The sequence below is a fragment of the Canis lupus genome, chromosome 10 (genome assembly GCF_048164855.1).
Source record: "Canis lupus baileyi chromosome 10, mCanLup2.hap1, whole genome shotgun sequence".
NCBI lineage: Eukaryota > Metazoa > Chordata > Mammalia > Carnivora > Canidae > Canis > Canis lupus.
In genome coordinates, this window is record NC_132847.1 from 71031509 (window position 1) to 71103597 (window position 72089).

Genomic DNA, 72089 nt, shown 5'->3' on the forward strand with positions numbered 1-72089 from the left:
AAGGCTTATGCAATACAAATATGCCAATAGGGCTGAGATTGAGGAATCCTAGTTTATACCCTCTAGCACCTCACACACATGCACATAACATGTACACATGCACACTGCACACAGACATGCTCACACTCACGTACGCCCCAAGTCCCTTGCCCACATGCAAGGAAGAGTGTGAGCAGATCTGAGCCCTGGTGAACTCCAGGATGATGTCATGCTGGGGGAGACCCACACAGGCCTGCGGTGAGACACATTACACGTGGGGGATCTCACCATTTCCGCACAGACCCCTTACCTCGGGATTGCCGCCGCCTCATATCCTGCTCTGGTCCCTCCTGGGAACATGGGAAGGCTCACAGCAGATGGGGTTTCACTTAATCACATTCTCTGTGGTCAGATCGGATTACATCCACAGCAGCTCTGGCTCTGAGAGACCCACAGTTGCCTTGTGCTCTCTGGGCTGGCCTATGACCTTCCAAACGCAAATGTATCCCAAGACAGGCAAGGAGAGGGGCTCATTTGCTGCTCTAGCTATCAAAGGAAAGAAAGGTGAGAAATAGAAGCCAAAGGATGCTGATATCCTCTTTTGAGGGCAGGGACTGGATGTTTTTCTTGTGCTTTCCAGGTGGCAAGTAGTCTATAATTAAAAAAAAACAAAACAAAACAGAAATGTTACAAATTTTGTAGGAGTTTGTATTTCATAGGAAAGAGTAAAGATGGGTGCTAATTATTGAGTGGTTATAATATTACAAATATTGTTATGTGTTTAACAACTATTTTTTCATGTGACTCTGAAACAGAGATGTGTAGGTTAGCATCTCCACTTGAGAGCTCTTCTAATCCAGGGCAAGTGAAGCTGGCTGACCCTAGGGCACAGAGCCACTAAGTGACAAAACCAGGATTCGAGCTAGGTCTCACTCTCTTCACGGCCTGGGTCTTCACCATCAAGTTAGATGCCCCTCACTAGCGCAGAAAGCATGGCTAACCCAAGAAGAGTTACATGAGGAGTGATGGAAGGATCTAGGACCCCTCTTGGAATTGCCCTCTAGCAAACAGGTGGCCACTGCCACCTCTGTCTCAAGCTTTGGGTGTTTTCTGCCCTCATTGTGGCCCATCCTCTTAAAATCCTTGCTCTTATGGTTATCTGATGAATAGTGCCATAGGCTCAAGGGTAACATATGTGTAGGTAGAATTAAACAGTTGCTGTAACAGGAACAAAAATAACTTGCATAATTTCTGTGGCTTAACACAACATAAATTTCTATGTTGTCCACACAGAGCCCTGTTAGAGGGCTGACTCTCCATCAAGCAGTCATATCAGAATGTTTCCATCTATAGCTATATGTCCTTGACTTCCATGGAGATCATGCTTACTTGTAATAAGCCAGCAGAAGTAAAAAGAACGAGGAGGAATGCATGTGTGGGATTATGGAACAGTTGTAGTAGTGGCATTCCATTGGCTAGAATTATGAGTTTATCTAGGGGTCTTAGGAAAGTGAGGAAACACATTTTATGAAGAGCTAGACAGTCCCTGCCACCGTGGGGGATCAATGAACTTGTTCCTGAATGTGGAAGATCTTGGTCAGGGATATGGAAGAAATTTTGGTAGGTAACAGATCTGGCCATGCCCCTCAGATCTTACCTTTTAGTTGATGACTAATTCTTTCTATGTGTAGACCTCTCTCCTGGGTGGCAATATGACAGGGTGGCGAGCAATACTCCCCTGAGGTTTGGAACAATTTATAGGATGAAAATAGAACTCTTTAGGAATAAGCATCAGTGGGGCCCTCTTATCTCTCTGTTCCATGTGAGTCTACCCATATTGTAACTGGTTCATTGGCTCATTTATTCCACAAACATTCATTTGAGTATACTATGTATGATGCTAGGCAATGGGGACCTAAACATCCAGTCTCTGCTCTTGGGGCATGTACATTCAAGTGTGGAAAAGATGAGTAATGGGGCTGTTACAATCCAGCAGAACGAATCCCATGGCAGAGGTAGGTACAAGCTAGGGTCATCTAACCCAGGCTAGACAGAGGATTAGTTGACTTATCTCTACACTGAGTCTTAAAACATCTTGAGAGCAAAGCAACTGGGAAAGGATGTTCTAGTAGAAGACACAACATGTGCAAAGGCAAGGAGGCACGGAAGAATGTTCTGGAGCAGTGAATAATTCAGGAGGGATGAATATGGGATCCATAAGGGAGATATATGGCTGGACTAGATTATGATGAATACGGTGTGCTCGGCAGAGGACAAAGCATTTATTCAGCTTTGCTGACCTTCTGGAAAGGACAGTGTCTACTGGGGAATAGGGAGTTTCATGGAACTCAATGGATCTGCCCATGGCTGGCTCTGGTGAGAACTGGCTGCTTGCCTACAATGACTTGGGCACCACCAGCCTACCCATGTGCACCCCACTAGGCAAAGGACTTCCTGTAGTCACGTGCCCTTGCAGCTGTAGTCCACACACAGTGTTTGCTACACATGCTAGCCTTTTATAGAACTTATGCGTGCCAGAGAGGCTACTGATTCTCTACCCACTTAGGGTACCACTCTTGTTTTTTCCCAAGGACTCTCCAATAAGATGATGTCCTTCTTCCCTCCATCCCCAGGGGACTGATGGCTGTTTCCAGTCTCCGGAGAAAAAAGATTGAGTCACCGTATCATCACTCTGCAGCAACTTAACACCCTGTAGTCATTGGCATTCATGAAAGAGACAAATTAATGAGGATGCTCTGGGAACTAGAATCTCAGTTTCTCGTTTGTAATCTATTTTTGGATAGGAAACAGAAACACATGGAAAAGATTTGATAATGTTAACAAATGACACAATAGTAACTAGCTGAGCCAAGAAATGTGTCTTTCCTCACTCAAGTGATGTGCTTCAGTTACACAGACTTTTGGGAAGACAGCCTTGTCATCCTATCTAAAATGTCATTTCATTCTCCAATGCTCAGCCTAAGTGCCACCTGCTCTGTGAGTCATTCTTCGATAATCCGCTCAGAACGCCTCTCTGTATTTTACTTGTGTCTCTGTTCCCTGATCACTCCCTTTGCCAGGATCGTAAATAATCCTTCCATATGTGCCTCTCCCATGCGATTATAAAATAAGGTAACATTTACTATGAACTTGCATGTGCCAGGCACTGGCATAATTGTTTTACACATTTCTTTTTTCATGGAATCTTCTCAAATTGCGGGCAGATGTTACTAGTTCCATATTACAAGTGAGTAAATGGAAGTTCCTAGATGTTAAGCCCTGGAGGGTTTAAAACCGTGCATCTTTATCTCGCTCCGTATGCTCCGTCGGTATGGCATAACAACAGTTCCTGAAAGTGGTGGGAACAAATATCCTTGGAATTCTTTTCCCTACCCACGTAATGCAATATCCATCCAAGGCTTGTTTTATATTAGAATAGAAATACTCGGAAAGCTCAACAGTGGTGTAACCAAGGAGTCAGAGCACTAAATCTTGGGCTTCTGCCACAGGCATTTACCATAGGACGCGTATTGTTCTGTGCTTCATCATGATAAAAAGAATGTTCAGTGACGTCATGATATATTTTAGGATCAGATTTCCAAAACTTCTCCCAAACAGCTGTGTGTCACAGTGTGGAAAGGGCTTGGGCATCTGGACCACCCTGTGTCTGTCCTTTTTCATCTTCTTTCTTGACCTTTAGCCAGCCCAGTGTGCCTTTTCCTTGAAAGAACTTATGAGACACAACCCTTCTTTGGGTCAATCCTTGGTTAAAGGAAATCTTCAAATACCTGCTTCTCTTTCTCGATCTTTGTGTGTGTGTTGGGAAGGAGGCAAAAGTGAGGAAGTGGGTTTCCACTCAGTAGCCTGGGGCCCACAGTATTGGAAGATTTCCCCAAAAAAGGAAAAGTTGCAAGAACTCTTCTTCTGCAGAGCTTGGAGTGGATTCCTTTCTGTTTTTGGAAAAGCAGGTGTGAAAAATCCATTATGTTCTCATCCACAGTCAGAAGGTCTGCTCAGACTTTTAAAATTGTGGAGAAAGCATTTGTTAGCCTCTGTTTCCAATTAGCAGGATGAGTTGGTTCCCCTGCTAAGGGAACATGGTCTCATAAAGACAATGAAGCCTCTTCACCATGTGCAGGAGAGGGAGGCTGGGGTGGCCCTAGTGAGTTAATGACAAAGTTCAAGCTCATTTAAATTTTGCAATCACACTGTTTGCAAATACAGCATCCATTATGAGAACATATGATGTCCATTATGAGGTGAAGATGACAATGAGGATATTTAATACATAGATTCTGATCATTTGTTCTATATTTAGCTCTGTTCTGGGCAGTGAGGAATTTAGATGAACCACAGGGTTTGCCCTGAAGAGGCTTATAGCTCAGGGAGGAGACAGACAAAGGGACAGTTGTGATACAATGTGATGAGTGCCATGATGAAGCAGGTACAAGATCTACGTGGGTGGGAGTGGAGCAAGGTTGCTAGAGAGCGCTACCCCTGAACAGAGTCTTGGACATGATGAGTTATAGTAGAAAGGGAAGGAAAGAAGGATGGGAGTTGGAGAAGGGCAGAGGGATCAGCATGTGGAGGTGAGAAAGGGCATCCTGCATTCTAGAAAAGCTGGCAGGGAACAGAGGGATAATTGGGGTTGAGCTGGTGAGAAGGGCAAGGTGGTTGGTAGGTTCTCACGCAGGCCTTGAAAGCCATGTGAAGGATTTCGATCTCTCCTGCAACCAAGTGATGAGAGGCCATTCCAGGATGCCAACAAGGCAGGGGCAAGGATAGATTCATTCATGTCTTAGAAATATCATCCTGGCTGCAGGATGAAGCAGAGTTAAGAAGGCAAATTGGAGTCAGGGAGACCACCGAGGAGCTGTCAGAGTCACATAAGCAAGAGATGATGGTGTTTTGGGCCAGGGTTGGAGCTGTGGGGATGGAAGGATATGGAAGATTTTAGTGATACTAGAGACAAGCTTGCCAGGGTTTGGTGATCGATCAGATGTGGGAAATGAAATAGAGAAAAGCAGCATCCTGGAGGTGGAGGCTCAGTAGACAGTGATGCTATTTACTGAAGTGAGATTAGGAGAGGAACGAAGATGACCATCCTTTGGACCTGGCAGTTCCAGCTCAGGAATAGAAGCAATAGCAGTGAAAAGACTCTCTGTGACCCTGGCCTCAGCAGGACCTAGAGCTCATGTTCCTTTCATCTCCAGACTTGGCCTGTGAGCACATATGTGTAGAACCCCCTCACTTGCAAGGGAGCCAAGGGCAGGCCAAATTCATCTCTAGAAGGGTTCTCCTCACTGGTTTGATGTGTTTTTATTCTCACAGTCCAGAACAGTAGAATAGTTCGTGTAAGCCAGGCTGCCCGGGTTTGCAGAGAGTCTAATTCTTACAGCAGTCTCACCTTGGCCAACTTACTCAGCCCACCTGTAACTCAGTGTATACGTTACTAAGGTGGGGCTCATAGTTCTCACTTGACAAATATATTGTAGAGAGAAAAACAATGTGTGGAACCACATGTAAGGGACGAGGCACTGATAAACACTGATAAAACAAATGAGTAGCTAACTTTCTGGTTCATTCCCTCCTCTTCTTAGTATAAAACATTTACTGGATGCACTGAATGCCATAGAATCAGAGCCTTTTTGAAGAAGAAGATGTTGTTGAGAGGTCAGCTAAGGGTTTCTGGAGAATCGGTTTGCATCCATCACTAGGATAAACATTAAAAAAAAAAAATCTTTGAACCCATGAACACCCAGACTCATCAGCCTAGAATCCTGATCTAGTCATGTACCTTCCCATTGCGCAAAGGATAAGGCTTTCAAGGCTCTCTGTGACCTCTCCCCAACTTCCTTCTTGAGCTACATCTCCTGTCCCTGCCTCCTGATTCTACCCACTGCATCAGCCACAATGTATTTTCCATTCTTCAGATGTCATGATGGCACATGCTGCTGCCATCTTACAGTATGTACTGTGCCTCCTGCTGGAACTGCTCTTACTTCTCACTTATTTAAAACCTGTTCAAACATCACCAGCTCTTACAGGATAGGTCTCTCCACCCTTCTCTGATCCCTACCACCTTGATGGTTCTTCTAATAAAATGCTTACTGCAGAGTATCTTAATTACTTCTTGACCTTTCCCGTAGTAACCTCTGAGCTCTTCAGGGCAGAACCTGCATCTTCTTGGCCTTGGGAGTTCCAGATCCTAACCCAGAAGTTGGCACCGACTGAGTGTTTAGGTAAAGTTACTGAATGAGTCAGTGGATAAATAAACCCCACTTAAAACTAAAGCAACAGCAGAGAGATGACACACATTTTTTCCTCCTACCACCTCCTTGACTTGCCTTCACCCCAGTTCAGCAATCTTCCCAGAAAGGAGAGCACATGGAATTGACCAAAGAAGGCAAGAGCATCCTAAAAAATGATTTTAAAATATTTATTCCTTTGCTTGTGTTCTCCAGATAAGGCATTGATTCCAAAGCGCCAGCATTATATTTTATAATTAAATATATATTTTTTTAATCTCTCAACAAAAGCCCTGGGTTTAAAAATCTTTCAATATCCTAATCAAGCTATGGTGCCCAGTTACAAAGGGTAACTTTGTAGTTACCCTTGAAGGTGGGTTCAGGTGTAGCAATACTGGACTGAGACTGACAACCAGGCCCAGATCTAGTCCGCTCTCAGCCCAACTTGACAAGCAACATTTATACTTAGAAAATGTGTCATTCTTACCGCCTTTACACAGATTAGTTTATCAACAAATAGGGTCCCTTTAAACACCTGCCATTTGATCTGTCCTGTTATAATTATTGAAAAGATGATAAAATACAGTAAAGGTAAATACAATAAATCTTCAAGTGGTAAATATAGTAGTCTTCAAGAGTTTGTTTTGTACCTCCTAAAGTAATCTTGGAAAACCATTTACCTTTTAAGTTGACAATTGCTTTTGTTGTCTGTTTAAGTAGTTGCAAAGGATATAACTTCAAGTATATTAAAAATACATTTAAAAATAAAACTCTTTTAAATAGATTTCACAAAATCTAAATTCCATAGTGATTTGGTGCTATTTATCCATTAAGAAATATGTGAATAAGATGTTTCTTAACAGTTGAAAACTTACATAGTTTCTTTTCCTCCTTGAATGTGTATTTCCATTCCACTTCCTCCATAGGAGTTTATTATCTGTATTTTTATATTTGAAAGTCTTTCACTGATCACGTTATCCTCTTCCTCTAAAACATAAGATGTATATAAATCGATATTAATTTTTTTAATGTTCTGTAAGTATAAGGCTCTAGCACAAGGCAATTTCTTCTGATTGAATTATTATAGCGATTATTAGAAATAATAAATTGATAAATCCACTATACACTTAATAAAATTTTGATGAATATTTGTGACATGAAACAGAGGCTTATTGGAAATGCTTGCTTGCTCTTGCTTTCTTTTCTTTCTTTCTTTCTTTCTTTCTTTCTTTCTTTCTTTCTTTCTTTCTTTCTGTCTTTTTCTTTCTTAGAAGCAGGGGAGGAACAGAGGGAGAGAGAAAGAATCCCAAGCAGGCTCCACACCCAGTGTGGAGCCCAACATAAAGCTTGATCCCATGATCCCGAGATCTGACCTTAGCCAAAATCGAGAGTTGGACGCTTAACGGACTGAGCCGCCCAGGTGCCCTTGGAAATGCTTTCTGAAAGAGATGGATTTTTCTTCAATCTTCTGTTAAGGAATATACATTATTGGTAGCATGAGATGGTATTATATAAATTCCATTCCTGGTTTTCATTTTTTCATTGTAAGCACTGAGAAACTCATTCACAGCAATTAATAGATGAGACAAGGAGGACTATTGTGATAGCAATGTTATAATCTTCTACCAGGTTGTATGCCAAAAATCATTCAAAATGCTTTTTAACTGACGTTCTAATTAGGTTGCCCTCTGGTTTTGTTGTAACCAAAGCACTGGAAATCTTCTGACTTGCAACACGGTTTGCTACTAGATCAGCAGCCATTCACTTTCTCAGCAATTAAAACAGAACTCTGAATTGTACTGTTGTTTGGTCTCCCAGAGAAATTTATACCCCAAGGCAACTCAAGATGAGTGAGAGGTGTGGCTTCCTTTCGTAAAGTGGGTGAAAGGTATTTATGAAAAGGAGACTCCTTATTCTCAGATTCTTGAGAAAGAGTGCAAATGAAAGTTGAGAATCTAAAAATTCCCTTAACACTATCTGCCAACTGGGGACCTTGGAAAACCCTTGAGTACCTCTGTGGGTATAGTGCAGTGGACTTTGAAAATTGCCATATGAGATAACCTTTCTATAATTAAATTAAGGCTCCCCAGAGAGGCAGCAAGGTTGTACAGGTCATGACAACGAGATAATAATGGAAAGCAATTAGAAGTCAAGTTCATATTGACTTACATGGATCGCCAGATTCTACAACTCAGAAGTGGGAATAACTCACATGTGTTTTTGCAATCCTGCTTGACTTCGTGAACAAGCTTGGATTCAGATGAATCCTTGAATTATGAAAACGGTATGTTAAATCTGGAATAAAGTTTAGAGATCATCTAGTCTGGAGGATGCAATGAACGTTATCTTTAATATCGGCTTGGAGTCATCCTTGGTGACTGTATCCTTGATACAGAACTCCAGAACAGAACTACAGAATCCTTGAGTTCTGTATCAAGAAGGATTCGGAGGAATCATCTGGGATCTGTCGGAGGGAATGCTACGATTGATTAGCCCTGTGTGTCAGTGCAAGCAGGGAGAGAAGTGGCGCAGGTGCTCTGTATAAGCCTCTCCCGGCATGCCACGGGACTGACACCCAGGGAGAGCAGAGAGCTCCATCAAAATTCCACAGCTGATTAGTGGCAGGGTGGGAAGAATGATTTTTTTCTTCAATATTTGGTGCTCATTGTGAATTTGGTCACATTTGCAACTGGAAAACGTCTGGATATTTTAAAGCTGGAAGAGGGAAAATTCTTTTTGTGCAAATATGAACTTTTCTTTCTCTTAGATTCCTTCACATTTGTTCTCTGTGCTATTTGGTGAGAGAAGGAAATGGGTCAACCATTATGATGATGCTGAAAGTACTCTGAGTGGTCTCAGTTGCTCATCCAGAAGGAGCTCAGGAAAAGTCAAAAACCATATAAGCAATAAGCAACTCTCTACTCATCTGGCTGTTGATTCTGTGTCATCCTGGCCCAGGGAAACCGACACACAGGATGGAGTTACAGAAGCTTGCAAGGCTTCTCACTCTACTGTTCTACCTACGGATGGTTTCCACTTACCCCCAGCATCTCACACACTCATAGGTCCCTACATGAGTCCATTTGCTACATGAGTCTTATCAGATCCTAGAAGTGGAGTGGGATTAGATGGAAGTATAAGCAGAGATACAACAGGACATATACACTGATGGAGGGATTAGCTTCATAGCTAACAAATGGATTTGACCATCCATACTGAATTGCACATTGCCTTACTCCTTTTTCTTTTGGACCTCTTTCTACATAAACCTATGTGTGCCTCATTCTTTTTAGCTATACCATAACATTCAGTTGATTCTAGACTTTTGCTATTGCAAACAATGCTGCAGTAAATATCCCTGTGACTTTATCTTGGTGGACTTCTGAGAATTTACTCAAAGGATAAATTCCTAGAAGTGGACTGGCTGCAACAAAGCTTTCAATTCCCATAGATATGGTCACGTGGGACTCTGAAGAAGTTACACCCATTTACCCTTCCAACTATGGTATATGGGATGCCGACTTGCTTACATCCAGCCCACACTGGTTATTTTCAGATGTGAATAATAGGATTTGAAGAGGTATAGCTTTGAATTAGACTTGAGGTCTCCCTCCTGGCTGCCCCAACCTGTGTCTCCCCAAAGCAGTACAGCTGGGTGATGGCTAATACCACAGACTCTGCTCAGAAGGCTGAATGCTCCTGCTTCAGTGGGAACAGGGGGTGTTTCTTCAGTTTGTGCCCTACTTGGCATCTGTCCCTGACAGACCCAGCCAATGTGGGGAGCCAGCCACTCTGACGGTAAGAAAGAGTGGATTGGAAACAAATTGATCTTTTCACAGCTGGCCGTTCCCTTCTTTCCCTTCAGCTTGAATCCAGCTCAGAACAAGGTCACTGATGTTCTGCTGCAACAAAGATGGCATTATTGAGGACTGCCTCTTTTGGGGGGAAGTGTCATTCCCCAAGAATTGCCTCTGTAGTGTCAACCATGACAAGCCCGGAGACAGCATAGCTACGAGTCTCCAAGGATCTCCAAAGCGACACCCAAACTGTCCATCCTGTTGACCATGGACTCTTCTATTGGTGTCCACAACTTTATTTAAAGGATGTCAGATGACTCAATTCAACAGGACTATAACCTCTTGTTTATCCTTCCTGGAGACCCGTGGTCAGAGGGTGGGAGACTTTGGGATTCAAAAAGAGAAGAACCATGTGAACAAAAGGAGAAAGAATCAGTGTTTATTTCTAGCACCGCCATCTTATCACTGTTCATCCTATTATTCTGCTTTTTTTTTTTTTCCACAGAACTTGCTCCAGCTGAGAGAAATCTTTTGGTTTATCTTGTTATTGCCTGCTCCCCTACTATTGTACAGGATCCAGGAGGGCAAGGCATTATTCAGTTCCCAACTGTATCATCAGCCCCCAGAATACCTCCTGGCCCACTGGAAGTGCTTGATACATATTTGTTGAGTGAATGAGTGAATGAATGAATGAATGAATGAAGCTAATGAGTAACCCTTGGGCTGGATAATCTCATGTATGTCATGTCATTTAAAATTTAAACTTCATAAGATATGGATATTTTCACTTATGGCTAAGGAATTTGGGTTTCAGAGATGAAATAACACTTCAAGAACCATACAACCAGTAATTGGGTAATTGATAGAACTGAGATTTTCATTTAGGCCCAACTGGTTGGAAACCTATCTTCTAGGCCACTAGGATTCTGATTTTTGAAAGTTTAAATTAAAGAATATTAAAGGCTTCTGCAAGCAATGAGGGACACGGTTATCAAAGACATTTCCAGGTGAATACAATGTGTTCAATAGGAGAAGATACTCCTCATTGCACTCACCAAGGTGAGTGATTCCCGACATGTTAAGTGTTTATTAAATCTATATTCATTTGGGGACAACAGTAGGGCTAATTTATATGAATTTGCACAAATTTAGGACCTCTGAGCTTAGTAACAAAGAGATTCTCATGCTAACAGGGAGTGACTGTAAGGAAGGGTACTAATATTTTAAAAAGTTATGTCGTGTGCAAGGAATCATGCTTTAAATATATTATTTCATTTAGTTCCTGTAACAGCATTTTTCTTTCTCTCTCTTTCTTTCTCTCTCTTTCTTCCTTCCTTCCTCCCTGCCTGCCTGCCTCCCCCCACCCTTTCTCTCTGTCTCTCTTTTGACAGAATTAGGAGATTTAGTTTGGGTAAGTGATACTTAATGGTAGGACCAACATTAGAATCTGCAGCTTTATATCTATAGAGCTTCTACCCTTTCTCCTCACCATGCTACTGAGTGTTGGGCAGGGACTGTGGTCTCAGTTGACTAAGTACAGTCTTAGGCACAGAGGGAGCTGCATAAATGACCGATTGGCAGGGCCCTGACAGCCTGTTCTCAGCCAGTGACCCCCAGGGCTACTTGGGGTTTGGCTTCATGCCTGGTATGACTTTATCCTTTAACTGTTTCTTTTGTTGGCCAGCCCCCTAAGGGAGCCCTGTCTCCTCCTTGAAACGCTGTGCTGGAATGAGAAGTTCTCCACAAGGGTTCCGGAAGCCCACACTCAGTGCTGTGGTTTCTTCTGAGAGCTGGCTGTAAGGTAATGCTCTGAGATCAGTCCTTCCAGCTCCCGACTCAAAGATCCACAAACTCCAGGCTCCCGGGGGTTTTGAGCTGGCAATTATAATGAAATATTAGCACAAAATAAAATGACCTTTTTTTTTTTTCTATTTTGGATTTCTAATCAGGACAGCATGGCAATGGGATGATCTATGTACTTGTATCTTCAAAACGTTTATTTTAATGTTGTTTCTTCTCTAGCCATTTCTCTTATCACTTGGGCTCAGCTTCATGCTTCTCCAGAATTTGCCTTTTCCCCCTCCCATCTATAAAATGCCAAATACATTTCCCCAGTCTGGCTCCACAAAACTGAGAATCTTTGGAAAACTCCTTAGAAAAAAAGCCTTACAGATATAGACTGTGTTTTGGACAAAGTCAGCCCCAAAGAGATACTTGCAGTATTTGGAGATGAAATGCTCATCTGAAATAACAGAAACCCTTAAGACAGGGGGTGGGGGCATTTTTCCAGAGCATTCTGTTCTTGATTCATTATTTGTTCATTCAACCAATCATTTGACAAATTCTCATTAAGTGGTTACTCTGTGTTAGACCTGGTGTTAAGTCGAAAGAACAGAGTAGTAAATCAGAAAGAATGCCTTTCTTGGGGGCTCATGGTCTCTGATACTAGCCAACTGAGTACTGTGGCCTGGAGAGCATTCCCTGCTGGCCACTCCTACCTTGTGAGTCCATCTTCCACAGCTCTTCCCTCCTGGCATCACTGTTCTCCTCCTCTCATTCCCCATCTAATGCATAGCCCCCATTATAGAGGTGAGGAAACTAAGGTCAAGAAAAATGAAGTGACCCACCTGTGATCCCCTGAAGAGTCACTGTCAGAGTTTGGGCTTGAATTCCAGTCCTCTTACTCTTCCTCTGGTATTTGTTCCAAGGGACCAGAGGGACGTTTGAAATTCATCTCTGAATCTCCCCTTGCTGTCTACCCACTCAAGCTCATGCAGATCCATGTTACTCCAACCATATGAGAAAGCTAAAGCCCTCAATGCCTCATGTCCTTTGCTGTCTTTGTGTTTTTACAACCGCTGTTCCTATACTACTACTGCTACTCCTAGAAATCGAAGCTAATCCCTGCTGAGGTCTATTCAATGTCAAGCACTACTTTCTATGATTGACTTACTCTTCTGGACATGGAGATAGGTTCTGTTGTTATTTCCATTTTATGATGTAGAAAACTGAGACTCAGAAAGATTAAGTAACTTGCTTGAGAGGCTAGGGCTGAAATTCAGCTTCAGAGCCTATATTTCTCTTAGGGGCTCTGTAAAGTTCTGTTGCATGACTGAGTGGAAGATTGACTGAAATTGAATTCGCTGTTGCTGTTTCTGAAATGTTATTTTAATCTGAAGTCAAAGGGAAATTATTATCTAGGAAAGATAGAAGTTTCCTAAATTAGATTGGCCAAGAGTCTTTATTTCAATCTATTCAGCCCTCACCTCTGCACTCATCATGTATAAGCATTAACTATATGAGATGAAAGATACAGTGACTTACTAAATTTGTTCGTAATTCATCACTATGAGTGCATGAAGGTGAGCATATGCTGTGCACACATTCTCATGTTACCTGAGACATTCATGTACCTCTTGAAGAGGATAGTGGGAAATGTTTACCTGAAGGACCCTGGCCTGTGCACCCACTGATCATCTGCCAAATAGAGTTCCATGTAGTATATAGTGTGGTTTGTTCAATTCTTTAAAGGGTCTCTAACATTTATGAAGCATAGAAATAAGAAACATCATTCCTGGCATTATGGGGCTGTTGATGAATGCAGTACGCCTATGGAAGGACAAACACCTTCACATGGTACCCATTTCCAAATCCTCTAGAAGCATATCAAGAACTTCTCATTAACTCTACTTCGCAGTTATTGGATTTACTAACTTGGAATTTCTCCCGTGGATCCAGAGTCTGTGCTTCATCTCCTTGGTTCCTCGGGGCTCTGTCTTACACGGCTAGAACATTTTGCTCCCACAGCTGTTGGAAGAGACCCATTGATGTACCCAGAGGAGTTGCTTAGCATCTTAACAGCAGGACCAAAAGGAGCAAAAAGAAAAAAAAAAAAAAAAAGAAAATGGAAATCATGGTTAGTAATTGATTGATCTCATTCTGTAGGAATTCCTTTTGGAAAGGGAGCTGCAGTGTTGTGACAGACGGTAAATCATCTGTAAGAATGTTTACCATGAAATTCTAGCAAAAGAAACGGCTCAAGAAACTTCCTTGGTACACAAACAGAGTCTGCTCTGAGGCCCAAAGGGGACCTGGAAAACTTTATCCTTGTGACAGAGAGGTTGTCTATTCTAGTGCTCCGGTCAGCTGAAGCTGCAGTAGCGCTTGAGATACACAACCTGCTAGGATGTTGTTTATTAAAAAAAGAAAAAAAAAATCTTCTGATTCTTAAATCAACTCCACTTAAAAGTCTAGTTGTGGGATGTATGAAGAAATGCAAAGCAAGCTCAGTCTCGATCTACTGAGTGTAAACCAGGAATTACTATTTCAATTTTACAGAGTTTTTAGATTGATTTTTTAAATTTCCTAAATTCACTAAGTTTGTACGTTTCAGAGTCAGAGTTCAAACTCCAGTGTATTTGGCTCCAAAGTTTGCATGGCTGCTTTGTTGAGGGCAGGGTCATGCATTCTACATATTTTCCTTACTTGATTACAATATTCACCACCCTAAGTATGTAGAATCTTGGAATAGAAAGGTTAGAAGAAGCTTAGACATCCCATGATCTAATTTTCTCACAATAAAGATAGGAATAGGCCCAGAGGGGAAAGGCTATCATCCTTGCTTATCTTCACGTAAAGACCACAGCCAGAATAGTGACTGGTTGACCCTCAGTTCAAAATGCTGTCTTCTGTTCAGTTGCATCAATTTGAATGGGCACTTAATATATTTTGCTGGTTGATTTTTTAAAAATATAATTCATGACATCACACTCTCTCCTTCTAAGCAAGTCATTGCTAAATCCCAAGAGTCCACCTTCTGTTCCACTTTTCTTTTTGTGGCTGGTGGTTACCAGTATTTAATGTATCAAATCTTTCCCTTCTAGTCCAGTGAACAGCAACACTGTTGGACACATTGAGGAAGGAAAGAAAAATCAGCTGTGAGCTTCAGGAACTTACTATGGACTGAGAGAGCCAGACATGAGAACTTTTTATTTCAATACCTTATATAATCCTCTAGGGGTTATTAAAGCAGAGATGAGGGGCTCCTTCTCCAGCCTGGGAAAATAGACGGATCTTCTTGGAGGATTAATGAATTCAATTGATTAATTATTCTACCCATTCACCAAATACTTTGGTACCAGTATTTGATACTCTTCTGTGTTAGGTCCTCTTCTAGGGATTAGGGGATACAGCACTAAGAAGGTCAAGATTTTTTTTTTTTTCTGTCTAATGGAAGAGATGAGACATAAAAATAAACAAAATATTCAAAGTAGCAGTAATGTTGAAAAATATACCAGGCAAAGGTCTAGAGAATGATATGGGATTGAGGATCTATTATAAAAAGAGTGGCCAGGGAAGACTTCTTCAAGAGATATCTTTTGATCAGAGAACTAATGGAGAAGAACTTCAGTTATCTTTGATAACTGCTTCCCAGGCAGAAGGAAAAAGTAGGACAGATGTCTTGAGTCAGAGTCAGTTTGATATATTTGAGTAATAGTCAAAGCCATTATGGGTAAAGTAGAGTCAGTGAGGCTTACTGTCGGAGGAGATGGGGATAGAAATGTAGGCAAGGATCAGATCACAGGCTGTGTAGGTCACAGGCAAGTGGATGGCAGTCAAATGGAGAAGGACTGTCCAATCTTTTCCTTCTTGGTAGGCATCACTGACAATGCCATGACATCAACACAGAGAAAAGTAAAGTTAATAGCAAACAAATCATTCTGATGCCCATCCTATGATTATGACTAATACATTCCTGCCATAGATCAAATCCCATCAAAACATCTCTCTAGAAAATGTAGAGTTCAGAACCCCTGGCCCCAGCACTGCCACCCTCTCCACCAGGCATCCTACATTGATCATCTCTCTCTCTCTCTCTCTCTCTCTCGTTCTTTGCCATGTTGCTAACATCCCTTAAAGGAGATGGTGTAACTCCAAGTAAAGCTGTGTCCATAAATATTTAGACTGAATAGAAAATGTGCCAAAGATGCAAAGAATCTGTCCAGAGGGAGATGAGATCTTCTCTTTGTTCTCTTCAGGCTTGTAATTTAACTCATGGATACATGTCTTTGAATAATACATAACTATCAATTTACCTAAAAGAGTTACATAGAAACCTTAGCCTCTGTCTTTCTGCTGTGCCCTGCATGGCATTTTCTTCTCATCCAGGGATATACACTCCTCTTTATTTTTTCTTCTATCCCCCTCTCTTTCTTCTCTATTCCCATGTCTCTGATCACATACTGTGCACCAGGGTCTGTTAAGCTTATCTCAGCAGAGTCTATACCCACTACCTCTTCTCATCCCATAATCACTTGTCAATTCATTTTAATCAGCCTCCTCCCTCCACCCCTCTTCCCTTGGTCTGCTCCCACTGAGGTCAATCTAGTCTTCATATTACTAAGCCCAGTGGCCACCTTTCTGGTTCTTATTTTACTAGACCTCTCCATTGCATGGGTCATGCTAATTGGTCCTTCCTGAAACACATCTTTTGGCATCTGTTTGCATCACTCTTCTGCTTGAACAATGCTGACCATTCCTTCTCTCTCTCTCTCTCTCAAATTTTCAGCTTCCCATGGAGTCTATCTTTGGCACTCCTTTCTCTAGCTCCATCCTTGCTTGCCACCATGCTGTCATCCATGCTGGGGCTTTGGTTCTAATAGCTTCCACACCTCTATTCTCTGCCTAGACTTAATAGCCAGTTCCTATCTGTGGGCATGGAATGCTAAGCCTCAGCCAAACCACACTCTCATCTGATTAACAGATTTCAAAGTGACCCTGATGTACCTCCTTATTTTTATCCCAGACTGGAGCCTTCTCCTTCCAACTAGCTTGCTGAGTGACCTTGAGTAAATGCCTTCCCGTCCCTGGGCTTCAGATACTCCCAAGTATAAAGTGAGTGAATTAAGCCACTCCCAACTTCCTTCCAGCTTTAGATGGACATGATACATGACCATAAAAAATAAATAAATAAACAAACAAATAAATAAATAAATAACTGTTGTGGCTTTAAAATGGACAAAAAGCAACGCCCCATCCCTCTCCCCAAATTCAGAACCAAGCGCATACTTGAAATTAGAGTCATATTTAAACAAAAGAAACCCAAAGTCAGCCTCATTAGATAAAAGTAGACCCATCTACTGGTTCCTCTTTACCTATTTCCAAATCCTCCTAGTAGATATTTCCTTAAGAAGGCAGAGAAACCATGCTCTCCTAGTAATTGCATGATGGAAATTATTCCTCTTTAATGTTTGATAATGACACATTTTGATTTAATTTAGGTTTTTCAACCTTGAGAGAAATTCCAAAGCTGGGGGAATGTTTAAACTCCTTCCAGCTGCCTATTTAGCATGAAGAGCTCTTCCCTAGACCTGGGGGTGAGAGAACTCTTACCTTCTCCTTTAATCAAATCAATTTAGTCTGAAAAGAAGGCCAACTTGACAGCTTGCATTTCACTAGCATGTTACCTCTCTAAGCATCTATAATTTTTTCCTGCTTTACGGAATGAGATGGGTTGCTTGATTTTAAGGGCTCTCAATCAACAGGCACCAAATGAAGTTACATATTTGAAGTCATACAAAATAGAAAGTACTCAAGGACGAACAAGGTTAAGAGTGTACAGACCTTTCAGTTGTCTACAGATATTATCATCTGTGATGTTTACAGATGTGGAAGAGGGTCAGAAGGCAGATGTGACATGTCTGAGATCACCCAACTACCAAGGTGGTACTATAAATCTTGATCTTGTAATTTTTAGTGCAGTGATTTTTGCCCGCACACAGCATACCAGATTATAATAAGCCCTTGACATTTCTTTAATAAAGATTGTAATCTTTTAAATCAATAACACAAGTATATGGTTCAGGGCAATGCCTAATTTAACATTGCTGTAATTTCAAAGACAATAATTATATGAATTCTCCTCCTGGTCTGTTTATTATGCTGCTCCACTGTAGACTAACACATTGAAAATTATTTAACTCTATTTTAATTGGAAGAGTGATATAATCATTTTTAGGAATTATACCACTCTTCTAGTGAATTGTCAAATCTTTTTAAAAAATTAATTAATTAATTTATTTATTTATTTATTTATTTATTTATTTGAGAGAGGGAGAGAGTGAGCCAGAAAGACACAAAGGCAGAGAGAGAGAGACAGAGAGAGAGCAGGAGTGGTGTAGGGAGGGACAGTGGGGAGACTCCCCACTGAGGAGGGAGCCCAATGTAGGGCTCAATCCCAGGACCCTGAGATCTTGACCTGAGCAAAAGGCAGACACTTAACTGACTGAGCCACCCAGGTAGCACTGAATTGTTAATTCTTATAGTTAATATAATAAAGCACAATTATAACAGTGTTTTTTTTCTTTATTTTTTCAGTAAATCAATAAGTACTACATAAATAAATCTCATTATGAACTCAATAGTAGTATTGTGAGGCACTCATCCCTCACTGCCTGTGGAGAAATATCTACTAAAGCTCTCCCCTCTCACACCCCCCACTACTCATGCTCTGTTGATCATGTTGATGATCAGAAGCTAGTTGATCATATTAATGAATTTGGGAGATGTTGCTGAGCCTATTTAGCTTATCTCAGTGTTCTCCATTTGGTCCCAGGACAGCAGCATCAATATCACTAGAAAACATACTAGAAATACAAACTCTCAGCTCCCCCTCCCCTCCCTACCCCCTATTCTCGACTTCTGAATAAAAAAAACTCTGAGGGTGGGCCCAGTCATCTGTCTGTTGACAAGTCCACTGAATGATTATGATGCCCACTCAAGTTTGGGGACCTCAGGTTAGCTGATTTCTCCTTTCTCTCTTTGGCTCTCCTGTCTGCAGAAGAGCTATGTTCTGGTCTGCTTTCTGTCATTTGGTTAAAAAAATTAGTTTGTACAGTAGGGTTGGGGGAGAACATGCAGTTAAGCAGAGTTACCCATGATGGAAGGTTCCCATATGCTAATTTCAGGTGCAATGTTAGAAAACCCATGATTTCCGATACCTACACCATGTCCTCCAACCAAACTTTAATCTAATAAAACTGACATTAGGATTCTCTTGTTTAAATATGACTCTTATTTCAATTCAGCAGTTGGTGCTGAATTTGGAGAGAGGGATGGTGTATTGCTTATTGGGCTCTTTAAAACTGCAAAAATATTATTTATTGGTTTCTTAATGGGTACATATCATATCCATATAAAGCTGGAAGAAGATTTGGAATGATCCAACTTGCTCACTTAATAGTTGGAGTAACTGAAAGCCCAGAGAGGGGAAGACATTTACTCAAGGTCACTTAGCAAGTCAGCTAGCTGGAGGTGGAGGTCTTCCAGTTCTGGGCTCAGACCCACACATCTAGCCAACACAACCATGAGGTACCTTCACCATTTCCAAGTTGGAACAGAGGAAATGCGTATTTGGAATAGTTCATCTTACTACACTGAAGATTTCCTAATTTACATTTCAGTCTGGAAATCATGGATGTGTCTTTATCTACCTCATTCTCATGGCCCCCTAGTGAATATGGCCTCTGTCAGTGTCACATCCTTATATTCCTGCCCCAGCTTCCTGCATCCCACTGCTTTGACAGGAATTGAAAATGCATTGCAGCTGTTCAGCATCTCTGTGGAAGGAACCAAATTCTTAATCCCGAACTGAGCTCATCCCAGGGAAAACACGTTGTGTAATGAGGAAGTGCTCTCAACTACGCCACTGAGCTCACCCCCTTTTCCTTTTAGTCATTTTTGTTTCCAGACTGCCGTCTAATTATTTCTCCAAATTGGGTTGCTTGATCTGCTGCCAGAGACATTTCCTACGAGTTAACAATTTGGCCTTCAGAATTGTCTTCTGACTGATCTAATTTTTATTGACATTATGCTTTCCTCTTCCTTGATTCCTTTTCTTGGTTGTCTGTTTGCACGCATTTCTCGTATTCAGAAGCTTCACAGCAGCCGCCAGCTTTGATGCTAGAGACCAACCAATGTATCCCTACCTTTAATTTAATAATGCCACCTAGAATTTACTGAGTAATTGCTACGCACCAAACAATGTGCTAAGCATTTTGCATGTGTTGGCTTAACCAATCCTCTTACTGCATCCTATGGGGTGGGTACTGTTATCAGCCCCCCTTTTAGATAAGCAGCTGAGGCACAGTGAGGTTAACTTCTCCAAAGTCATAGCTATTAAGTGGTGGAGTCAACATTTAAGCCCTGGTTAGTGGAATCCATAGATTTCCCATTAGCCCTGGGTTATACCATCATCTCCATGCACAATGATCTGGAACATGTCTTTATACTCCTACCTTCTCGATGTGCTATTCCTTTCTTTGCTCTGTATATGTATATATTGTGGTAGAGTTTGAGCCCAATCTTCTCCAAGATCATTTTACACAACGAGGTGTATGTTGGTTTTCTGGGATGACTTAGCAGAGGTAGAAGGCAGTGCAATCTACAAGTTTGGCTGAAGCTTCACAGGGGGCACATTTGGTCCCAGGCCTGTGCCAAAAGGAAGAACTGGAGAGAGATGATTCTTGGGCAAATATTCAGGAATTTTCCAGGAGTGTACAAAAACCAAGAGTGATCATCACAGATATCTCTGGAGACTACCTATAACCAGCAACATGGTGTGATAGATGCAGAAGATCTTGCTGCTGGCTTGGCGTCCCAGGTTGGCCCCTGGTTACAGTCAAACCCCTTGCAGTTTATAGAAGAGATAGTCAAGTTCTATTTGGGGAAAACTTACAATGTGAAATCCAGAGAGAATGGATTCACTGGGGACACCCAGCAGACATCGAAGATCTGAGCAGAATTATCATTCAGAAGTGTAGGCATGGGCAGCCCGGGTGGCTCAGTGGTTTAGTGCCGCCTCCAGCCCAGGGCCGGATCCTGGAAACCTGGGATCGAGTTCCATGTCGGTTTCCCTGCATGGAGCCTGCTTCTCCTTCTGCCTGTGTCTCTGCCTCTCTTTCTTTGGTCTCTCATGAATAAATAAATAAAATCTTAAAAAAAAAAAGTGTAGGCATAATACAAATAGCTCTTCATAGAAAATTTACGTGGCAAAACAATTCACTTAGAAATGGGCTTGTTTCACTGATGCAGGTAAGATGAATGTAGGGTTTATCAGAGCACAAATGAATGTAGGGTTTATCCCGCACGGGCGGGATATAGTGACTATGCTGAGTCTAGAAGGGTCGGTAGGAGTTAGATAAGGAAGGCAAGTTGATGTTTCAGAAATAAACAACGTATTTCCTTTACCAGCTAGGATATGGTTGGTTGACAGTGACAAACAAAACAAAACAAAACAAAAAAAAACTAACAATGGGAGAAATACTCTGTGTTTACTTTTTTTACCCATCAGGCTATCTCACCCTAACACTGTCCAGGCTGGTGTTGGCACTTTTTCCCCCAATCTCATGTTGGTGGTAACAGTTCCAAGCATCTCACCCACCTTCAAACCAGGAAGAAAGGAGATGGGTGACATTATCTATACTTAATCCTTTTATGAGAAAAGCAAGAATTTTCCTATAATATCCAGCAAAATTCCACTTATGTGTTATTGTCTAGAACCAAATTATATGACTACTTTTGTTTGCCTTTCCAGCTTCTATAGTGGAGATGAGTAAGGGGGGATGCAACCAGGAATGTGTAGTAGGTTAGTCAACCAACAACATGTTCTATAGATCACCCCTGCTCTCCTGGGAGTTTTATAAAGGCACCATTGATACAAGTGTAGAGCCCAATGTTACACCCAAAAGAGGGAAAACACAAAATATGAATTTCAGGAATAAATGCATTCAGTTCATTTCAGTAGGCATTTCGTAAGTGAGGCCCATATGCTAGGAACTGTGTAGGTCCAGATCAAGCAACATAGTACCTGGGGATTAGTGGATAGATATCCAACAAAACCACATCCCAATTTGCTATGGTACATGTTGATATAGGATATAGGTACACTTGGCAGTGTGTACACAGGGGAGGGGTGTTGTTTCAGGGAACCTGAAGTAGAAGCACATGGCCCGCTTTAGTGGGTTGGAGAAGGAGAGCAAAAAGGGAGTCAGAGAAAGTCAGGATAGTTTAGGATATGCTTAGGTAACAAATGAACGCTAAGTCTCACTGTGCAACCACAGAGTTTATTTCTCTATCATGCTATGTGGCCTTTGGCTTAGCTGTGGCTTTGCTCCATCTTAACCTCAGCCTGGGACCTAAGCCGACTGAGCAGTTTCTATCTGGAGCATTAACAGAGAGAACAGAACACAGCCACCACACATGGCCTCTTACAAGCTTCTTCCTAGAAGTGACACGTCACTTCCATTCATGCTTCCTTGGCCAAAAATAAGTCACATGTCTCTGCCAAAATTAATAGGGTGAGAATGAATAATCCTCCACACAAGAGGCACAGGGTGGGTAAAGGGTAACGTTGCCTACCACAGGGGGCTAGGGCAGCGTCTATCTGTGCTCTCTGTGACTTTGGGTCTACTTCTCCAAACCTCTCTTCCTAGTGGCTAGTCATCAACCACACTGTGTGGGAGAGCTGTGGTCTGAGCTGAGTGGCCAGAGATGAGCTGGAAGAGCCAAGAGGCTGACTTCATCTCCACCTGGTCCAGAAAGGGAGACCGAGAGAAGAGGCCTATATCCAGAATCTGAAGATCCTTTCAGGATGTGGCTTTTGGGAGGTAGAAAAGTGAATTTTATCATCTGAGTCTTTCCTAATGTTGTTGGGATGGGAGCTCTCCCAGGTTAGAGAAGCTCATGGCCCACACCCCTGAGAAATTCCTGTTGGCAGCCAGCACTAGTTCAGCAGGTGCCAGTTGTGATGTGGACTTATGATGTATGTAGGGCTTGGTGTCTGCAGAAGCCAGGGAGAGTGATCCCAGGACAGTGACAATGACCAGACCCTTACTTGTTGTCAGTAGGAATAAACATGCATAAATATGGATTAAGCACACAAAAAGCCAGGTTAAAATTTAGTTTGACCTGAGTATTTGGAGCTTTGGGAGAGACCATCTTTGATTTTTTGTTGTTGTCATTGCCTCCTTAGGTGTTTCAAGCCCTCTTGTTTTTCTCTGGCCTCCCAATTGTATTTGTATAGCTTGCATTCAAATCCTCTTTTAAAACCATGTCTGAAAAATAAGTTTCAAGATTAACTGACATTAGGATATTCATGGATTCAGATTCCTGTATAGAGGCTCCAAGAATTATGCCCTTGGACTCTAGCATGGAGGTAGGTGGAATAACTAGCTAAGACCACATGGAACTTAGTTTTGCTCCTGAGTCTGGAATTTTCTTGAATTATCAGGCACTCATTAACTTCTCTCTGCCTTAGTTTTCTCATCTGTAAAATGGAGATTCTGATCATAGCTCTCCTGCTTGCCTCAATGAACCATTTGGTGAATCCAGTGAGGGACTTTATTTATTGAATACCTACTGAATCGTTGACTTATCTGGGTGTAAGGTAAGTGAGAAGATATTGTTATTAATAATATTTATGTAAATGTAAGGAATTTTTGTTGCTGTAGTTATAATATTTGAGAAAATTTAAGTTTGGTCCACAAACGTATTATAATTATGAAAGATATACCATTAACTCTGGCATAAGAGTTTCTGCCTAGGGTTTCAGAATATTCTGAAATGTCTTTAATTGTCCAATTTGGATCACGAACCTTCTGAAACTTAAATTGCCTTAACTTAGGTTGCCAACATTCCTCCCTTGGATTATGGCAGGTGCTTTTTATCTTGTGCCTCTGACCTATCTCAACTCTTCCAGCCTGCTCTGTGTTATAGCAGGCAAGTGTAAAGGCATTTCACCTCTGCTGAAAAGCTTCATGGCTTTCTGCTCTTCCAAAAAGTCCATGTTTTCAGATTGTCCTTCCACATTCTTTAAAAGCTGGTCTCTGTCAGTCTGTCCAGCTCATCTCTTGACCCATCTCCCAGCCCCAACAATGCCACCCATTCCCACACATAAACCCACAATCTCTCTTACAGTCTCTCTGAGATGCATGAACTCATGAAGAGGTCCTTTGAACCTTGGCATACTTCTGTCTAGAACATCTTTGTTCCTACAACTTCTCAACTTCTATGTTCAACTGAAATGTGTCTTCTAGATTTCTGCTCGAAAGTCACATCACTGCCTCTGGGGAGCCTTGCATCTTTTTCTTCTTCCTTCATAGCCCACATTGCAACTGGAGTCTGATAATTGTATTTGCTATTATGCATTGTCTGTTTCATTTTCAGACTGACATCAAACTTTGGGCTCTTTGAGGACTGGGACAGAGTCTCATTTATTTCTCGTTCTCTCACTCCTTTCTTTCCTTAGGTAGTGCATGGAGTCCTACTTTGGGCCAGGCACTGTATTTTCAAGATTCCCACATCTTTAGGCAAGCAAGCAATAAATATGAATGATGGCATAAAGCAACCAATGAATCAGAAGTTCAGTTCTAACAGGCCCTGCCCTCCCTAACCATCTAAGACCACTTAGAGGCTCAGGAATATCTACACCTTTTCTATCCGTTGCTTTGTGCCATATTGTTATTGTTTTTCTGATATAGAGGCATCTTAGATGGAAACAAACTGCCACATTTTTCTATGAAATATTATCCAACTGGTGAATCACCCATACCCTTCATCTAGCTTATTATGTGGCTTTTTTTGTCTTCTTGTTAGCTTGATCTCTTGGGAAGTGGAAAAAGCATGAGCTAGAGTTGGGGGGGCTGTGGTGCTCCTATTTACAAGATGTGTCCTTTGGGCAAATCATTTACCCTCTTTGAAAGTCATTGTCCTTATCTATAAAGAATGATAGCATGTAGCCTTGTGAGGAATAATTTGGAAGGTGCATAATAAATACCTGACACAGTCTATGGTAAAGAATGGATTCTCTAAGCACGAGGCTGCCAGTGTCTATCACCCGACACCTATCCTATCAGTGTAAGCCTATAAAAATTGTGGAGGGTGACTGTAAATCACAAAAATGGGTAATATCCACTGAGAAGGTAGAGAGTTGGAACCATTGGGTAAAGAAGAGTTTCATATTACTCTTAGAATTGTTGGGCAAATTAATAAGGCTTATTGTTTTCATATATAGAATTGATATATTTCACTTTCTGTTGTGATTACTAACTGAAAGAATGAATGTAAAGTCCTTTACCAAGGCACTATCACATAGGGAAGCCTCAGTAAATTTTAGTGATGATGTTATTGTATTATCCATCTTCCTCCCATCAATTTGGACAGCTAAGCTGCACTTTAATTCTGAGATTCTTTAACTCTGACAGCTGGTCTAGACTGGCATAGATCCTGGGGGCAGTTGACAGCGTCCAGACGTCCTTATGGGCATGACCTGTAAATTAGGTACTTTGACAGAAGGTTGTGAGACAAGAACCAGATCACGCATCACTTTTTTTCTCAGGCCAACTGCAGTGTTTTCTGTCACTTCTGAACCTTCCTGGGATGGACTTTTTGTGCTGGGTTCTGGGATTGTATTGCTTTCCCTCTTGTGGGCCTCAATGTAAAAGCTCAGTCGCTGTCAACAACAAAAATAGTGGTGCCAGGCATTTTTGAGCCTTTCCATGTATTCCAATTACACATTATTTCCAGTTATAAAAAGGAGTGTAGGTGTTGGGTCCTGTTGCTTCACCATGGTGAGAAGGTCCTTTTACCAGAACACATTTCTCAACATGGCACAGTGGCCAGTGATCTGTGGTATGACCTTGCGTAAGTCATATAACTTTGTGTGATCTTGATGTTCCCCACTGTGGGTAAAGATGGACACCATATGTGAGGCAGCAGCTCAAGGTCATGATGAGTGTTCAGGCTCGGGTGGGAGAGAATCAGGCCTAGATTGCAGTGCCACAGAGAACAGTGTGTGACACTGGGCACGTTATATGATCTTCCTGAGTCTCAGTTTTCCCTCCTATGAAGTAGACATGAGAAGTGGTCCAGTTGTATAGGGCCAATGTGAGAATTAAATGAGATCATGTATGCACAATGCTTTAGCTAACTACCTGGGACATACTAAAGGAGCAACCCACTTTTGCTACGGTTATTCTTGGGAATGCTTACTGAGAATCGACCATGCTCAGTATTATCTAAGTTCATTATCACATTCCATCCTCACAACAACACTGCAAGGGAGATATTATTCTAATAAGATTCTAATAAGAAAATAAGACTTAAAGAGGTCAAGCAACTCATTCAAAGTCACACTCAAACTCATTCAAATTCCACTGGCAGAGCTGGAATTTAAACTGAAACCTCTTCGATGCCAAAGTTTATTGATGATACTACAAGATACTGGCCAGATGGCACTTTCCTGGACACCGAGGGTAATGATCAATCCAATTGAATGAATTCATTTCAGATCAACAAACATTTACAGAGCACCTAGTGTCTGCCAAGTGTTGTTAGAGAACAAAAAGGGAGATAGCTTAATCCTTAGCCACAGTTTGTTACTTATTCGAGGATGCAAGACAGGAATATTGATGGGAGTGGGTAAGTACTGCATAAGGCTCTGGACCCTAGGGATTCCTGGGATGACAATGTCTTAGTTAGTTCAGGCTGCTGTGACAAAAATACCATAGACTGAATGGCTTAAACAATAGGCTTATGTTTCTCGCAGCTCTGGAGCCTGGGAAGTCCGATGTCAAAGAGCCAGCAGATTCTGTATCTGGTGAGAGCCCACTTCCTGATTCATAGATGGCTGTCTACTCTCTGTGTTCTCACACGGTGTAAGGGGCAAGACAACTCTTTGGGGTCTCTGTTACAGGGGCACTAATCTTGTTCAGGGGAGTTCTACCCTTGTGAACTCATCATCCTCAAAGTCTCCACCTCATGATAGCATCACATTGGAGGTTAGGATCTCAACCTATGAATCCCTCAAAAGTGGACATAAACATTCGGTTCATAACAGACAGTAATTTCTGGATCATGTGGTCAAAATATCTTCCAAGAGTGGTTGAGGAGCTTGTTGGGGATTTTAGGAGAGTCAGGAATGCTGCTGTGTGTGGAAGGATGGTCACCCAATCCTTGGTGATATGAACTGTAAAAAAAAAAAAAAAAAGAAAAAAAAAAAAAACCTCCAGGAACCAGCTCAGGTTCCTCTTCTCTGGGAGGTCTTCCTTGACACTCAGGTCCATGCTTCCAACATCTGTCTCTTCCACATGCACTGATCTATCACTGGCACTTTACTTGACTGTTGCTTCACTAGCTGTGAGCTTCCTGAAAGCAGTTGCCAGAAAAGCAGTTTCTTCTTTGCCACACTCTCTCCATAGCAAGCTTCCTGGCACATAGCAGATGCTAAAGTCTTATTCCCACAGACTGTAGGGAGGAATGAACATCTGCTTGGCTGGCTGGATTGCCCTGATCTAGGCTGGTGATTTTTAGGAAGACGTTTGCCAGTCATCCTTCTGGCAGAGGGATGACAAGTGCTGGATCTTAGAAGAAAGAGTAAATTGAACAAGTCTTGAGCTTTCCCTATGCTCAATGAGTAGTGACCCTGCAACTATAGGTCTTGCGAGCATTGCCCCCACCTTGTCATGCTTCCTAGGTGATGCTTCCCTGTGTAGCCAGACAGCTCCTTGCTTCGGGAAGTTCTCTGCTTGTCTTCTCCCTGCAATATCTCTGGGCCTATCAGAGATACAGACTTCAGTGTGGTTCAGAACTAGGAGGTAAAAATATAAGCCAAGGTTAATGCCCATCTTCATTTTCAGAATATGCTGTTTGTTCTTGTTCACAGGCTATTTCTCCTTCTCCTCCTCCACTTTGAGAACTCCGACTGCCCTTTTGAGTTCAGAATAAATCTTCCTTTGGGAAGCCTTTGTGCTCTTGTATGTCCCCTCTTTGGGCCTCCCACATGATAGCCCTACTCATGTTGTAGATTAATTGTTCAATTATCTTTCTTTCTACAATGTCTGCCACCTTTAGCTTTAATTAGTTTACCAAATGAGTTTATCACCTGTAAGACTCTGGAGACATGAGAAAAACCTTTCACAGGACTCACAGTTCTTGATGGAGAACAATAGGAAGTAGAAGGAAAGTGTGCCCAGTGGGGGTCTCTGAGCCTGATAGCACTGAGCAGCTTTATGAATAAGACCCAGAAGGAGAGTCTAGAGGGAAGGAACGCAACAGTGGAAAACTTTACTCACTTAAAAACTTGTCCATGAGCCAGTCCTGAAATCAAATATGATCTCATCAAAGCTTTTCCTCCTTGATCATAGCCCTATATTCTTGTGTGTGCATGTGTGCGTGCCTGTCTTTGCTTTTCAGACTACAAAGTGCTGTCATACAGTGTTTCAACAACATTGTATATTAAGCACAAGAGTCCCTCTCATTTATAAATGGTGAGTCCAGGGTGTGAGGAGAGACTTGTTGAGTCCTACAACATCAACACACGCTCTAAGCCTTCTGACTTCCATGGCAGCTGCTCTAGTCCCTATTTCATGCCCCCATTCTGAAAGGTCTTCAGATACTAAAGAGATAAATACATGACTTCACCTCTTTCCTCAAAGAATTCAACGTGGCTTACTGTCTTGAATTTTACCATGAAGGTTTGCAATGGTATTCCACAGTAAGACCATATGGTATTCCCTACCATGGAAGCAGACGGCAAAACCCACCCTAAGAGACTGTAATGAAAAGACTAAGGGAAGAGAAAACACAAATATGCAAACCTCATGTATCCCCAAAATTGGTATATTTGAGCCTCACTGGGGGTTCTGGCTTTCCCAGCAACCAAAGACAAAAGAGAGACAGGTTCAACTATTTATTCTTAGGAAGATAATGGTTCCTGAACCAAAGAAATCATTTACAAGCATTTAGATGTCAAAGCAGTCTTTTCAAGGGGTTTTAGCATTTTTTTTCAACAAATAGTTATTAACTAGTCACTATGTACCAGGCACCATGCTAACATATGGGTACAGAGGGGGGCAAATCATTGTCCTTGTGCCTGTGAAGCTCAGTCCAGTGGGAGAGAGACATTCAAAACCATGCTCTTTATGTACAATAAGGGCAGTAACAGAACAGGATAAGGTGATGGGAGAGAGTATGAGGTGATCTGGTGTATTTTGAGAGTTCTGGAAGGTTTCTTAATAAAGTGTTGTTTCAGCTGAGAAGGGAAGGGTGACTAGGTTTTTACAATATGGAGCATGTAGAAGAATGGGTTCATTCTATTCAGCAAGAACAGCAGGCTCTGAGGCAGGGCAGATGGAGCCTGATGGCATCCCAGAAGATAAAGAAGGGCAGTGTGGCATCACAAGCCTCGGAGGGCAAGGGGAGAAGATCCTGAGGTCAACCCTGAGAGTGGGAGGGATGAGACCCCCGGGGTCCTGTTGACCTTGGTAGGGCTTGGTCTTTATCCTGGAGGAGCCATTGAAACTACAGAAAGATTTTTAAAGCAGAAAGTGACTGATCAGATTTGCATTTAGGACAATCCCTCTGTGGCAAGAGAAGCGGGTGGGGCAGGAGTAAAATTATGGAGACTAGGAGGTTGTGGAGACATCCCTGGCCAGAAATGAGGGTGGTCTGGTAATACAATGAGAAATGGTTAGACTCAAAACACATTCAGGAGATAGGAGCTTGACACAACTGGATGCAGCCATCTTACATCAGGCGAAGGTGTTTACTGCCCGGAGAGAAATCAAGGACAGTGTCCCTCAATCTCCAAGTCCTAGAAGTCAGGATCTATGAAAGATGGGGGAAAAAGTCCAACCTTCATTTAAATGATTAATAATATCCTTCCTGCCTCAACTTGCTGGCCAATGGGAGACATTTAGAGAGAATATCCACACTCAAAACCCAAATGTGCTTACCACACAGCCATTGCTGCTCACATCTGGGAGTTTTCAGCAAGTAATTGAAAATAAGCTATTTTGGGTTCTTTCATAGTTCTTTCTCTTATAAGTGGGGGTTCAGTCCCACAGATGCAGTGGCGAGAAGCAGGCTTGACAGCTTCTGGCACAGCGAAGCATAAACACTGCCCGCAGAATTTTTCCCTGAGTAAATGTGTCTCCCTCTGAGGGCAGATGCTGACACTCCTGAGTGACTCACTTTTGAGGGGCTCAGTCCCATAGTGGGTTCGAAGAAAGGAAGAAGCCTGGCTCCGGGCCCAAAGCTGGTGACATCATGGCTTCTTGCCTGCCTTTTAGTAGTTGCCCCAGTGGGCACATCTGTGCCCGGATTTGTTGGCTTGTGTCAAAAGACAATGAGGTTTTGTAGCCTGTATCGGAAACGATGACTTCATGGTTCTTTTGAGGCAGAATAAGCAAGGATGGAGGAGGTGGGGGACTAATGGCATTAAAGGGGGGCACATTACAACATTTGAGTTTTGCCTTGGATAGGATCTGGAAAGCTTCCTATCTGGGAGAAACTGTAAAGTCCACAGCATTAACTGCGTTGGCAATAAGGACTCAAATTTCCTCCCATTTAGCTAATTTTATAAGAAATTATGAGTCTCCAAGTCATTGAGGTGACGTGTGTAGACCGATTCTCCTTCTCTATGCTGAAAGCATGATGTAGAACAGTGGCTTTTAACATTTTTTGACAGTGACCCATAGCAAGAAGTCCATGTTATTCTGTAACCCTGAGCATACATGTGTCCTGGAAACAAGTCTCATGAAAAATACCACTACAATGTGGAATACACAAGGACAGTTTATATTATAGTTCAGTTGTTAAGTCACTTGGTTTGTAAAAATCTGTGTGTGGCCCAATACATCGGTCTCATGGCACCCTAACCAGATTGTGACTTGCAGCGGGAACATACACATGTAGACAAAAGACCCCCCCATGATGGGGTATTGGAGGTCCAGGTTCAAGGCCTAGCTCCCCACATCAGTGCTGTGAGGGTTTTCTGAGCCTTGGTGTATTGGTCAGTGTGGTCCACATTTTGCTTCAGTAATAAGCCGCTCCAACATGTCAGTGGCTTAAACCAACAAGATGACTTACTCTTATCGACACCTGGGGCTCTACTCAGTGTAGTGACCCAGAGACCCAGGTTCCTAGGACCTCCATGTCACTCCACTTCCCCATATGCTGTGAAAGAAATGTGACTTTCAACCATGACCATTTCTTGCTGTATGAACCTGGGACAGTCATAGCAGCAGGGCTGATGGAACGAGTGTGTGACTTGTGTAGTCCACACAGGGCTTGGGGCACAGACTGCTTAGCTCACTGCTCTATTGTCACTGTGTTTAAGTTCTTAATAATTTTTGAAGAAGCCCTACATTTTCATTTTTCAGTAGGCCCCACAAATTATTAGCTGATCGGTATACATTGGTCTGAATCCTCATTTCCCCATCTGTGAAATGGGTTAACAGTACAAAACTCATAGGACTCTTTTATTTATTTTTTTTTTTTAACTCATAGGACTCTTAAAAGGACTTAAAGAAGGAAGGCAAAGAGGTCATGTACGTCATGCATAACTGTTGCTTTCAACTTGCTGACCTCATCTTTAGTCATAACACTACGGAAAACCTCTACCTCACCTTAAAAACTGGTACTTCCTTATACTTCTCTCCTCCTCCCTTCAGTTCATCTGAGTTTTGTTCATTATTCAACACTCAACTCTGATGGCTCCTTGGGGCTCTGGTCCATGACTTCCCAAGCACCTCTCAGCATCCCTACACCATTAATTATGGATCCTTCTTTCCATCCCCCTTCCCAGCATGGGACCCCCTCACTTCCTGCCCAGAACATTTAGCAGCCTCTTAGTTGGTTGTTTCATCTCCAGTTGGTCCTTCTATGTCACTCTCCACCATGCCAGGTCATTTGCCCATTATTATTAAGTGCCTTTTCTATCATGCCATTTCCATATTCAGAAAACTTCAGTGGCTCCTGTCACCTTAGGATGACAGGTCTTCATCTTGCCTTCAGGATCTGTCTCTGAGGCCTCCTTCTAGCCTGCTCCCCTCATGAATGCTATCTCTCTGTTCCACACACTGTCTCTGGAATAGAGCTTATTCTCCTATCTTTGGTTCTTTGAACATTCTCTTTCTTCTACCAAAGTGACCTGCCCCCAATTCTTTCACTGGGAAGAATTAAACACATATTTCACTGCTCAGCTGAAATCTAGCCTCCTCAACTTCTTATGGGCTCCAGATAAAAAGATGTTGTCCTTACTCTGAATTCCTACTACGTTTCTTGGAATTTGACATATATCCTGATGTGTTGGGCAGCTCAGTTAATTGTTTTGGTTGCCATCTCAGCTGAGTCTGACTTCCAGAGAATAGGGATAATACCAAGATATGCCAAGTGTGTCAGCCACATTTTATGAGAGGCCCCTGGAGTGAAGGGCTCCTGCAGAGTTTGCCTGTGGCTTTTCCTGATCTCCTTAGCTGATCTGAATTATCCTTCCTCCTCTGGGCCCTCTTGGCACTTTGCATAATCCTCTGCCACTACACTTACTACTTTCCATTTAAGCTACTTCTTTTCTTAATTTTAATTTAATTTAATTAATTTTTTGAGAGAGAGGGAAAGAGAGGAACGGTGGGGAGGGGCAGAGAAGGAGAGAGAGAATCTTAAGCAGACCTCATGCCTAGCACAGAGCCCAATGAGGGGTTTGATCTCAGGACTCTGAGATCATGACCTGAGCTGAAATCAAGAGTTAAACACTTAACTGAATGAGCCACCCAGGCACTCCTCCATTTGAGTTATTTCTTGACATAACTAACTCCCCCACAAGGCATGTCTTATTTATTATTGCAGCTCTGATACCTCTTACCTGGCCTGGTGTCCATTCAACACTCAATGAATGAATGGATGGATAGAATGAAAGATAGAAAACCAAGCAGAAACAAAAGTTGCTGGCTACTATGGATGTGTGTGGTGGGGAGGAACCTACATGTATCTCTAAGTATAAGATCGGTTCGGCTAAGATATCAATTGATTCCAAAATGTTCTTGACTCCCAACAACAAATATTTATTTATCATTCCAACTCATGTCCATTGTGGGATGACTGCAATTCTACTCTATTCTTTCTTCATTTTGGGACCAAGGCTGATGGAGAAGCCCACTCTGAGATACGACGTTTCATGGCAGAGGAAAGGAAAGAGGCTAGAGGCATGCAATGGCTCTCAAAGTATCTGAGGAGAAATGGCTTGTACCATTAAAACTCACATCTTGCTCACCAAAGCAAGTGTCATGGACATAGGAAAGATAATGCTCTCAGAGGGATGAGCCCAGTAGAGAGGGGCAGTGAGTATTTTGACAAAAACATAATTTGCTGCAGTGGAAATAATATTCAATGTGGAGGGAATTCCATTGGCATAATGTTTATGGGCTCTGAACCCACACTCATTCTTATTGGGGGAGAGGGTATAGGTGCTCATCCACTTGGTGAATTTGGATCTAGGAACTGAGTGTGCAGAGCTTTGCATGTGCCTCATTCTTTCTCACTGGGCATGAGCTGTCTATAGGGATTATTTCTATCTTTTTCTTTCAGGGATGGAAGGGGAGACTCACAGGTGCAGAGCTGTGCATACCTTGGTAATCTTGGGGTCTCATCTATTCGTTGATAGAAGCCACATTCTCCAACTGCAGAGGTACAAGTAACAAAAGGGATGCTTTGGCTTCCCTTAGCCTTAATTTTTTTGTCTTATTTCTCAGTTGGTTTCAAACTCAGATGAAGAAGAATGCATTTTTGAGGCTGCTCTCATACCCCAGCACCAGTACCAGAGTTTGCAGAGATACTGGGTTCTGATAATGATGTGTTTGTTCTGTCTGGCAGGAGGAGAGGCTTCAATGTATTGTTTCACTTAAAGAACTTCTCCAGGTACAGAAGACTGATATTCTCAGACACAGTATCTAACATTCTCCTTCCTGTTCCAGGGTCATCTTTTGCAGAAGGCACTATATTCATCCTGGGCCAGCCTAGTTCCTTTACAATCAGAAATCAGAACACAGTAAAGAATGGACTTGGTGAGGGAGGGAGAGGGGGGCGGGGAGAGACTGGGAAAACCCTGAAACCTGAGTACTCACATTTATCTTGGCAGTGCATATGGCACCCAGAGGGTCCCTGTGAAGGGATGTACTCAAAAGCAGAACATGTCTATCTTTATGGAATAAGATGTTTTGCAGAGGCTGGACCTGGGATTCCTATGCTTCCAACATAAGGATACCCCCTCTCAACCCATCATTTATTTGCATAATTTGTTATACATGGATGAGGCTTCAGTTTTTAATCAGAATAAAGAGGGAAACATTCTGATATGGGCAGGGGAGGGGCAAGAAAGAAGGGGCAAAGATGAAAGAGGAGATGTCCCGAATCAGGAGATGTCATGGGAGTGATATCTAAAGCTGGAGGAATCATGTTTGTGAAAAACTGTAAGATTCTGGGAAGAAGCAGTGCAACTTTGGGAATAGGGACCAAATCTGGCAATTTTCTCCCAAGGATCTCTCTCCTTAGTTCCAGAGCTCAGCGAGAGTGTTGGCAAGGCTCATGAGGGAAAACAGCAGTAAGAAGAGAACCAGAGAGAAGCAGGGCTCTCAGCAAGTGCACCTGCTGCATCCGTGGCACTCATAAACGTTCCTCCAAAAACTGCTCATAGAAGATTTCAAAGAGAGACTGGGTGAACATCATCCTGAGAATGTTTCCAGTAACGAGAGAAAACAACAACAACAAAAAACAAATAAAGGCTATGTTATGGGGAACTAATGGTGGTGCTGGGGACTAGTTAGGAATTGTTACATTTGCCCCTGGATGGACTTGTGACCTCAAGTGTTCTCAGGATGCTGGCTCTGGGACATTGGGTCTCACCTACTCATCCGATGGTGCAGTTATGCCCTTAAGGTGAGTGTTTTGCTTGTGATACTCCCGAATGCAATAGTTTCCTCTTGCTGATGTAACACATTAGCACAAATTTGGCTTAAAAAGTGATCCTTTCATGGTTTGGGGGGGTCAGAAGTCCAAAATCAGTCTCATGGGGCTACAAAGTGTCAGCGAGCTATGTTTCTTCTGAAGGCTCTGGAGAAAAGTCCCTTTCCCTGTATTTTCTAGATCCTGGCAATCACCCACGTTCCTTGGCACGTGGCTTTCATTGATTGTCACAGCCAGTGAGTTAGTACCTTTCATTCTCTTTCCCCTGGCTCTCACACTCCTGCTCCACATCACAAGGACCCATGTGTAGATATCTCCATCTCCGTATCCTTAGCTTAGAAGCACAAACTTCTTTTCGCTGTGTGTTTAGCCCACTCTATCCTCCAAATAGTTTTCTTTGGCTTGGTTCAACCTTATCAGGAGGAGACAGATTCGACCTTTATTAAGCACTTGTTGAACTCCTTTTCTCCATCAGTAACACTTCATACTTTATTTCGATGAAGCCCCACTGTGACTCTGCACGGGAGGCATTTATGATGTCTGTTCTATAAATGACGGAGCTCAGGGCTGCACACGTGAATGACTCACTCCTTTTGTGAGAGATGGAAATAGGGTTTGAGTGCAAGTCGGTCTGGCTTAACAACTCACTCTTCCATACAACTCCAATGTTTCATCTCCAGAGCTGTTCTTTTTTTCATGTTTGAAATGACTGAAGGAGCAATGCCAGGACATTTCATGGCTGTACTCCCCTGGTGGCTCCCGAGGAGCACTTGAAGGGCCTTTCAGTACTTCTTGATAGACAGCCCCTTTCTCTGCCCCTGGAGTAGAGGAGACTCCTGATTCCTTCTGTCTTTCTTTTGGGACTCTGCCCAGGATACCCTGGCTTCATGGAAGAAACACACCCAAATGCCCTGGATGAGTCACAGACTCTGCCCAGAGCTAAAATGTGACGAGGAGGGAAGGCTTTTTCTGCCCCAGCCTGCGAGATGGTTTCCATTACAGTGTTTCTGCCTAGAGCAGCAATTCTGTCCTTTGATCCTCCTCCCCATGACTACAGAGCCTTCGGGCCAGGGGCTGGGGAGGCTTGCTTCAGCATTACCACTGACTGGTCCTTGGACGGGGTAAGCCACTCCCATCTTTGAGTCTTGGGTCCTACTTGGACTAAGTCTTGGGCCTTTTCTTCTCTTACAATTTAGAGTATTACTGCTTGGCCAAGGGATATCATTCTTAACGGAATAGGCAATATCAGAAAGACTCTGGATACCATACATTCACAGATAACTTTGCTATGTGCTGCACTCTTTTTCAACGGGCAAGACAGCGGAGTGGCTAATAGCCTGCACTCTGCAATAGAAATTCAGCTCTGCCCATACTGGCTGATTTTGAGGGGGCAAACCTCACTTTCCCCATCTATAAAGTGGGGATAATGATCATCATAATATCCTCTTCCTAGTGCTGTGAAGATTGCAAGCAGTTAAAACAGTGCTGGCAACTGCTCAGTCCTCATACTTCCCTCTCCATTCTTCTTGAAGCTCCAGTAGAGAAGGGAGCTTTGGCTCTAGAAGCAGAACCACTTGGGTTTCCTACTGGACTCTGCTACCCAACAGCTGAATGACCTTAGGCAACTCAATCCAACCCTTTGATCCTTGGGATTTTTCACCTGTAAGATGAGGATAACATGAATAGCAACTTCTTACTGGGGAGATGAGGATTAATAAATAGGCTAATACATAGAAAGTTCCTAGCAGAGTGCCTGGCATATGGAAAGTGTTTATTCCCTTTGGATGCTGTGTTCTTGTTGTATGATGGACTCCTTTAGCATTTCTAGGATGGTCTGAATTTAATTCCATTTTCTAAGGTGTCAGGAAACATCCTTAATAGTTTGGACAAAGTTAAGCTTTTATATTGAGCTCATACACTTGTAAATATGTGTACTAAACTATGTGCTGATGCAGAACAAGTGGCATGGATTTTTCTAGCACCCTCCACCCCCTAACTCACAGCCTCAATGTCTGCAAATAATTAATGCAAAGAGAAGGTTTACAGTTGGCCACCCAAATGCATCTTAAACATTTAATTTAAAAAACTAAAAGGATGAACCCAGCAAGCTGTTATAATCTTCAAAGGATCTATTAAGGACTGAGACATATGGTGTTACAAGATATATTCAAGATTTCTGGCATTTGGCCTACTAGAAAATAATGGAGTGGCTGCTCCTGTGAGCATATCAGGAAAAGGCCACAGAGGTACTCCGTATGCCCCAGTTTCTGACCTGGACTGACCTTAAGAGTAGAATCAGATAGTGGTAGACTTTGCTCAACTCTTGACTCTTCCAGATGCAACAAAAATTCAGAAGGTTTAGGGCAGTGAGAGCTGCCAAGAACAGAGGATAGATCAGATTTGCTTTGTATTTAGGTCCTTTCTACCGGGAACAGAGGCAATGATAACTTATGGCAACTAACAGTGAACAGTTGTAATTTACTGGATGGCTTTATATGACATTTAATTGTCATCGTATAAAGAACCTTAAAGGAGGTACTATTATTACTCCCATTTTGCAGGTGAGGAAACTGACACTCAGAAAGTTTATATAATTTGCTCAAAGAGCTCATAAATGCAAACCCAGAAAGTGAACACAGGTCTATTGGATGGTGGACTTCTTCTGTGAAACTGTTGAACATAACACCTAGTATGAGTGCTTCAGCCACCGATCTGCTTAAAGGCCTAACAGTGGATCAAATGCTTTCCCGGGCATCTAAGATTTGGTAGTCTAACACTCTCTTTTTCTGAATTGAAGACGTTTTGCCTCTACATGGCTCCTTCCTTTCTGCTGCTCTACATTGCTGGTCTATCAATTTTATGACCATTGTCTCCCCTTGAAAGCAGGGCAATCATCAGATCCACTCAGAAGTTACTTGTCTGCTTACTAAAGTCAATTTCCTCTTATACCAAATTTGTACAAAACTCTTAAGTACACACAGGACCCAAGACATGTTTTTAAATTTGATATCAATATTTACTGAGTTTTTATTTTCCTGATTTTGATGAAAGGAAGAATAAGAATGCTTCTATTGATCTTATACATTGAGTATTGCTACCAGCGTGATCTCAGGCCCAAAGTTGGGGGATGTGGTTTTTGCCCTTGGTCTTCCTGGTTTGTGATGTTCTCTAAGATGTGGCACCTTTCCCTATACCACCACCACCCTCCATCCATCCATCACAGTCCAAATTACCGCTGTGCTTTACCTAAAATATTGAATGACCTCATTGTTCCCCCTGCCTAGAACCTTACCCTCTCTAATTTACTTCATATTAAAAGATTTTTGTATTGTAAAGTAAGCATCAAATAGTCTAATGAATAACTGTGTCACTTAATGTTAGCAACTTTTAAAATGACATATATGCTGCCACAAAAGGAATATATAGTATTATTTTACATGCATTGAAACTTGACAACTATATGTATCCTTTTGTAAGTTGCCTTTTTCTCAATACAACACTGTGATCTGAGAATTAGCCATGTTGTTACATGCAGGTAAAAGTCATTCACTTTGAACTGAGCTAGGAAGAGCTCTTGTGTGAATATCCCACAACTTAATATTATCTACTTTCCTATTGGCGGACATTTCGGTTGGTTTCAATTGTTCCTAATCACAAGCAACACTGCAAGGGGCATTCTGTACACAGAAGTTCATGTCGAATGAACCTAGATATGGAATTTCCAGGTCACATAATAGGCCCAGGTTTGTATTTGCCAGATAATATCAAACACATTGCTTTCCAACATTGTACCAATTTAACTTTTCAATAGCACTTTAGGGAGAATTTCCATTTTCCTACATCCTTACCCATAATTGATATTGTCTGATACGTGACAATCTGATGGGTCTGACAAAAGTGTTTTGTTTTCTATGTCTGCATTTGTTAGGAAACTATTCAAATTTATTTATTACATTTTAACTTACATTTGTTAATGAGAATAATTTTCTTTTTCTGTACTTATTGGCTGCTGAGAGTTTCTCTCTCATGACTTGCCTGTTCATGCCTTTACTATTTTGTCTTTAATTTTCAGTATTTATTTTATTGATTTGTGGAAATTTTGACCTTGTGTAGTCTGCATATTAATATTTTGTCAGTCAAAAACTAAAAAAAATTGGAAATAACTTCTCCAAGTCTATGGCACATTGTTTATTTTTTTGTGATGTCTTTATCATGTAAAAGAGTTTTAGGTTAATGCCATCAAATTGAACAAACTTTTTACTTTTTATGGCTTGAGCTTTTGTGTCTGGTTCAATAAATCCTTGATTCTGAGTATTTTTTTAATCATTACCTTATAAAAATTTTACTTCTTAAATTGTGATCTTCAATCTACCTGAAATTTATTTTGTTCTAGTGCTCTAATTTTGTTTTGTTTCCAGATGGAAAGCCCATTGTCCTTGTACCATTGAATATTGAATAGTCTTTCCCTCTATATTTATTTATAATGCCAAGTTTCCACAAGTCTGTTTCAAGGAACTTGATTCTATTACATTGATTTGTTTGTTCCCTCTTACATTAATAGCACATTGTCTTGAATGCTATAATGTTAGAATAAGGCTCACTATCTGGTTTTGGTACTCTTAATTATTTTCTTCAAAAATTTTTTATTTCTCGATTCTTCCATATGAGGAGTATAAGCTCTGACCTGAGATTTTCACTGATGTTGGAACAACTATATAGACTACTTCGATGGGAGAACAGAGACTTTAATACTGAATCTTCTCTTCTATAAATATTTATCTATGCTTCCTTTTATATCCTTTAAAAATTCCTTACAATTTCCTCCTAAAGGTTTATTTACATTTTTGTTAGAATTATTTATAAGAGTCCTAAAATTTCTCTGGCTATCATGAAAGTATCTGTAATTCCCACTACATTTTTTTAGTTGGTAGAACTGTTTTCTGGGAACACTAATGGGTTTGTGAACGGGTCTTACAGCTTGCAGAATTCTCTCTTTTCTCATATTTTATCTGTAATTTTCTTGAATTTTCTAATCATGTTGTCTGCAAGTTAAGGCCATTTTATCTCTGGTTATTTTTTTTTTTTTAATCACATGTTTATTTTTCTTATTGCATTGGCCAGGGCTCTTGGACAATGTTGAATAGTAGGGGTGACACAAGGCCTCCTTGGCTCCCTCCAGATCTTAAAGGGAATGTTTTTAGTGTTCCATCATAGAGAGGCCATGCAGCATAGTGGTTAAAAATGCAACTCTGAGATCAAGTGGATTTGAAATTAGGCTCTATCAGTTAAAAGTTGTGTGACTTGGGATATACACATATATATATATCCTTTCTCTGTGTATCTAGATAGATAATATTCAAACAATGCTTATTACAGATTAAAGGCTGTATAACTACTAGATAATAATGAAAATAACATTTATTGCATATTTTTTGATGAAGCCTTTATATACTTGAGAGTACTTCTTTATATTTCTGGGGCTGCCCTCCAAAACTGTGTTTTCTGACAACCGTTGGAGATTCCTGGTCCACAGACACTGTGGAGATATTTTGGTCTGGTTATTGGAGGGAGCACAAGGCCAGGTTCAGCTGGCTTCCTGGCTGCAGGGATGGATCCGCACACTCCAGCCGATTTTGTCAGGCAACGGTCGCATCACCGGTTAATTTCAGTCTCTTCCTAGTAACAGGGGACCCTGGTCTGCCTTTTGCTTCGGAGCACAGAGCCTGACTAAAGTCTTGAGTGTTTCCTCTTGTGGAGCTTTATTCTTGGTTCTTCCCATAGGAGTAGAAACCCTGAGTGCCGCTGCTGGTTTGGGATGGAGGGCCCAGAAGGCTGTAGCTTCCACCCATTCCTTACTCTGCTTTTATTCTGTTTCTCAACAGAGATGTTTACGGTGGGTTTGAGGCCAGCTCTGAGTTTCATTTCCTACCTGTCAGGACTCATGGAAGTCCCTACACTCCAGCTCTGCCTGTCACCCCACTGGTGATAACATTTCACTGGGTCCCCAATGAACTTAGACTGAATGAAAGTGCATTGCCAAATATTTTAAGACCTTTATTCACCTGGCCTCTGCCCCCTATTTCTATGGAGTTGCTTCTAATTCCATAAATACACCTTAGTTGCTCTCACCAGCAGGCTTTAACTCAAGCTCTTTGTCCATCTGATGTACTTTCCCTCCTCTCTCCGGTTGGGATGGTTGGTACTTAATCCTTCTCATTTTTCTCATCTTCCCTAAGGTCCCTTCCTCCCCTGCTCCTCATTCCATCCATTTCCATTCCTCTTCCACTTCCCAGATAATAACACTCATCTCATTTTTCATCAATCTCTCTCCTCTACCAAAGCTTCTGGTGAGGAGGGCTTGTGTCTCAGTTATTTAGGCCTTAACTGCTGCATGGAGCCCTGTAGACAACCTAGCTAATATTAGAATGAACAAGTGAAAGGAGATACAATTCTCCACTTCATTTCATTCCTTCCTCACTGCCCAGAGGAAGCCCTGGCTTGCATGTGACATGGAGGAAAGAATCATTCTATCTGTACCACCACTAGCTGACCAGGGCTCAACCTTGAATTCCATGGAGGAAATCCGGAGCCTCTTGGTGGAGGGGGAGGGGCTGAGATTCCGGTGTGGAAGGTGGGGGCGGTGTGGGAGTCCAGAGGGATGAGTCAGAATGTCCAATGCTCTGTGACAAAGACACCCCCTCACTATTGCCTTATATTGCTGGAGAGCTGCACACAGACTTCCTAGGTCTGCTATGACTTGTGGCTCTGCGGTGGCGGTCACAGTGCACCCCCATCTCTTGATTCGTAAGTGAAAGCTGATCTGAGCTGGGGGGCCAGGGGAAGCAAAATCCCCTCCTAGTTCAGTGCATTTGGACACAAGCCCGTGACCTTGGCAGAAGCCAGTTGGTGCTGGGGAATCTGAGTTCTCTGTATTGATCACCAGAGCAGCTGTCGAGCCTGGCTTTCAAGATCATCTCTCACAGGGAGCTCTCAGCATGCCAAAATCTCCCTCACTCTCTCTCCTCCACCATTTTTATATGCAATTTAGTTAAAACCCTTGCCTTTCATGTGTAGGCCAAGATGGTGACTTCATAAACGTCAGGAAATGGGGAAGCAAGAAACTTCCTTGAAAGATTTAAAATAACTTATTTTTAGTAATAATAAATGGTAAATTGAAATATTTAAGATGAGGAGCCTGGTAGTTGGATAGGCTGGGATCAGTGATGTGTAGGGATTGTTGCCAATTGTTTCCCAGGACTTAAGTGGTTTTGTCCTTGCGTTTTCTCTAACTATTATTCTTTATTTGCTATCCTTCCTTTAGAATGGAGGTATGTGTCAGTTTTCAACTTTTCATTTTTATACTGTGGTAATGGGTTGGAATTGAGCTGTACATTTTCCTCTTCCCTGAAATATCCTTCATTCAGCTGTGCAATACGAGACCCTCTTCAGGCTAAAAGTACAGTGAGAGGAAGAGAGTCATGTTCGCTGAGCAATCTAGAATATCCTGTGGGTATCTTGAAGCCTATTTGTGAGAGACACAGAGGAGTGTTTTGGGAAGAGCATCAGCTTAGGTAGGAAAGTAACTTGCCATGATCTTTACCCTACTGCTTAGCGGCCATGTGGCCTCAGGAATGTCATTTAATAGATGTAAGCCCACCAACTGTCAAGGTGTCAGATTAGCTACCTGTAAATGGGAGAGTTGAGTTAAGTCAAGAGTAGTCAGTTCAATGGCTTGTAGAGAATAAGAAGGGAATTTAAGAAAGCAGACGAGTGGCAGGTACCACGGTGAATAAAGGATCACATGTAGCTTAAACATAACTCCGGCACAGGGCTACTGTGCAGAAAAATAGACCAGGCATTGTCAACACTTCTGATTATTTCAAGGGAAACTTCATATCTAGATTTTTATGTGAAATATCCTGATTTCACATCTAATTAACAACTCATTAAAAAAATAAAGCAAACTAGCAATGCCTTGTTTAGTCCAAGCAGACTTATCTGTGGCTGAACACAGCCTGTGTATAGTTAGCTTACAACCTTGGGGTGGGGGTGAGGGTAGATGATCTTTGACCCCAGATTCACTATCTGTCTTTAAAATCAGCTAACATGCCCGGACCCAGACCCAAATGGGATGTCTGAGGGCCCAATAATTGGCTACAGCATCAGCTCCCTGTTGGAGGCTGGGGAGAAGTCTTGCCCTGAGAGAGGGTTGGATTTCTCCTAAAGTTTGGAAGGCCAAAGGTAGTGTCTGCATGTGCAATATGGGGGTGGGGGGCTATTATACTGTGCTGGGGACCAGGCCCTCTTGATCCTAACCTTCACTCTGCCAAAAATGCTTGGCTGGGCTTGGTTACATTATCTCTCTTCTCTGACACTCATTTGTTGCCCTCTGTATAAAATTGTAACTTTAGTTGGATCAATATTTCTCAAACTTTGGTCACTGATATATCACAGTGTGGAAGCCTATCACTTGAGTGATCTCTGTCTCCTCTTATCCACCCCTCGTGGGGCTCCTCCCCTACTGAATAGGGCTGATTTGGGTGACTAACTGGACATTTCGGAAGTGAGTGACTTCTGGGGCCAGCTTCATAAAAGACACTGATGTTTACACCTTGATTTTTCAGGTCACTTGCTGTAGGGGTATGCAAGCAGACATACCCATGAGGACACTTGAACAGACCGTGGAGAGCCCCATATGTTGAGGAACAGCCAGCACTGTCTTCCCAGTCATGTGAGTCAACCGCCTGGGAAGCAGATCCTCCGGCCCCAGCTGAGCCTTCGGATGACTGTAGGTCTGCCTGATATCTTAACAACCTCACGAGAGACCCTGAACCAGAACAGTACCCACCCCCAAATTTCTTACCTACCAAAACTATGACAGGTAAAAACATTTATTATTGCCTAAGCCACGGAGCAATAGATTAACTAATACACAGTCATGTGTGCTATTCCTGCCTTCCATCACTTCTATTACATATTTTTTTTTCAGTTTTGTGGAATTACAACTAATACAATTATAAGAATGCAAAAGTGTACATAGTGGTGATTTGATAGACGTCTACATTGTGAAAGTGTGTATACTATCTAGCACATTAATACCATCAGCTCACATATTTATATCTTTGTGTGTGTGAGAACATTTAAGTTCTAGTCTCTTATCAAATTTTAATTACATAATATAATGTTTTCAACTAGGGTCACTACGTTTTATATTCAATCCTCAGATTTTATTTATCTTCTAGCTGGGAGTTTATAACCTACTAACTTCTCCCTCTTTCTCCCACCCCCTCAGCCCCTGGTAACCACTTTTCTACTCTCAGTTTCTTTGGGTTTAACTTTGTTTATTTGCTTTAGATTCCACGTGTAAGGGATATCATGCAGTATTTGTTTTTCCCTATCTGGCTTATTTAATTTAGCATAATGCCCTCAAGGTCCATTTATGTTGTGACAGATGCCTATTACATATTAATGCATTTCTTGAAATGGTTTATTCTTTTTATTTGCATACATTTATTTTAAAGGGTAAACTTTTTATGCTGTAAATGGACAATAAACATCTCTAGTCAAAAAAAAAAAAAAAACACAAAAACCTCAAAATCTAATTTTCTTTCAACCTAACTTCTATCTAGATAATGTTGCCTGTAGAAAACTCTAAGCCTTAGGCACTTTGTTTCTTTGTTGATAAAGGAGATGAACAAGAGCTTAAGGGATGTTAAAGGCAAGCTGACACCAAATTAAGCCTGTGTCTTTGAAACAAACCAAAGGACTGAAAGGAAACTCAACAGGGAATAACTTTCTCATAGTGAGATTTGATATTAAAATGCCCCTCTCTCCATGCCCCCAAACATCTTTTCAGCCTGCAAAGGAATGTTGTTGTTGTTGGCTTTTCCTTTCTTGTAGGAAAACTGGACAAGAAGATTTGTGCTTTTATCCAGTTCCAAAACATCCTAAGATAGCACATAATTTCTATTTGTATAAAGTGAGATCACTTATGATAAAGTCCTAGAAAACAGACTGCCCTAGTCTTAAACTGTTACTATCAATATAATACCTTTTGGTTATTAAAAGATGTACCATTTTGGGGCACCTGGGTGGCTCAGTAGGCTAAGCACCTGCTTTTGGCTCAGGTCATGATCTCTGGGTCCTGGGATCAAGCCTTGAATCAGACTTCCTGCTTAGCAGGAAGTCTGCTTCTCTCTTTCTCTCTCTCTCCCTCTGGTCCTCCCCACCACTCATTTTCTCTCTTTCTCTCCCTCAAATAAATAAATAAAAAAAAAAAAAGTTGTACCATTTTTAAAGCCCTACTCCATTCATTGAGCTCTTGCAGTAGCCAGGATAGTAGACCTGTGCAAAGATCATTATCCGTAAGTTGGCAGTTCAGGAGGCTGAAGCCCTGAGAAAGGATGAAAAGCATCCACAACTTCTCAGCTAGTAGTTGGCAGGACTGGGGTCAGAACCTGTGTCTCCTGACTCCTCTTGCCTTATGCTGTCTATATAGAATCAATTTACCAGCCTCTTCCCATGTGGGGTTTGCACCTCAGCTGGATCCTTGAGCAATTATAGCACATTGGGACCTGAAGAAAGGGTGTCATGGCAGAGTCAGGGATGAGGCTGGGCAAATGGCTGTAATGTAAGGATCTCTGAGGGATCTGAGACGGTGAGAAGACAGCAGTGCAGGCTGGAACAAAGGAGACTAGAGAAGCAGCTGCCCCTGCAACATGGAGGCTATGGCAACTCAGTGATCACGTCTGACACTTCACAAAGGAAAAAGCACACACAAATGTGTACGCACACACACAAACACACACACATACTTTAGTACCCCTGCGATATAATATGAGCCCCAGACAATGCTACAGCCCCCATGGAGATGCTAAACTGTGGCCTTCAAATGAACACACAACTCTCGGTCTCTTGAACTCCTCGGGCAACATCCCAGTCCCTATGTCACAACTTGGTTGTATGATGCTTTTCAACTTCTATTAAAACAACAACAACAACAACAACAAAACAACTTCTGAGTCTTCATACATCTTGGATTTGTCCAGGACTAAAGAGAGAAAAAAGTATATTTTGATGTACAGGAATGCATGGAGTTTTGTTCTCTACCCCATCAAGCAGAATTTTTATGAGTACTGGGTGACAAAACAGACCAGATGGAAAGCAAACATGCTAAAGCAGTTTGATGAAATAGTGTGGTAGCTATTTCTGGATCTAAAAACACGCCTGCTTTCTCAGTTGTGTTCTTTGTCCCGTTTAAACACTGATCACTAGAGCTAGTAATTAATTGCAGTCTCCTAAAACATTGTGCAGGTCCTGGAATGCAACATTGAAACCCTGAAAGGCTCTGATCTCCTTCTACCGGAGGGGAGACCAAGGCACAGAGAGGACCAGGCACAGGGCAAGTGATGGCAGTGAGTGCGTGAGTCATTAGCAGACAGGAACTAGTTGATTGTATAAATGAAGTCCCGTTTTGCAGACGAAGCACATTTTGATTGTTTTTCTTTTCTTATTAGTTTTAAACTGCTAAGTGGATCCCTCCACCACTCCACCTCCCTTCAAGTTTGGAAACCAATTACATTCCAGGGAGGCAAGATTCTGTTGATAAAGGACTTGCTTCAGACTTGAATCCATTTTACAACTTGCTTATAAAACTCTGTGAGTTGGCCTCTAATGGTGAAAGTTTGATGCTGTCAAATGTCAAGGGAATTCAGATCTCTCTGAGCCCTTCTTCTCCTCCTGCAACCCAAAGCCACAGGTCTTTCCTGGAAGTGGAACAGTCTCCTCGCTACCTTCTGGGGTCAGCATATGGATCTTGTTCAGCCAGTTGTCAGACCCAGTGAGTCAGCAGAGCAAAGTGGCTGGGCCAAGACTGTGTTAACCACCGAGAGGAGACAGAAGCAGGGCTCGTGTACTGGCAGCCAGGGAGCCCGAGTCATGCAGAACCACGGAGATCCTAAAATGTCATCTCCCAGAACCCAAATCAGAGACAAAGAACCAGGGACATCATTTCACAGGTTATTTCTGCTTCTGCTATTCTTCTGTCTTATTTGATCTGATGCTTAATCAGTTGAGCATGGAGAGGGAGGTTATGAGAATAGATCTATTACTTGTAATATTTTTTTCACCAGTTTGGGGTAGAAAAGCTAGCTCCGATTATAACACTTTGCCTGACTTAAACTTATTTCATTATAACACTTTGCCTGACTTAAACTTATTTCAACACAAATCGGGGTAAAGTGGTAAGTCATTAAATTCTAGCCAAATCCTAAAGTCTGTATGGGTCTTACTCAACTACTCTGTTACACAGTCTCTATCAAGAAAAATGCCTTTCTTGGTGACAGCCAAGCTCTAAAATAGCAAAACTTTTGAGGGTACCATTTTTAAGGTACTATTTTAAATTTCAAACATGCATAATTATTTCAGTGGAATAGTTAAATGTAACTATTTACAAATGTTCTAAACATAAAATGTTCAGAAACATTTATGAAGAGAGGATAATGATAATAAGAATAATGTATTTATAACAGCTAGTATTTATTAAGTATATACTATGCTATGTTCCAGCCACACTGCTGAGAAATTTCCTGGCCATGGATGCGACTTCCATGGTCCCATCAATTCTAAATGATTTTTTTTTTAATTTTCAGGGACTTTTATAAGTAGTTATGATCATCTTCAGAAACATTTATTAGTTTCAGGAGATATTTATTGAATGTCTATTACATTCCAGGCATGATTCTAAGCCTTTGGGATCCAAAAAAGTTGGATAAGACTTATATGCTTCCTGTCTTTGTGCCTATAGTCTTGTGAGGAGAAAACATTAACTACAAAATGATAATGTTAGAAAGGATACAAAGTGATGAGAAAGAGAATGATGAGGGAATGGAGGTCTTCAAAGAGGATATGGAGGGAAGGACTCTCTGTTAAATGAGTATGCCAGGTGAAAAAAAAGGTGTGATGACTGCCCCAGGCCAGCCTCTACCGTGGGCAAGATGTTGGCATGTTCCAGGAGCTGAAAGATAGTCTGTGTGACGAGGTGATGGTGGACAGAGTAAGAGGTGAGGCTGATGAGGTCAGGAGGAACCAGGCTGACTAGGGACATTCAGATCTCTCTGAGCCTTTCCTTTCCTTTCCTTCTAGCCTCTGATATGGAGTCTTATGGGTTCTAGGGGGGAATGGACATGAGGAAACTGAGTCACAGAGGCATCAAATCTCTTTTCCACAGCCACAGAGATTATAAGAACTAAAGCACAAAGCCAGATGAGGATATCTATTATCTATCTATCTATCTATCTATCTATCTATCTATCTATCATCTATCTATATTTTAATATATATCTTTAGTTCTCTTACCTCTCTCTATACCTCTATTTCTCTTTCTATGCATTCACTACTATGAGTTAGGAATTCTAGGCTGAAGATATGTGACAATAAACACAACTGTCCAAGTTTTCACTCTCATGGATCTTCCTTCAATAAGTGCAATAATGCAAACTAAAGCAGGGATAAGAGGTGTAGAATGAAGGGGGATCTTTTAGATAAGGTGCCTTATACAGAGGATACCTCTTTGAGCAGAGGTATGAATTAATGAGGAAGCAACCAACATGTCTATGTTCTGCTTTTGAGAGAGCTTTGTAATTAGCACTTCAAACTAAAGACAACATGATTGTCTTCATGGGGTAGTTTGAAACACACCATGACTATTGTGCATGTCTACATGTCTTTGTGTCTATATCTTTGTTGGTTAAATCCTTTCCCAGATCAGAGACAGCAGGAAAAGCCTGTGTGAGCAAGGATTATTTGGAGACTTCAGATTAAAATTTTTTTGCTAGTTTTAGAGAGTTCACGAAGGGAGAGGGCCTAGCTGGATGGAAGTTCATGTATGTTTGAGATATGAAGAAATTCATCCTTTCATGCATCAGTTATACCTGGACAGACTATTATGGCATTTTTAGTAGAACATTCTTTTTCCTCATTCAGAGCAGATTTCTACAAAAGAGTGACACAGATTGATGAGCCCACCAACAGCCAACAGAGATTCATGGGGAAAACCAAAAGTTGAAGCTGGCTACCATGGGTCAGGGTAACTATATATTGCCATAAAAGATTGAAGATGAAGCCATATTTCCTTCCCTCTCCATTTCATTCTCTCTCTCTCTCTTTCTCTCTCTCTTGATAGATATCTCTTTCTCTCTCTCTATATATATATAGATATAGATCTCTCTCTCTCTCTCTATCTATTTATATATATATATATCTTTTTCTTTTTTAAAAAAAACTTTCTGTTGCTTAAAAAGATTTAATATAGAGTAGAATGCTGAACATGGTTAAGATTATCTTTAAAATATAAGGTGAGTAGGAAGGTACTGTTTGTCATGTTAAATCTTTGGAATGCCTAGATAAAATGAAAAATTAAAAGGCACAATTGTTCTTTTTTATGGCTGTCAAGAGAAGTAAACTATTCAGGATTAAATTTGACAATCTACAGGTCAATTCCAACCATTTTGAGTTTCTTTAAGGCTATGGCCAAGATGTTTCAGAGGGTTCTAGATGATTTATTGGGTCTTATGCAATTATTATTCAGAAAAGAAAGATGGTGTGCTTTTGACCTGTTGTTCTGGAAACTGCTCATGCATCTATCCATGCTTCTGTCCATCTATCCTGAAGCCATTTATGGAATATTATGAATGACACACAGATTAATAAGGTATGATTTCTGTTCCCCAAAAGCTCACAGTCTAGTGGCATACAAACAAATAGGAATTTAAAAAAAAAAAAAAGTGGAATAAATGCAGAATGGCAGTAAAGATCACATGCTTTGGCACTGGAGGGGAAAGAATCTCAAATAGGATTAGGGTGGTTGAGGACAGTTTCTTATAAACATTGATGATTATGCTCATCCTCAAAGAAGAATGTGCTCAGGTCATGATCTCAGGGTGGGATGGAGCCCCGTGTGGGTCTCCGTGCTCAGTGGGGAGTCTACTTCTCTCCTTCTCCCTTGGCTCTCCTATGCATGTGTACTTGCTCTCTCTATATCTTTCTCAAATAAATGAATAAATAAATCTTTAAAAATGATTTGTAAATGACCCAAACCTAGCTATGAAAAGGTCCATTTGAACATTCAGTGAATTACATGTATTAATTATGAGGCATAACAGGATTAAGAGCAAAAGTAGGTGATAACAGCAATATGGCAACAGCTTAACAGATATCATTTCCTGGGGATCCACTCTAAGCTATGGCATACATAGACTCTCCATACATCACCTGACTTCATTTTCACTATTTCCTCACTGCTCAGTATTGCTATCCCCCTTTATAGATGGGAACACTGAGATTGACCATGGTGACCGGTGACCCAACACTCTCAAAGTTACACAGGTAAAGAAGAGAAAAGTAGGATGTGAACCCAGGGCTACTTGGCAGTAAAGTTTATGTCTTTTCTCTCCTGTTGCTATTTCCACATATTTCCAAGTGTTTCTCGTGAAAGGGGAAGCACATTTGTTCCCCTGGTTCCAGAGGAGAGAAAGCAGACCACAATATCTTCCATGATAGGAAGGAGGAGGGGCTTTGCAGGACTTTATGACCACCATGGCTCTCCGAGAACAAAACTGACTTTTCTGTAAGATTGTGGCCCGTATCCCTGGAGATGAGACCTTGAATGTGAAAAATGGACAAACATCTCCTTAGAAACCTGTAGAATAATTTCTATTCTGGCTGGTTTTATATATATATATATATATATATATATATATATATATATATATATATATTCTCCATATATACACCTCTAAAATCTTGAGATACTCTTTGGATAGTAACAACAGTTCCCGATCTGGATAATATTTCACATTAGACAAAACACTTGCACAGAGCATTTTGTTTGATGCTCTTATTTGATCCCAAGTGGCTTTCATTTGAGGATGATGTAGCTGCTCCTCAGAGAACTAGTATGACTTGCCCAAGGATACACAGAATGAGTGGAAGATGTGGAAAACAGACCTGGCTTAAATAATTCCAAGACGAGTGCTCCTTCCCCCATGAATGTTACTGCATTGGAGCAAAAATCCAGGTCTGTGGTAAGTATCATACAAAGTGTTCACTCCTTTTCCATGATGAACATGGGCTACACTGAAGCTATTTCTGAGATACTCGTCCCTTTCTATATGGGTCAATATCCCCGAGGTCTGGACTTCCTCTGGGACAAAGCAGCCTCAGAGTCTCCCTTAGCCATCTTCATCAGTGTAATATGTTGCTTCCTGTCCAACTGCCCCATTTCCATTGGCAATTTATGCTTCCAGCGATGCCTGAGTGCTGATTCTGACCCCAATTATTCCATGTCTAGATGATTCTTCCTGACGTGTGAGTGCAGAACAAGTCTAAGTCCCCCACTTAGGCAGCCCAGAGGGGCCAAGCTCTGCTCGGCCAGGAGCACACTGACTTCTAACTATGGAAACTTTGTGTGCTAAGTGTAAGCAGATGTCTCCAGCTGCCAGATCATGTGGCCATATGAAACCAATCACCCACTCTGCACAAACATGTGTCATCAGGTCAAAGTCTGAAGGTGCAACCAACTCATCCTGCTTCCCATAAAACAGTGGGTGAGTAAGGGGTTGGGGGGTTTGAGGAACTGGCCAGAGCAATCCATCTAAGGGCAAAATGTGTATGGTTTGATGGTATAAGAATGGTGAAATGGAGCCAAAGGAAGTGCTGCTCAAAGTTATGGTGGACACTCTGGTCCTATGCCATCATCTGAGCATTCTCAAGCTATAGATATGGGGGTACCAAGGTTTGGGGATGGAAGTGACTTCCTCAATATCTGATAGCAATCTAGTGGCTCAGTCAGGGCTTTATCAAATGTCAAAATGCCAGCCTAGCATCTGTCCCATTCTGTCTGGCTGCCTGTGCCATTAGCTTTCTGGTGGGCTTCTGGACACACAGTCTTCATGGTCTCTCTTACTTTGAATCCTGGTAGCTTTGGGGCTAACTTCTCTAAGCCACTATTCCTAGAGAATAGTGAAAATTAATGCCATTTACTGGGGGTTAATATTGGGTCAGGCTAAATAGTCCATGTACTGTGTTGTGCATAATAGTCCCCAAATACTAAGAAAGGTCTTTTACTCTCGTATTTTAAAGGATACTCAGAAATGGAAAGAAAGTTGCCCACACAGTTTGCAGATGACACAGCCTAGATTCACATCAAGATGGACTCTAAAGGCTTAGTTTAAAGGAAACAGCAAAGCCATATTGAAGCACTCAGTTGATTAGCGGTGGAAGATGGCTGGGTGATCCACATTTATTTACTTGAAAGGAACTTTTTCAGCATCTATTATGTGCCTGGCAGCAAATGTGGTTTTAAAGTTGCCCATAATGCTTTTCCATCCCTCTGAGAAAACAGACTAGTGTTGGAACCAGAAACACAAACAAACCCTTACTTTGTGGTGTTAGGGAGATGACAGATTCAGGGACAATTGGAATAGAGTAGAAGGTGCACACAAATTTGCCCAAAAGGTAAGAGACGGTTTATCAAAGGAAGTGTCACTTTTCTGTCAAAATGCAGTTGACATTCAGAAGTTGACAATACATGTAGAGAGATGGGTAGGAGAAATTGTGAATCCTTAGGGAGCTACATATTTTTAGGTATTATTGCTGGCTTGTTGAAACATGAGTGGGAAGCTTAAACTATGATATCAAATATACTTTTAATGTTTTGCCAAAGGTTGGGGGTTTTTGTTTGTTTGTTTTTTCCTGAAGCCAATTGGGAACCATGGGTAGGTTTTAAGCAAAAAAGGAACAGGACTGCCATTTCATTTAGGATTAGGCTTGACAGCTAATAATGGAAAACTCCAAATTAATACCAGTTTTAAAACAATGGAAGTTTATTTTTCATGTAAAAGTCTGGAGTTAATGTAGTCCAGGACTGCTATAGTGGCTCTTCTCAGGAATTCATGGTCTTTCCAAACCATCACTATCTGTGGCTTTCAAATTCATATTTCAAACTCAGTTTCGGCAGCAAGATGGGAGGAGTCATAAACAAGGAAGGGAGCTTTTTATAATAAAATACCAGAGACTGATGACTTATGAACAACACACACTTATTTCTCACAGTTCTGAGGGCTGGAAGTCCAAGGTTCAGGGTGCCAGCATGGTCGAACTATGATAAAGGCCCATTTCCAGATTGTAGACAATTGACTTCTTGCTGTATCTTCACATGGTGAGAGGGTTGTGAAGTTCTAGGGGGTCTCTTTTATAGGAGCAATGATACCATTCACAAGGCTCCACCTCAGGACCCAATCACCCCCAAAGGCCTCATCTCCTAATACTATCATACTGGGCATTAAGATTTCAACATATGAATTCTGGATGGACACAAACATTCAGACTACAGTAGAAAAGCTTAATCACTGTCTTAAGGAAGAGCACCAGAGGCTTCATCAGAACACTTCTATGATTTTATTCCATTATCAGGAATTAGCCACATGTCCCTATCCAACTACAAAGAAGATTGGAAAATGTTTTTACATGGACAGCCATGGGTCTACATAGAAATCAGGTTTTGTACTACTCTACTAGAACTGGAGAATGGATATTTAGGAAAGTTAGTAATCTATGCCACAAGTAGATCTGAAATTTAAAGATCACTCCGTTGTCCTTGTAATAGACAAGGATACAGGCATATATATGAAGGTACAAGACTAAGATTGCTGGTATCCATGGGACTGGAAAAATGCTCTTCCATCCCCTTCCAATTACTTAGGCTTTGACCAATTAAGGAAATAGCTGTCTTACCTTTATTTCCCCACTATTGAGTCAGAGGTGGATATATGCCTCTTTCAGCAAATGAGTCATGCTCAAGGTTGGGCAAACCTGCCTGGATATGCAGAATGGACCATAATATGAATGTGGCTTGGATTGTATCCTTCATTGACTTAAAATGCTGCTCATTGTACTTTTGACCCCAAATAGATATATCAGATTTCTTATTCTGATTATGTACAGAGCCAGGATATAAAAGAGGAAGTTTCTTCATTCATGTTATTCAGGTTAGCAGTGTCAACATGTTTTGTCTTAGGGATATTCATAGAGTTAATTGGTTAAGAGCGTGTGTTTTAGAACCAAAAAACTCTGAATTAAAAATTCAGCCATGGTACTCATCTCAGGCTGATTTTAGAGGCAAACTTCTTAATCACCATGACATATTGCCTTCTTTCTGAGTCTTTGTTAATTTTGGCCCCTTCCCTAAATTGCCTTCAAGTAAGGTGAAGGAAGTGGTCGTAGCAACTTTGATGAGTGCTAGCTACTAAGAAGTATTGGCAGACCAATGGACTTGAAGATACTAGAATGTAGCTTGGGGCCCTGACTGCATCCACTTACCTCTTTACCTTCATATAGCCACTTTAGGAATTGACTCCTTTCCTAGAAGTATGTCTAGTGCTCCACAAAAGAAAAAGCACAGATCAATGTTGGCTCATCCAGTCCTCACCATCCTCCATCCACCTGTGCTTTGTTTCTCCTATTTTCTCCTAATGTCCTTGTGCTCCTTTTCTTTCAGAGTCCTGTCTACCATTTTCTAACTTATCATTTTCTCCTGGTCCTACATCATGGCTTGATTCTTAGCTAATGTTTTCTTAGAGATATTAAATACTGGGCTTCCTCACAGAACAACAAGGTTGAGATACAGCATCATGTTTGACGACTGCTGAGATTAGACTGGCCTGACTTTACTTCTTTCCTCCACAACTGCTAATTCTGGACATTGGGTAATCACATAACTATCCCAAGTCCTTGTTTTCTCATCAGTAGGATGGAGGGTAATGACAATCCCTATTGTATATTCAATAATTTAATAAATAAATTAATATATAAATATTTGGTCTAGTGTTTGGGGTACAGTAAGCACAAAGCAGTATTAGCCACTCATGTTATTTTGGGGATTAGAGGATTAAGACATAAGATTGAGGAGTTGCAAGGTCTATATCATGAAGAGCTATTTTATGATGAAGCAGCTAGATTTTGGCTGCAGGGAAGAGGGGTTCCAGATAGGAGAGTGTATTCATTTCCTATCGCTACTGTAATGAATTCCACCAAATTTTGTGTCTTAAAACAACACAGATTTGCTATTTTGAAGTTCTGGAGATCAGAAGTCAAAAATGTATAGACAGTGCTGTATTTGTCCTGGATACTCTATGGGAGAACTTGTTCCCTTGCTTTTTCTGGTTCCAGAGGCTGCCCACATTCTCTGGCTCATGGCCCCACATCACAACAACCTCTGCTTCCCTCATCTCATTTCCTTATCTGACTCTGACTTTCCTGCTTCCCTCTTATAAGGACCTATGTGGTTAAGGGGGATCACTCAGATAATCCAGGGTAATCTTCCCATTTCAAGATCCTTAATTTAATTATATCTACAAAATTCTTCTTGCTATGTAAGGTAGCACATCTGTAGGTTCTGGGGATTATGGTGTGGACACCTTTGGGGAAGCATTATCCAGCCTGCCACAGAGAGTAGCATGGTTATTTGGGGATTTTTCCAGATTACTCTAGTGAGAATAGAGTTAGGGACACCAGTTAAAATGCCACTGTAAGATGGAGGAGAAGGGATATGAACAGAAGCATTAGAGGCAGTATGGATGCTGAGGAGAAATGGGTGTGGAGGAAGGAACCAGGCTCCCTAGGACTTGGTCAGTACTATGGAAGGAATGTCTGTATCTTCCTTTCAGGTTCTTCTGTGCAATCCTAATCCCCAATGTGATACAGTATTAGGAGGTAGAGACTTGGGAGGTAATTAGGCCATAAGAGTGGAGACTCGTGAAAAGGATTAACATCCTTATAAAAGGGGTGGCCATGTGAGGGCAAAGGGAGAAGTGGGCAGTCCCTAACCCGGAAGAAGGTCCCCACCAGAACCTGACCGTGCTGACACTTGACCTCAGACTTCTAGCCTCCAGAGCTGTGAGAAATAAATGTCTACTGGTTACAAGCCACCCAGTCTGTGATATTTTGTTATAGCAGCCTAAGCTAACTGAGATTGCTAGTGAGGATAGAGAAAGAGATGGATTCTGGATGTCCAGCTCTAGGATCAGAAAGGATGGTGGAATCTTTATAAGTTGGCACAAACAGGGGTGGTGGTGTCTGACAAACTGACCAGGGCTTTCTGAGAAATCCTGCTTCCTCTAGCCTGTGGCCATTCTTTATAAAAGACAGAGGGCAGCCTGGCCTAGAACGGCATTTCCCCACACTCTGCTCATTCTTTACAAATTTTTCCATATCTGTTTCAAATTCTGAATATTCTTTAAATGGACTTCTGGTAAAAGTCTCTTTGTCCAAAGCAATTAGTTTCATGAAACCACAACTCCAATATTTCTATGTATTTTGATACACATACAATTCATAATCACTGAAATGGGAATATATTTTTCCACTCACCACTGAGAATTGTCTCACATCTTATCAGCACTAAGCTTGCCACATATAGACAAATACTGTTGTAATGATAAGAACACAGACTGAGAAATTCAAATCTAGACTTGAATGAGTCACTAGAGCTCCTGATATATGAAAAGAGATAATGCCTAACTTACAATGATTTGATTAGACAGTATGGGGAAAATGTGGGGAACCATGCCTCATAGTAGGCACCCAAGCTATGTGTATTTATACCATAATCTTCTGATGGTTTTTTCCTCATATATTTTAAAATTCCAAGCCTTTTCATGAGGTCTGCCAGTTAAGTCTGATGAGCCTGCTAGAAAATGTGTTGTCTTTGCAGCCTAGATGGCAAAGTTGAATGTAATGCTATTTATTGTCTCATGAGTCTTCTTTACCTTTCAGACCCTTGGGGTCAAATATTTTTGCCCCCAAATATTTTGGGGTCAAGTGTGGGGCTGAGGGAAGCAACTCATCCTTATTTGACTGTTCTGGGAAAACCTTAGGTCTGGCTCTGCTGGACTGCTGGGTGAAGGAAACCTGATTTTCTTTAAGATTCAAAGCAAGAGTTTGAGATGGGAAGCCCTATTACTTTCTGGACTACGTTGGAATCATTCCTCTGCTTCTGGTTCTGAGGCTTTTTGCTTACAAAGTTCTGCTCTCATGACCCATTTGGGAACATCACTGAAGGTCCACAAGATAGAACCAAGTGAGTTTTTCAAAACACCCCAGGATCTCTCTCCACTGTGACCCCAGCCAGTATAACAGAATTAGACTCAAAGCAGCATTTGCTGAAGATAGCACTGTTTGCATGAACTTTCCATTGATACATCTGGTTTTCCTTTTGAAAAAGGCCCTCAAACCTCATAAAACTGAAGTCTGTTGAATCAAACCACAAATTCCTTATAGCTAACCTCAGCAAAACTCCCTACACTCTGTATACTCAGTCCCTCCTAACCCCATTTCTCTTTTCTCTTCCATCTTCATTAACTTAGCTGGAGCCAAGCTCACAAGGATAAATCAGAGTTGTTGTTGTTGTTTTTAAATTCAATTCCTATTAATAAAAATTATGGGTCATTTTTCTGCCTTAGACCTTTGATTTAGAATAGCTGCCATTTATTGAGCTCTAACAATGTGCCAAGTTCTTTACGTAGTATCCCATTTAATCCTACAACGGTCTTGCAAGGTAGGTGGTATTTTTCCAGTCATTCCAATGAGGAAAGAGAAACACAAAGTCAAAGAACATGCTGGTCGTCTTGCTCCTGCTGGGTGGTGGATTTAGTAACTCTAATCTCATTTGTCAACTCCAATGTCTTCATTTCCCATAGCTGTCTCTCTATATGACACATCCCTAAGACTTAATTTACAAATATGATTTGATGGTTAAAATAACTCCTCATTTGCCTCAGGCAATTATTACCCTGATTATTGACTTCATGGTGGTGATGATTATTGCTAGGACTAATAAAAGCTGCTGCTTTCTTTTTTAAAATATTTGTAGTTATTTGTTTGAGGGAGAGACAGAGACAGAGATAGAGATAGCAAGAGAGAGAATGAGCTGGGAGGAGAGGGAGAAGCAGACTCTCTGCTGAGCAGGGAGCCTGATGCGGGGCTTGACCCAAGACCCCAGGATCACCACCCAAGCCGAAGACAGACACTTAACCAACTGAGCCACCTGAGCCAGGTGTCTCCTGCTGCTGCTTTCTGAATATCATGGTAACCACTTACCAAAACTTATATTCCTACAATAATCTCTTGAAGCAAATACTATGGTCCCCAAACTATAGATGTGTAAACTGAGATACAGAAAGGTTTGTTAACCTGTCCAAGTCACATAGCCATCAACTCATAGGAACTTCAGATATTAATAAACACAAACCTGTGTCTATGCCAGCACCTTTGAAATGTTTCATAGGGTTAACTCATTCAGTCCCTGTGATAATCATGCAAAGTAGATAGCATTATCTCATTATCTTCTATATTGCACAAATGGAGAAACTGAGGCACAGAGAAAGGAAGTGACTCCTGAAAGCCACACAGCTAGTCTGTGGGATGAGGGGCTCGAATGGGAGACAGTACAGTCCTGGGTCCTGACTCAGAGCTCGTCACCACATCCCTATGCTGCTTGACTGTCTGATTTCAGAACCTCCTTGCTCTGGACAGGTGTCTGTGTGAGTGGATTTAAACTGTATTTTTCATCCATTTCTTTTAGTCTCTGGTGACCTCATTGTGTCGAAAGGACGGGACTTGATGCATGCTCTGTCAGTGGTGATCATAGTTACTGAGATGGGTCTGCACTGATGTCTGGGAGTTTGGACTGAATCTTAATGACATGTGAAGGCGACCTGCAAGAAATATACTGCTCTGTTGGAAAGCTGGTGCTCTGCTAGGCAGGAGGAATCCTCACAGATTGGCGGTTCCCCTTCTGTCAGGCCCTGTTATGGACAGTGTTCATGTGGTCAAAGCTTATCTAAAGGCTGAACAAGTCAACACTGTAATCTTCTGGAATGTTGGAAAAGGGGAAAAGTAAGTGTTGGGTGTGAGTGGTGAGGTGGGGGAGGGTCAGCTGCAAGATGGAAAATTCATTAGAACAAAGGGGAACTGGGCACTGGCCAGCTGTCTGTTCAGGAATGAAGGGCCAGGAATGGTAGGCAAAACAGAGGGACTTTTCTTTAATTGCAGGCATGGAAATCGAGAAATCAGCATCCAGAAGAATCCCAGTGACAAGCTGGGCTCTAGGTAGGTATTACCCTGTGTTTGATTTTCAAACTTTTCCTCCAGCATGTTTGCAACACAGTAAGGCCTAAAGTGGACCACAGCACATTGGGAAATTTCTTTAAAACCACATGTTTTATTAATCAAATACCTGCCAAGTGGGAATTCACATTTGTGTTTGTTTTAATACTTGTTTAAATTCCCATTCAGTTCAATTTCTTAACTTATGGTATTTACCTTTCTCAATCTGACTTATTTCACTTACATATTACCCCTTAGGTCCACCCATGTTGTCACAAATGGCATGATCTCATCTTTTATTATGGGTTAGTAGTAGTTCTGTGTGTGTGTGTGTGTGTGTGTGTGTGTGTCTGCATCACATCTTCCTTATCCATTTGTCCATCAATGGACACTTAGGCAACTATGTCCTAGTTACAAAAATTAAATCAAATAAATAAAAAATAAATTTCTTAACCTATTCTAATTTCCAGCTAAAAACGATGCCTGATGTTTATCCCTGGATATGAGCATGTCCAAGAACACTATTTTATATCAATGGTCAAGAAACATCTTCCTATTCTGGAGTTATGGGAAGGTACCCTTCAGCAATACAGAGGTGGAAGGAAGAATATTTGAAGGAGACTGATATTTATGTCACCTATATTATACCAGGTACTATGTTAAGTGTTATATATACATACTACCTCATTTAATAATCATAACAGCTATGCAGTTGTTATTATTAATCCCCTTTTTACAGATGAAAAAACCAACCCAGAAAGGTAAGTTCAATTATTATGGGACACAAAACCACAAATAATCCAATTAAAAATGGGCAGAAGACATGAAGAGACCTTTCTCCGAAGAAGACATACAGATTGATAATAGACACATGAAAAGATGCTCAACATCACTGATTATCAGGGAAATGCAAATCAAAAGTACAACGAGATAACACTTTATACCTGTCAGAATGGCTAAAATCAACAACACAAAAAACAAGTGTTGAGGAGGATGTGGAGAAAGGGAAACCCTCATGCAGTGTTGGTGAGAATATAAATTGGTGCAGTCACTGTGGAAAACAGTGTGGAGGGTCCTCAAAAAGTTAAAAATAGAATCCAGTAGTCCCATCATTTGATATTTACCAAAAAGATACAAAAACACTGATTCAGAGAGATACATTCATCCCTATATTTATTACAGCATTATTTATAATAGCCAAATTATGGAAGTGGTCCAAATGTCCACTGACAGATGAATGGGTAAAGAAGGTGTGGTATATGTGTGTGTGTGTATAAAATGAAATATTACTCAGCCTTAAAAAAGAATGAAATCTTTGCAACAGCATAAATGGATCTAGAGAGTATAGAGATAAGTGAAATAAGTCAGAGAAAGACAAATATATGATTTCACTCATATGTGGAATTTAAGTAACAAAACAAAAAAAACAAAGGAAAAAAAGAGTGAGACAAACCAAGAAACAGACTCTTAACTATAGAGAACAAACAAATGGTTACCAGAGAGGTGAGTAGGGGATGAGTTAAATAGGTGGAAGGGATTAAAGGGTACATTTATCTTGATCAGAATAGGTAATATACGGAACTGTTGAATCACTACGTGGTACACCTAAAACTAATATAACACTGTATGTTAACTATACTGAAATTAAAACAAAAAACTTAATATAAAAAAATTTATACCAAGTCATATGACTAGAACATCAGGAGCCATATTTGAAGCTCAGTCTGTTTGACTTTAAAACATATGATGTTTTGGGGCCTCTGGGTGGCTCAGTCAGTTAAGCATCCAACTCCTGATTTCAGCTCAGGTCATGATCTCAGGGTCCTACGATGAAGCCCTCCTGTCAGGCTCCCTGCTGAGTGTGGAATCTGCCTGAGAGTCTGTCTTCTTTTTCTCTGCCTTGCCCTGCTTTCACTCTCTCACTCTCTCTCTAAGTAAATAAATAAATATTTTAAAAAATAAAACCATAAATAAAACGTTTTCCTCTTTTGAAGAGAGGAAGATGGTGGCAAAGTAGGATGACCTAGGCTCACCTCATTCCACAAACATAATTAGATAACTATCAAATCATTCTAAATGCTCCCTAAATTCACCTAAACATAGTCAGAACAAACTACCCATCTAAAGGGACGGAAGAGGCCACACTGAAGAAGACACTTTTGTAAAGGAGATATACAGATGGCCAACAGGTACATGAAAAAATAATCAATATCACTACTCATCCAAGAAAAGCTTTGTGCAGGGGCAGTATCATAGTCAATAAGCTTATAGGAGGCATGATTATTGATGATTAAGAGCTGACCATAAGAGATATGGAAATCAAAACCACAATGAGATACCACCTCACACCTGTTAAAATGGCTATTATAAAAAGGAAAAGAAATAACAAGTGTTGGAGAGGATGTAGGAAAAAAAGGAACGCGTGTGCACTGTGAGTGGGAACATACATTGGTACGGCCACTAAGGAAAACAGTATGAAGGCTCCTCAAAAAATTAAAAATAGAAATACCATATGATGCAGCAATTCCACTTCCGGGCATGTATCTGAAGGAAACGATAACACCAAATCAAAAAATATATATATACCTACATCCTCACTGCAGCATTATTTATAATAGCCAATATATGAAAGTAACCTAAGTGTCCACTGATAGATGAATGGATAAATAAAATATGGTACATATGTAAACAAAACATTACTCTGCAAAAAAAAAAAAAAAAAGAAAAAGCCAACCAAACAAAAAACAAACAAAAATATGCTCTTTCACCAATCATTTTATACTGCCTCTCACGGCAAAGCAGAGAACCAACTCTATTAATTTAGATCCATGCAGAAGATTAGGTCAGGAGATGCCCCCCCCCCCCTCAGGCCCTCCCCCAGGAAAACCAAACCAAATTAAAAAATAATGAACTTCAGTATTCTGATTTGGAACATCAACCCTTTCGAGTCCTATGTTCTGGCCTTTGCTGCTTGTAGAATATGGGCCATCTCATGCTCTCGATTGATAACATCTATCCCCTTTTCCCAGATTAGAAGGTAAGCTATTTATGAGGGAGGCATAAATTTTAGTGAGAAACTAGATCCTTTCTATCACATTTTGATATGTCACGCATTTCATTCATCACAGGTATTTTGTGATAGGTTGAAAAGAAATGGCCCTCATTCTCTACTCATCCCTTATTCATTGCAATGTGACACTGCAACTCTCATGAAGAAGGCCATCCATTTCCCCATGCTTTCCATTTGGGCTGCCCCCACATCTTGATTCATCCAACAGAATGTGACAGAAGCTGTAACGTGCCAGTTCTGAGTCTAGGCTGCAAGAAACTTCACGTGTTTCCGTTTCTCTTGCTTACTCTTGCCTCCCTCTCATGCCATGGGAACAAAACTGGGCCAGAGTGTAGGAGGAGAGACACATGTGGCCAGCCTCACTCAGAAGCAGAGCTGCCTCGCTGAACACAGCTAACCGCATTCTCCAGAGGAAGCCCAGCAGAAACCAGAAGAGCCACCCAGCCATGGCTGCCTTAAATTGCTGACCCACAGAACTCTGAGCTAAATACATGGTTGTTGCTTCCAGCCACAGAGTTTTGGAGGGGCTTGCTTTGCAGCATCAGATAACTGACACACATTTACTCAAATATGACTGAGTGCCAACTTCGTGGCATGCCATAGGGACACAGAGGTGATGAAGTGATGGTCCCCCTTCTGAAGGGGCAGCCACCACTCCAAGTGGGAAGTCAGACATGTAAACCAATAATCGCACACACCAAATTATGTGATTAATCAAAGCAACTTGTGAGATCCTTTCGGTGGGAATAGTCCTATTTCCTCTGTAAAGAAGCCACCACTCCAAGGAGCACGATATCCGCTGGTTCCAATACTTCTGTGATAGTGTCATCCAAACCTCAGACTGCAGCAGTGGTCTCTCAGCAAGGAGCCTTAAGGATTACCCAATGCTATTTATATCTATTCTAGGATCCCCATTAAGTAACCTCAAATGGGAGCCAAGAACTTAGGGTCAGAACTTTTTGGAAAGACTGCTTTAGAGGGATGCTATCCTCCGTTTAAACTTGGAATAGTTATATATTGGGGGGATATGAAGCAAAAATGTCAGTCCCTCAGACTTTTAAATGAATGAAAATATTAGCAGAGCTGTCAGAGAGTTTTTGGCTACCTCTGACTTTTCAGAAAGTCAATCAAGGCAGAGGCAGGGATAGGTTAGTATAGGGAAGCTGAACCCGGGTTTGAATCCAAAATGGAGGTATTCACTATCTGATCTTTAACTGGTTCTGGAATCTCCATGAACTTCACCTGGCTTGTCTTCTAAGGTTCTGAGGAGGACTAAATGTGCTTGGTCATTAATTAACACAATTAATGTTAATTCCTTTTCTAGTTTCTTCGCTTAACTCCCCTTTTCTTTCTGTTACCTCTTCCTTCTTTTTCCTATGGCTCTAACCAGAGTCCCAGTTCATGAAGCTCAGTGGAACTGGATCCTAATTATCAGCAGATTGGGTATGTTTGAAGGCTTCCCCAATGTCTGCCTGTAAAACTGCTTGAGTAATTGTATCTATTCATGAGCATGAAGGGCTGAAACAAAAGGCAGAGACAAGTCTGCTTGGAACAAACTCTTTGCATTGAATGCAAATGCACAGATTAGGAGCTGGCCTGTCATGTTGGTCCACCGGAAGAATGGCAGTTTCAAGACATCCTTGGCACCACAGTGGATAACTCTCAATTGGCTGAGACCTTAAATAAGACCAAGGACATAACAAGATGGATGGTCCTAGAATTTTTTGCTTCAAATATAGCACATTTGAGATTCTTATGCAAACCAGAAAGGAAGTAGGGGAATTCTTCCCTCTTCTTTTTCTTTGCTCTTAACCTCAATCATATTCTCTTGCTTTAATTTCCTTCTATAGAAAGAATGCCTAACAGAAAGCACATGTGAGAATTACATAAAAGTAGAGCAGAGTGAAAACTGAGTCTGTGGAATATATTTATATATATAAAGACTTGATCAATGAGGAGGTGAATTGACAACCTCTTGGATGCATAGTTTCCTCATCTGTAGCGTGGCAAGAATTGCTTCTGGGGTTAGCATGGGATTATAGAGATTATGCTCCAAGGTAATGGATGTGAAAAAATAGTGGCATCTCTACTAAAACACTTTCTAGGACCTTTGCACTTACTGTTCCCTCTGCCTGGAGACCTCTTCCTTTCCTTCAGAGGTGTTTGTTGGTGCACCCTTCAGTTCATTCTGGTCTCCGCTCAAATGCCACCTCCTTAGACTTTCCTTGATGATCTTATCCAAAAAGTAGTCATCCCGTCACTCTCTATCTCCTTATCTTGGTTAAGTTTTACTTCGGAGCACTTACCTGACATTGTATCATATATTTACATGCTCCTTGGTTAATTGACCATCTCTTGCAATAGAATACCAGCTTTGTGAAGGCAGGGATTTGATCCATTTTGTTCACCTTTGTATCCCCAGCACCTATAATCCTGCAATGTGGTAAGCATTCAAAATAAACTTTTGGTGAATGAATGAGTAAGTTAGTGACTGTGCAAGATTATGTTTCCATCCAAAAACACAGGCACAGAGTGGGCATCTTTGTAGGTGTTGGCAGAATTAATGAGCATGCATACTCATGAGTGACCAAAGTGGGGAAGCAGGATGCTCCAAGCAAGCCCATGTGTCCCTTACTGAGCACCCCTGTAGATTGCGTAAGGAATGTCCAGACGCCTTCTCTTTCCAGCATGACGTAATGTGGAATGAGAAAACTTGCAGACCATGCTGCTCGCAGACGAGACAGATGATCTCATTCCCTTCCTGGGCATTCCCAGGCTTTGCTGTTAAAAATTAAATAAATAAATGAGTAAAATTTACAATGTTCAGTTCACAGGTGGTTGTTTCAGCCCTCATCGGTTGTTGGCAAAACACTGGAACTCATCTCTTAGCTCCCTGGTGGCCACGGGGAGGAAAGATATGTCAGATATTGTCTGGCCTGTTCCCTCGGCCTAATGGAATGGATTTTGCCTGAGAAATGAGGACATAAGTGGGGAGAAATACATTTCAGCAACAGTCACAGGGGACAAGCTATGAGCAACTAGCTGGGGGTAATGAGAGTTTAAAAAACCAAGTATGCAAAGTGTTTCATTGACACCAGAAGGCTGAGGTTGTTCTTGGGGCTGTTTCAAAGGCTTAGGGCCTGAAGAAAGAATGTGCCCAATGTCTCTTACATGGTTCACTTTCATTTACAAACTCCTTTGGTTTTGATGTCTGGGCATATGTTAAAATGATCATAATTCTAATTTATGAATATTTATTGCTCTACAATTTGCAAGCCCTTGAACATGCAGATCTTCACCAAAGCTTTGAAAGTGAAGGACACAGAATTATCCCCATGTATGGCTGAAGCTTAGCTTCAAGAAGGAAGGTGAACAGGGGTGCCTGGGTGGCTCAGTTGGTTAAGCGTCTGACTCTTGATTTCTGCTCAGGTCATGATCTCAGGGTCATGAGATTGAGACCCATGTCAGGCTCCTGTTTAAGATTCTCTCTCTCCCTGTGCCCCTTGCCACCACTTCTCTTTCTCTCCCTCTCTTAAAAAACAAATAAACAAAAAAGGGAAAATAAACATGGTCATGCAGTTGACCATGAGTTGCAACAGAGCTGCTAATGGAACCCAGACCTGATTATCTGGTTGTCTTTATGTCCAACTCTCTACAATGGAAACTTCCAGATTTAAAAGGTGATCTCTGTTTGTCAATCACAGAGTCTATATTCACCTGATTGTTCCATATCCTTTTCTTTCCTCCTCAGTCACTAGATAGCCTATTTCAGACACTAATGTGGTACAGGTCAATATACAAACCAAACTGAAGTCCACCTGGATGTCTCATGAACAATTAACACACCCAGATGGAGCCGTCGACTCTGCCCTCCAAACTTGCTGCCCTGTCTCTTTGCTATCTCCTTCCTGCCAATCTATTTCTTTATCCAGAAACCAGTACCACCAGTTGCTTGAGTTGTAAATATAATAAAAGTTATCCTTGGTTTTTACCTATCTGTAACCACTATCTCCATCCAACCCATGATAAAAATCTTCTTTAAAAAAAAAAAGATTTTATTTATTTATTCATGAGAGACATAGAGACATAGGCATAGGGAGAAGCAGGTTCCCTGCGGGGAGCCTACTGTGGGATCCCACGACCCCGGGATCACACCCTGAGCCAAAGGCAGATGCTCAATCACTGAGCCACCCAGGCATCCCTGTCCCTCTTACTTTTTATGAATTAAGTTCAAGTTGATTTGAGTTTACTTTCATTTGCAACAAGATATTCCTGGAGTTTTAGAAACTCACAGTCATGTGGGGGGTAAAGTTGACATGTGAATAAATTCTTTAAAGAGAGATGGTTGGTATGATGTAGGGAAACACCAGGGACTTTTAGGCAGCCTGGCAAGGATAAGGGCCATGGGAGTCTTCCCTGCAGGAGACAACATCTGGTCTGAATCTTGAAGCATGTGAAGCATTTGACAGGATGTATCTACCAACCAGAGGATGGTAGAGAGGTATTTCAGGAATCAGGGAAAGCCTGACTCAAGGCATGGTATGGTTCAAGCAACCACAAGTAGTACAACGTGACTTTGATGCAGCATAGGAGATGGAGTCAAGGAAAGAGAAGCTAGAAGGGAGAACAAAGACCAGACCAGGAAGTGGCTAACAGGCTATCCTAGCAAAATGAATAGCATCCTAGAAGTTTTGAGCAGAAATTTTCTCCACTTTTAAAATGGGTGTTCTGATCCCTGCCCAGCTACCCTAAAAGATTATGGTGGAGATGGCTCCATAAAATGACTGTGAAAGTGTGCTATGAACTAGGGATTAATTAACTAATTATATAGAAAGGAAACAAGAAAACTGGAATCTATTGGGGATTTTCTCTGGACCAGCATTTTCTCTGGACTCAGAACAGGCAGGAGAAGCTGAGGAGATGCTTAGTGGGTTTGGTGTGTCCCCTGAGCAAGTCCTTCACGTCCTGGTAGCAGATAGAGAGAGGGTACCTGTGGGAGGTGGGAGCTAACCCTGAAGGGAGAGAAGAGGAATACTTCTTAAGAACTTGGCCTGTTTCACAACTGCCCAGAGCAAGAGTTGCTCCCTTCCCCTCCACACCCCCCTCTCCAGTCCCATCAACCCGGAGTTCCTAGAATGGCTTTTCAGATGTTGAAGTCCAAATAACATCAGCAGTCACAAGCTTTGTTTCCAGAGACTATGCCCCCAACTTCCCTTCCTGTCTTACTTCCTGTGTATGTTAACTCTAACCCAGCCCCGCATCCTTACACAGTTGAGCAAAGCCGAGAAAATGCCCTACCTGCAGGCTCTTACATAGGCGTGCCAGCTCCAGGGTGGGGAGATGACTGGGTTCTTGGGCACTCGGAGGGCTGGAAAGTAGGGTTTAATTGGCAATGTTTAATTGACAATTTAATTTGTTCTTCTGGTAGGGAACTCGTCCATAAGACCAGGAACTCTCAAGCCACATTCTTGGGATCAGCCCTCTTGTATCATTTACTATGGCCACTAGGTGTTGGACTGGTTATGGGCTGATTGCTTCCACTATTTTAACTTTAAAATGGGATGAGCTAGGATGGGTGAGCCTGCACTCTGAGATATGGCAATCTGGATCTGAAAACCACAGAGGATTGTCACAAGAAATGAAACAACGTGCTTCTTCAGTTTAGATTTACTCACTAATTACTGAGAAGCTATCTGCTGTCAGGTAGGGTGCTAGCACCTGGATAAGATAAAGCACTGCCCAGCCCTCTGGAAACTTGTAGTCCATTAATAGCGTTGGGCAGTGGTATTAACTCCCAACCAGAAGCCAAAGGATAGCACTCCCTCCCAAGCTTTGCCACAGAGCTGTGCATGCCCACTTATAAGGAAATGGATTTTTGACTACAAAAATTCTCTCTTGGCAAAGAGGGGCCATCTTATAAACAAGGTCTGACAAGTCCTGCAGATTCACAGACAAACCTCTTAGTTGCTTTATTTTTCATAACAAAAATATTAGTCAGGGAAAACACATTAACCAATTAAAATGGATGCAAAGTTTGTATATTTATAGAGATTATCTGACCAAATGGTAAAACAGAAGGCAAAGCTATCTATTACACTTTGTGATTTTTCCCTGATGGACTGTTTGTGGTATTCAAGAATATACATGTCTACAGAATAAATTTCAAAAGAAACAAATAGTGCTCTATTGTTAGGCAAGTCAGTCCTTGTGGTTTGTGGATTAAAAAAGAACAATCTAAAAAAAAAAGAAAAAAAAAGGGAGTAGACCTTGAATGAATCAGATAAATGCAAAGGTGATGGCTCTGAAATGCTGTTAAATGACCTTAAGACAGACGGATCCATGTCAGGAGCTTGTGTAGAACACGTTCATGGAAAGTGAATTGGAGGAAAAAGAAATAACTGAATATATTTATCATTTTAGGACTTCGAAAATACATAATAACTTAACTGACAAATTCAATAGTGTATGTAGACATTTTAGTGTTTCATCCACACCTCTAATGTTCAAATATCTAAACTGGCCAAATAACTTGTCTCTCGGAATCTTCCTGGAAATATGAGACAAGCCTTGATTAGACGCCGTCCTATGCCTCAGCACATATGGTAAGGGGCTGATGAAGCTGCTTGGTTTTCACAAAGGTACTTCCTTCCACCTCTGAGCCTCAGTCTCAAGATCAGTGAAGTGGAAGTGATGAAGTGCTTACTTCCTCCCCTCATTGGAAATCAGGGCACTCCTCGAGGCAGAAAGCTACGGCAAGCCATACGCATCAGCATGCTGGCTTTATTTTGCATTTGAGTCCCAGCTAATTGAGTTGGAGAGCCTCATTCAACAAATACCCCTCTAGAACTTAACATTCTCTTCCCCAAGACTCAAAATGTGAAAAGTGAAGAATTTCCTTTCTCTGATCTGTTGCATAAATTTAGGAATTATAAGACACCTCAGGAGAAAGGAAGTGATTGTTGACTTTATGATACTTGGTGCCTCTTTCTTGGCCCCATCCAGATGGACCACAGCCGTTTAGTGTCATGTGAGGAGCATGAAATGACAGTTATGGGAGAGAATGTGAGAAGCAAGTAGTTTTGCAAACTCACTTTGCTAAATCCAGTTGATCTGAGACATTAGCTATCCCATAGGATGGATCATTCCAGAGATTTTTGAGTGTTAAATGGTCTCTGATACTTCTAAACTTACTTATTTTATCCTAAGAGCCTGGAAATAGAGTTCAGCTATATTGGTGGGCTCTGCATAGCTATACAGTCTTTATATAACTTGATTGGATACATCTACAGAAAGGAAGGGAGGCAACTGTTTTTCCTTCGTGTAAAGTCTTCATAACAGAACTTTGGGCATTCTGGATTTATGTATAGCTCATAGCTGCTGCTTCTCTCTGGAGAAGGAAAATCGTGTTTAATATCTTGGTTTAAAGGCTTTTGCTTGTTCCAACCTTGTTGCTGTAGAGCCTAATTCAATCTGTGTGTATTTAAGAAAGAGGAAATAGGCTGGGAGCAAAACTGTGTGCTGCTCTCTTCCCAAAACACCCTTTTTTTTTTTTTTTTTTTTTGCAAACCCTGAAAGCCTTTAAAAAGCTGCTTTGATTAGCTTCCACACCACTCCCCCCACAAACACAGAGTGAGATGCTAGTTTGTGGCCCAGGATGAGAGAAAGAGAGGAGCCGCGACTCTCACGGGACAGCCTGGCCACTCAAGTCTTCCAAACCCAAGAGACTTTACATAAATTGGAGATGCCCTGGAAGGGGACCAGCAGCCTTTTGAGCTCTTTACCCATCACTAATTCTGGCTCCAGCTGGACTCCGGCTCGGGTGATGAAAGGGGCTGAAAGAAGCGGGCTCAGCGAGCATTCTGGATGGGATCTATTCAAGCTGCATTTACTCACTCTGCATTATGGGGTTTCCATGGCAACAGGTGTATGTTTCAGTGTGTTACATGTGGAGGGGCTGTACCTTACAGACTCCCCTCTCAGGAAAATCTGATCATGTGCTACTTCCTTCCTCGTTGTCTGAATGGGCTCTACCATGAGTCAGTGCTTCTTTCCATGAGATACGCACAGAGAGAAATGCCCAGGGCCAGAGTCCAAGATCCTGAAGCCACGGATCCCACTGGAGACACAGGAGAATGGAGTCTGCTCTAAAGACACTGGGCATGATTGTGGCAGATCAGAAACTGAGGCCCGGCCCCTTCCCTCTTCTCACTTGGCTTCTAGCCTTGACTGGGTTTTCAGGGCCATGAAATGAAAAGATCATCTGGACATTGTTCATCCTGATTCTTTTATAAAGAGTGTGTTTTATGAGGGAGCTGGTACCAGAGAGAACTCTGCATTAGGCTTGGATCAGTGTCCTCTAGGATGTCTATTTATTGGTCATTTAACAAGCCTGAGAACTGGTTGTTTGCAAACAGTTCATAGGATCACAGAATTATATTCAAAAGGAATCCAATTTAATGTCATTATTATAGGAGGAAACATCCTCTCTCTTACGCTCCTGTTCCCACCCATCCTGGGTCATGAAATGAGAACCTCTCCCATCTGAGAACTTTCATTGATTCTTATTTCTATCCCCTCACTTCCCCATCCCCACAGGAGACAGTAATGTTTGTCTGGTGGTGACAAGGGCCTGCTTTCTGTTTGTCCGTATTTCTCTGTAGGGTGGGTCTATGTGTTAAAGATGGTGTGCCATGTGACCTCTCTTGAGTTCTCATGTGTCTTGGTGCCCATCTCCTATAGTAGACTTCATTGTAAATTTATTTATCCAGCTTAGTAACTTTATTTATGAATACTTCTAATTCAGGGTTGAAAAATCATCCCCTAGGACAAATCTGATCTTTTGATGCACTATTGTTTCACTTGTAGAATAATTGTGGAGGGACGTCTGGGTGGCTCAGCAGTTGAGCACCTGCCTTTGGCTCAGGGCGTGATCCTGAAGACCTGGGATAGAGTCCCACATCGGGCTTCCTGTGTGGAGCCTGTGTCTCCCTCTGCCTGTCCTCTGCCTCTCTCTCTCTCAGTGTGTCTCTCATGAATAAATAAGTAAAATCTTAAAAAAAAAAAAAAAGAATAATTGTGGAGTTTTGATTTAGACCTTAAACTTTGAGGACTGAGAAATTGTACAATTCTGAACTTCCAACTGACCTTGGAAGATCTGGCACTGTGGCCTCTACATGGCAGTAATCAACAAGCAGGAGACAGTCAAGTCTGACCCTCTAGGTGGGGCCATGGTCTTCTGTTTGCCAGAGGGCCCTGGACACCCAATCCATACACTTAATATCTCACACTCCAGCGCATGTTAGAGTGTGTGCCCTCTACTAATGCGAGGCTTTACACTAAGAGAGAATTCCTGATTGTCCAGGGGAAGAGATCATATGTTAAAGTTTGTGCGACATGTGACAGGTGTTTCAGAGTGTTACTGGGGAGTGTGTGGGAAACCGGGATGGCCCCCATGGCTGACTGGGTTAGGGCTTGCTCTCTTCATGTCAAAGTGCTGAGGTCTGATTATAACACCACCTGTCTTCGGTACTGAAGAGCTAGCAGAGAGGAGAGGGGAGGCAGCTTCACCTGGGAAGAGCACAGCTGGGTTCCAGAGAAGGAAGAGGATTTCAGTAGGTAAAGAAGGAGAGAAGCTTTCTGAAGGGTCATCATGAGGGGCGGGGGGCGGGGGGAGGTAATTATAAAGCATATTGTAAGCTTAAAAGATTATAAATATTTTGGTGTGCCTAAAATGTAGGATGTGTGACAGGGACCTGGGGAAGATAAGACAGGGACCAGGTGAAAAAGGGTCCTCCCTGATCAATGGAAATCTGCTGAAAGTTAATTTTTAATTTAATTCCATAAGTAATGCATGATTACATTTTATTTGAAAGGTCTAGAACATTACAGATAAACTTCTTTTTGACATCTGTCCAATCCTTACGCCCCGTTTGTCTACCTAGAGTACTCGGGTTTCTCAAATTGGGACTCTTGCCATTTTGGGCCAGATAATTCCTTAATTATCCTTAGTACAGGGTGGCTGCCCTGTACTCTGGGGGG

General features: G+C 41.6%; 3 long non-coding RNA genes across 4 annotated transcripts; all 3 read left to right on the forward strand.

Moving 5' to 3' along the window:
- The first annotated feature begins 4309 nt into the window (after nt 1-4309).
- Nucleotides 4310-10456, forward strand: LOC140641008 (uncharacterized). Its single transcript, XR_012037578.1, has 2 exons — nt 4310-4423; nt 10093-10456. It is a non-coding gene; the product is annotated as an uncharacterized lncRNA (long non-coding RNA).
- A 22993-nt stretch (nt 10457-33449) lies between these two features.
- On the forward strand, nt 33450-44068 carry LOC140641009 (uncharacterized). 2 transcript variants are annotated; one of them, XR_012037580.1, is made up of 4 exons: nt 33450-33545; nt 33832-33921; nt 34409-34792; nt 43444-44068. It is a non-coding gene; the product is annotated as an uncharacterized lncRNA (long non-coding RNA). The 2 variants fall into 2 exon arrangements; XR_012037579.1 differs by lacking the exon at nt 33832-33921 and adding an exon at nt 33731-33775 and having other exon boundaries at nt 33452-33545.
- Nucleotides 44069-58463: 14395 nt separating this feature from the next.
- Nucleotides 58464-59626, forward strand: LOC140641010 (uncharacterized). Its single transcript, XR_012037581.1, has 3 exons — nt 58464-58771; nt 58928-58984; nt 59452-59626. It is a non-coding gene; the product is annotated as an uncharacterized lncRNA (long non-coding RNA).
- The last annotated feature ends 12463 nt before the right edge of the window (nt 59627-72089 follow it).